The sequence below is a fragment of the Eutrigla gurnardus genome (genome assembly GCF_963514095.1).
Source record: "Eutrigla gurnardus genome assembly, chromosome: 13".
NCBI lineage: Eukaryota > Metazoa > Chordata > Actinopteri > Perciformes > Triglidae > Eutrigla > Eutrigla gurnardus.
In genome coordinates, this window is record NC_139936.1 from 21,071,472 (window position 1) to 21,142,647 (window position 71,176).

A 71,176-nucleotide genomic window follows, 5' to 3' on the forward strand; every position below is an offset into this window, starting at 1 on the left:
ATCCTATTGACGCTAGAATCGATCGTTAAAAAGGATCATAGTATGGATAGTTGGGGATCGATCTGCCCACCCATAGTTAAAGGGTGATCGGACCTTGTACGACCTTTCATCTGCTGGTGTTCGTCAGATCCACCCGTCACTCCTCCGGCAGTCCAAATATGGCCACTTCTGTTCATTGGCTCAAATTGCCAAACTCAAGGCTTCAAACTACGTCCACTTCTTACATCGAGTCTCTACGTCGAGCCACTTTGCTTATTAAATCATGGTGGTTCAACCAATAAAAAGCAGTCACCCAAAACAACAGTTTTAAAGCCTTGAGTCCAGTATTCCAGCTGTCGCCATCAATTGAGACCATGATCTTGTGTTAACTGATAAGAATCAGAAGTGACCGCCTGGTTTCGACCCTTTCTGTGCACGGGTTTTAACTCCGAGTCAATAGATAAGAAAAATGAACAGGCTTTTCCTTGCAGCACTGTGTGACCTCGCGTTGGAGTCGTCTCTCGAGCAGCCACTTTGTGTAGTGGTGAGCATACATCGCATCCTCCACTAGTGCAGCAGCCACTGCAGCTTGTTGTTTCCTGTATGTAAAGCAGAGAAGCATAACGGGGACTCTCAGCATAACCAGCTTGTTGACTACTTAGTGCACACCGCACTCTAAATTATATCTCACCAGCGAAGCAACAATAGAGCACCAACTACTAGCTGTAAACTGTGAAAACAAAGTGTGACATCTGCACTGGCTCCAATTTTCCATCCAAAAGAGAGGAGACCTGAAATTCCATTTTTTTTATTATATTACACGACCTGTTCTTACAGATTATCAAGCGATAACATCATATTCATGTGTGGACAGGCATCACATTTATCCTACTGCCAGAGGGTTTTCCTAATAGGGACATGTGTAGCATGATAATCTGTTCTCATTGGACTCTGCAGCACTGCCAGACGCTTGCCGTCCCTCTCACGGTGGCTGACTGCCACTGTGTGGTCATATATTTTAACACAGTTGTGCTGCAGTCAGATCTTAAAGTCTTTCACTTAACAAGCCTGAAGGAATGTGATTCCTGCAGCCCACTCGTCAAACTGTAATGGTGTAAGGGATGACTTCAAGATGGATCTGGAGAATTTCAAGTAAGTCTCTGGTTGTTCCTTCCAGGAACAAAAGATCAGGCTGCTCAGTGTACCTGGGAAACAGTAATCTTGTCTCGTGGGCATAGAAAATGAATCTACCTCGGTAAAAGCAATTCCGTCTCCCAACACTTCAGCCTCCATCATCCATCATCATTAAAGAAGAGGAAAAAGTGAACACTGTTTGATCAAATCGGCTACCGGCAATGTACTGCCTTGTGTTTTTACCATCTCACTCCATGACAGTTTAGCTGACTCAGCGTCAGGTTCTTGAGTGGGCCTGAAATTATAATTTATCATTGTTTTAAAACATCACCAGCAAATGTCGGGTTTCTTTCTCGAGCTATCATTTTACATCAGCTTTTAAAAGTCGTACTGTACAGAAAGATATGGCACATTAGTGACCTCAACATACCAGAATGCAATGCATTCGCAATGCATAAAAATGTACACAACCAACATTCTAAGAAATAGCTGGATAGCTGTATTTAAATGCTCACAATAGAAAGTAACAAGCTAACATTGCATGGCATTTGCAGAGAGGCAATCTGGGAAACTTAAAACATCCAAATCCATCCAAATCTGTGAAGATTTTTTATTTTTTTTTTTTAGAAAAATCAGCAAAAGACAACGTAAATGAAGTTTTGGTTATTAAGAGTTGGTTCATCACGATAAGCAGCTAGAAAAAGGAGTTTGACTTTAATGGGACATATCACGGGGACATGGGCAGCACGCTGCGGTGGTAGGGCAACCCGTACACGGGGCTCATCCCTGCGTGGCGGAAGCTCTCCACCTTGCCAAACTGGCGCAGATGGAAGAGCAGGGTGAGCTTTCGGGTCATGGTCCTGAGTGCCAGGAAGGAGGCCAGGATCTGGGCCAGCAGGAAGAGGAGGAACAGGGAGTGGACGGCTCTCTCCAAAGGCAGGATGATGATTCCCTCGTCGGTCAGGAAGAAGAGCAGCACCGGCAGCTGGAACATGAAAGACAGGAGCCAGAAGGCCGCCAGCTCTGGCACCTGATGACAGGGAGGGAGGATTTTAGGAGTCAGTGGATGGAGGCGATGCAAAGATACAGTGGAGCAGACAGGCCTCAAGTGCTTCGCTTGAAAGCAAACACACACACACGCATGCTGCACACACTAGTTGGGGCCAAGGGCCGATTGTTTACACACTCTTAAGCAGACACTTCCTCTGCTGTGTTAATCAGGAGACTAGTCCGTAAAAAAAGCTCTGACTTGTGGTTCAAAGAGGCTGCCGGTTTGAATGACCTTTTCTTTAAGGTTTCCGATGTAGCCCAGATAAAGTCGGACCACTTCAATGACTGTGAGGAGGATCATCCCGGTGATGAGCAGAGCCTGGTAGTACCCGGGAAGATAATAGAACTGGAAAAAAAGCAGAGCAGGAATGTCAGGAAGGTTTGAAAGTGTCTTTTACTTCACAGGACTTCAGTGTGCAGACAAACGCACCTGAACATCCTTTTTCCCTGGTTTGATCCAAGGAGGGTTGAGAGAAGAGATCATTGGGGAACAACACATGCGCAGTCAAATCTGGTCTGCTCTTGCCAAAAAGGCTCACTAGCTGGCGCACGATCCTAGAACACGAGGACGATTGATTCGCTGAGGAGACCACAGGGAGGATGGCATAGCTTGCTTTATGGAGGAGAATTCTGCATTTATTCACAATATCTCATCTAAAAGACCACACTTTCTATTAGAGAACAATCTGCTGTGTATCGACCACCATTCACTGGAGTGTAGATCCGTCTGCAGTAACCTTCCATCATGGCAGCTTCACTTACACTTGTGTCACACCCCTTAGTGCAAGACTGTGTCCCAGCCTTCGATCAGTAGCATCGGTTTGATCAGACAGTTGCCATAGGTATTCTTTGCTGTCACCACTAGAGGGCGCCAAAGTCATTTAGACACAGTGCCATTGTGAGCTTGACAAGTTCTGCTACTTCTGAATACATTAAAGGAGAAATCCGGTCATTTTTTACCCCATTTCCGTTGTCCCCAGGGTCATCCCGACTTATTCGAAGCAAAAAAAACGACAAAAATTGACGTTGCCTAGCCCGAGATCTGTACCTGCCTGGCAGCCTTCCAGACTCGCTCCAATGCTAACCCATTGGGGCACGTTATATCTGCTTTCCTGGGCCCCAGAAAACAATTCCAAGACCTATGCAACACAGGTTGGGTCCGTACGAGACACCACAGCGCTCGTTTAGCTCAAATAGTGTGGCAAAACAACATAAATATGTGTGTTTTTGCATGGAGTTACTCACCTCAAATCACCCTGTAGACATTAGCAGTAGATAGCCGAGCGCCTGTCGTCCCTGTCACCACAGAAACGAAAACGTTTTCCACGTAGTTTTGATTTTGTATCCATAAAGAAACGACCGAGGTGAGCAGTCGTCATGTCCGTAATCCATGAAGCTGTTATGTCCATATGTATGACTATGTTACACATAGCAACGATAGCTTACAGCTAGTAACGTGCCGGGCGCTCGTCCCTCCTACTCACCACAGAAACGAAAACGTTTTCCTCGTAGTTTTGATTTTGTATCCATAAAGAAACGACCGAGCAGTGCAGTCGTCATGTCCGTAATAAATCCATAAAGCCGTTATGTCCAAGGCTACTGTTTAGCTGTAAGAAGTTGTTGCTATGTGTAACATAGTCATACATATGGACATAACAGCTTCATGGATTACGGACATGACGACTGCTCAGCTCGGTCGTTTCTTTATGGATACAAAATCAAAACTACGTGAAAAACGTTTTTGTTTCTGCGGTGACTGGGAGGGACGACAGGCGCTCGGCTATCTACTGCTAATGTCTACGGGGTGATTTGAGGTGAGTAACTCCATGCAAAAACACACATATTTATGTCGTTTTGCCACACTATTTGAGCTAAACGAGCGCCGTGGTGTCTCGTACGGACCCAACCTGTGTTGCATAGGTCTTGGAATTGTTTTCTGAGGCCCAGGAAAGCAGATAAAAGTTGCCCCAATGGGTTAGCATTGGAGCGAGTCTGGAAGGCTGCCAGGCAGGTACAGATCTCGGGCTAGGCAACGTCAATTTTTGTCGGGTTTTTTGCTTCTAATAAGTCGGGATGACCCTGGGGACAATGAAAATGGGGTCAAAAATGACCGGATTTCTCCTTTAAAGTATCCCCACTCATACAACATTTTGTATGCTTAAGAATATATATGTTTTGACACGGTTAAAGTCTTTAAGTCCCATAAAGTGCAGCATGAATCACTCTCATTCACCAGAATAAGCCTTGTTTTGATTGGACTATGTTTGTGCATGAATGATACTAAATTACAGGTCATCCGAACTGTTCACTGAATGAGGTACCTATCAATACTTGTGACCTCATCGATCCCTGGTTCTTGTATATTGTTAATATAACTTATAATTATAAATATATGATGAATAAAAATATATAAAAGCATTTATATTTATTTAATATCTAAATAGTAGACACAATAATTTTGCCAGTGTACTAACCTTTACTTCCAACATGAAAACAGCAGAAAACCACCAACAGGGTAAATAAAACATGTTGAAGTACAGGAGAATCTGCAGGGGAAGATGGGAAACCAGCTCGTTGACCACTGCAAGACAAACACCAATAGTAGGCTTTAGAGTGACATTAGACCAGGACAAATCCCCCAAAAAGGCTAAAAACAAAAAAAGTATTGCAGAAGCATCAGTCAATCAAATAGAATTAACTTGTCAAGTGATAAAGCATTTCAAATTATGACGACAATCACAGGTTTACAACAACCCAGAAGAAAACACGTTCACCTGAATGGTTCGTGATAAACATTATATTGTCTACCCTTCAGTGATATCACTTTTGTTTGAGTTACACATCACACATTTTCCATGTAACATATATAACACAATGTCATATTACATTGTACGGCGGTAGACTACAAAACAGGAAGCAGTAACCGACCGGAGGCGTCCTCCTGCTCCCTGGTGAAGTCGCTGTCTGCTGTCCTGTTGTTGGTGAACACAGAGCCCCCCATGTAGGCCAGACCCATCTGCAGGTTCTCGGGAACAGGTGAGTAAAACACAGGCATTGTGGGTAAAGCTGGTGACCATGACCGAGCCAAGGAGTTCAGTAAGTGTTAAACGGCCCAAAACTGCGCTCGTGTTCCAGCGTCTGCTGGCAATCCTTCGTCGTCTGAAGTTGTACAAGTACACAAGACACGGATACAAATGGACACACACACACAGACACACACACAGACGCATGCTGGCAGACGCCACTGCTAATCAGATTATAAAGGGGGAGGCGGATTGAGGATTAGGCTGAGACTGCAGCATGGCTGCTATGGTTGTTTATTGCCAGAGTTGAATTTATTTCAGCTTTACAAAAATAAAAAAGGGACCAAAATAAAACAAAAATGAAAAATGAATGTTCATTAAAACTTTATGTGAATATGGTTTCCAGAGTGTGCCGACTCCTTGTTTTACTATGAACTGTGGCAGGTGACTAGGAGACATTCATCAGATCAATCATGTGTTTCAAAGCCTTTTTTTATTGAAAGCACATAAACAGAGTGACACAGTGACTAACGCTGCACCCGGCCAGCAAGTCCTCAGAGTGATGCCTGGCTTATCGTTTGGCCTTGGGGCCCCACTCGTCATTAATGTGACCGGCGTGCAGCGGCAGAGTTCGGCCACAAGGCGTCGTCACAGCTCGTCCCTTGGGGTGCGCAGGGGGAAATGCTGGAACTCCTCTGGCACCTCTTCCCCTTTCTGGGACCTCTGGTAGAAACCCAGCGAGTCCAGAAGGCTGCTGATCTCGTCCGCCTTCATTTCCTTCACGGGAACAGTCTGATGTGTCGGGAGGGAAACACCACACACATGCATTTAGTTAAAGTCTATAAGTAGTGTAAAGTACGTGTGCAGAGCAGCTACAGTATATTCTGATTCACATTAGTTTGTTAATAGCAAAATTGGATTTATTCAGTCACTGTTGATATATAGAAAAGGACACGGACCCCTAGACCCTCACATTTATTGTTATGTTCAATAATTCCATCTCTGGAATAAATATTTATAAGGTCAAATGAGCATTTTAAAGGGTGCCCACGTTATGAAATAAAACATGAAAACAAGAAACAATAGTCAGAAAGAAAAGAAAAACCTCAGCGAAGCAGTAAAGTGCGTGAGCGCTTGACTTTTAAAATCACATCGGTTGCTCTTTGTGCATGTCGAAGCGGCTGACGCTACATTTATTCATTAGCGTTGGTTACAGTGGAGACTTTTATTGTCTCCTGTCGGCCTAAATGCAGATTCATGGGCTTTTCCTACACTAACGAAAAACTAATGTCAGTGGGAAACACTGAACAGTTGTCATTTCAGGGCATAAAAATGTTCAGTTTCATATCAGCATACATATCAACTATCCGCCTTCAATAAAAAATATATATTGCTCAGCTGTCTGAAACTCTAATTTATACACTTTCTTACTCTCTCTTTTTTGCCATCTGTTTTTTCTTTTGGAAACTTGCTGTCTCGCTCTTTCAAACACACTCGGGTCTGTGTGACTCGCTATCTGACAGAGGATCTGAGATCAGATGCAGCAGTCCTAAAACAGAATCCGTCTTGACATCCCGGAGCTCCCTAGATAAACCCTGTTACGAGGCGGATGTGCAACAAAAAAGAAAAGAAAATATCCCTGAACTCATATCTCACCTTTACAACCTCGTCCTTTTGGTTATAGAGTATCAGACGGGGATCCTTCTCCTCCGATGAATCATATTCCAAGTTGTGGCTACACAGGAAAGAACGGATAAAGGGGAAACAACAGGTAGACAGCGTGGTGAAGGGTGGAGCACGGATCGAGCATCTGTTTACGCTACTCTGAGGCTCGCTCGACTCGGAGGAGTTTCCAAAAGCTCACAGAGCTGCCACTTGACTTGGAAACTTGCGAATAAGGTCATGAGAGAATGTGTGTTTTCAGTTCAAATCTTAATCAGAGACTTCATATAAGACGTGGAGTCATTGTGATGTCACCAATTGGTTTGTGGACTACTGTTTTGAAGCCTCGAGTTTGGTATTTTGGCCTTATGTTGGATCAGTGAAGGAAGTGACCATATTTGGACTGTGGAAGAGCGACGGGTGGATCTGACTAACACAAGCAGCAACCTAACTGGATATATCTAGCTTCTGCTGTGAAGCTGTTAACACAGTTAGCTTCGCAGTACAAGTTTTAAAGTCCACTTACTAGCTAGTTGCATTAATAGCGTGGTAGCGACGGCGCTTCACAGAAGGAACCCAAACCTGGATTTGAACCCCAGCCGGGCCAATTTGAACCGCATTTTCAGCAGCACTGTTTACAGTCTTTTCGCAAACAAAGGAGTCGCCTCCTGATGGCGAACAGAGAGAATGCAAGTTTAAGGCTTCACTTATTCAGACCCGGAGGTTGTCGACCTGCTCTTACAAACAATCTGAGGATCGGAAGAACAAAAAGGATACTATAACGCCCAGCGCTCCATGAGAAAATGATGGAGCTCGGGCATCTTCTTTATTCCTCACCCGACCACACTGGGAGCCTGCAGGGACGACAGCACACAGTTGTTAAAAACAGCATGACAAATAGCATTGTGCACGCTCTGTTCTCGCTGTGATCAAAGGTGGCAGAAACAGGTCTCAGGTCTCAGCAGAATACATACTGACATGACAGCACACGGCTTATCGCTCATCTCCTCCATGTCCCCTTCTCCCTCTCCTTTCGCCATGTAATTATTTAATGTCAAACTGTCTCCGATATCACATATCCAGATGAGAGTACATAAAGGATACTCACCAGCAGTTTACCTCTGGCTATGTCAAGCTTTTCTTCAACCGCTGTGTCGTCGTTAGTGTCTGATGCCCTAACAGCGAGGAATAGAGTGAGCACCAAGAAGGCCCACATTTTTTTTTAGCGACAAATTAAGATCCTTCAGTGTTTCTGCTCAAGTTACGACCAACAATGTGTAACCCTGTAATCCACATGGACACTTTCTCAGGGTGGAAATGACCATGACGGATTCCTGTAGGGGAGCAGTGCCCTCCTGTGTTGGATTTTTCTCACAGTTTCTTGTTGTTTTTCTCTTACAAAGTCTTTACAGTTTGAGGAGCAGGTCACTGGTTAGCCATATTGTTATTTTGGCTCCAGTCTTAGTTATTAGGCTGATTATGATTTCCCAAGGGCAACGTAGACGCCCCTGGCTGCACAGTTTATAGTTTCTTCCACATCAGATGTCATCGAGGGTCCACAGAAACCACACAGCATCTGTGCTCTTATCACTTTTTCTCACACAGTTAACCTGCAGGTGGTTGATGGCCTCCACGAGCCGGACACACTCTCATGGCAGCTGAAAAGCTCATTTTAGTTGTTTTTTGTCCTTCAAGAAAGAAAAACAGGATTTGACCTTGTTCTCATTTGTTCCATCCAAGTCAAATATTATTTAAAAATTAATTTGTTTTTGGACGAAAAAGAAAATGATTTTGATTCTCTGATCAGGTACGAGAGTGTCCGTATTAACCAAGGGAACGTTTCCAAACTCATAGATTTGTTAGTGACAACATTTGCCATCTTGGTATTTTGCAACCAGTTAACAGAAGTGACCATATTTGGACTGTGGAGGAGCGACGGGTGGATCTGATGAATACAAGCTGCACCCGGAGCAGCAACCTTACTGGATCTGGCCCCATCTGGCTTCTGGTGTGAAGCTCCGACTCGGTCCCAGCTGGGTGCCGACACTGACACCGTGCTGCTGGAGGTCCAGGTCATATTTCTAGGCCTGCTGTAGTAGCTTTAGCACTGTCTCATCTTGTTTGCTAGGTTCATTCATTTAAAGGGGAGTTACATGTCTTAATGGTTCCTTGCCTCACAGCCGGGCACAGTGATTTCCCAGAGGCGCAGCACAGAATGGCTGCAGGAAGCAAATAAACTAATTCCCCAGAACATGAAACTATTCCTTTAAATCCAAATTATATGTGCAGAATTTAATTCTGTGATATTATCATGTTCTACATTGTTTAAGTTTGACGTCCAAATGTATCTTAATACACAGTGTTAACATTGCATGCTGTTTGTCCTCAAGTAGTTAGAGGCCATCATCATACAGTAACATAACATGGCAATCCTCCAGTTGCATCGTCTTCCTCACTGAGTTGCAGAAGAAGAAATCCTGTTTAATCCCATTGTGTACTTTCGTATGAAATCAGACAATCAGACCTCATGACAGCACAGCACTTTTGCGCCGTGTTCACACCCCTGGAAGAGGAAAACATCTCTCCCTCTTCCAAGTTTACTCGACTCCTGTGTTGTGTAAGTGCAAGGGCATCAGGTCACCACAAGAGGGCGGCAACACCCACATCTACGCTTCATGGCAGTTTGGCGGGTAAAAATGTACTTGCAAATCCGTAGCCACAGACAATTATGTTTCCAACAAAAACAAACCATTCCCGCCTGGAATGCTGAAGCCAAACCATCTCTCTCTCTCTATCTTTTCCAGACACAGAGCTCTGCAGCTCAGGGTCCCGGGCTCTGCATGTACTGTTTGAGATTATGTGTCAAATGGCAGTAAAACGGCCCCCCTTTTTTAACAGGGTTTCCTCCCCTTGGCAGCCATCGTAAATCCGTGGGCCTGTACACTTCTCTTTGCTGGAGTATTTTTTGCCGTGTTTGTGTTTTAAAGTTGCACTGCTGTTTCCCACAATGCACGGTCAGCCGAAAAGAAGTTAAATAGTTGATTTAGAGAACGAGAGAGTGGAGAGGGGGAGGAAACACAATGAGCGGTGGGGGTGGGGTCGACTCCTCGGTCTATATGTGTGGATGCATACCATATGTGTTCACGTTCAGCATGTTTCAGCTCACATCATGTAGTGCATGCCAAAAAAGGGGATGTTGTTATTATTAATTTGCTGACAAAGGGGAAAACGCAGTCATTTATAACTAGAGGTTTACGGAACGGAGACGTATGGACGATGAAGATCACAAAATTGGTACTGAGCAACTTTTTTTTTTTTTCAGTTGGAGCTCTGCAAATGGCAACACTTGCAGCTGGCAAAAGATCAAACGCTACAACACCTCACTGTAATCCTGCTCCCCCCCCTGAGAGAGCTTGTTATTAGACACACACACTTCCTGTTTCTCTGGAGCACCGGATGCTGCCTACCAGCAGCAGTGGGGCAACAGTTTGGCTGTCTTGTGATGTGCACGGCCGTTTTGTGAGAAATATCCACTTCTTTTTCTTTTTGCTTTAAAGGGATCCTTTTATTTGTATGTTTAAGGGTGACCAAGGGAGATGAATAACAATATAACTTTTAAATAAAAGCAGTTATCTGTGCATGTGTGTGTGTGTGTGTGAGTGTGTGAGTGTCTGTGCGTGAGTGTGCCTATCAGTCTGGAGCCTCGGGGCTACATGGGGGGAAGCCTGTCTGCCTGCTGCGCTCCGGTCTGCTTCTAAAGAAGAGATGCATAGTGGTAAGAAGTGAGCACTTCTTTCAATAAGAACACAATGTGAGTTCTCTGCGCTGTATACAGTACAGCAAGTGGACATCATCTCATGGAGGTTAAAGGCACTATTAGGTTAAAACATTACTTCCTCTACTAAAAAAACAAATCCCAAAAAATAACACCACATCTGGTGAAGAAAACCTAAAATATGAATTTGTACTGAGAAACGTAAAAAAATATATATAATTTGAAGGCATTTCCTATAGTGAAAGAAACCTGAAATCTGTCAGTTAATCACCATGGCAACACTGTTGTCATTTCCTGCCAGGACATTATCTGTTCAATTCAATTCAAAAAACTTTATTTGTCCCTTGGGGGCAATTTAGGGGCACACAGAGTGAACAAGAATAAATGTTTTTCTTACATTGTATGTGTTTGTGTTACAGAGGGTATGTACGTGGTGAGATTAACTTTTTCATTCTATAAATGTAATCTGCAGCATTTTATTGGGTGGTTGAGACTGATTTAGGGATTGTATTTTTCTTTTTATTGAGCGAAATGTCTACGTGTGACACTAACTGCAAGCAAATTTACAGCTCGCGGAGTAAACGCGAACGTCACTGAGTTTGATTTAGCTCGTGGTCGGCTTGAACCTACGACCTAAAATAAGTGGCTCCAATTTTCCCCACACAGGGAGGCCGCAGAAGGCTGCAAGACGCTGCTGGCCTTGGCAGAAGTCCTGTGTTGTACAGGCATCGGGTGACGAGCGTGGTTTGCTGCCAGTGACCTTGTTTACAGGGTCTTTGTAATGTTGATGGTGGAAGTGGGAAAAGACTGATGCTTTTTTATTGTGATTACGGCCTATAAATGGTTAAAATGAGCTCCACCTCAATCTGTTTCAGAAATAATGAGTATATGCTTTCAATACATCTGGCCCATACTTCTGTCCAAATTCTGAAAAGACTGTGATATTACTTTACTTACAGGAAGAGTTTGACATTTTCGGAAATAAACGATTAGCTTTCCTGCCAAGAGTTAGATGAGAAGATTGATGTGAATAGGTAGGAATTCACTGCATCCGGCTAAGAAAAAGACCTGCACATAATCCCAAGTGAAACCCTCAGTGAGAGCCGGGCTAGCTGTTCCCCCCCTTGTTTCTGGTCTTCATGCTAAGCTAACTAGCTGCTAGCTCCAGTTCGAAACAGTTATGAGGGAGGAATCCATCTTCTCTTGTAACCCTCAGGTGGAAAGCGAGTATTTCCCAAAATGTTTATCCATCTTTAAGTAAATTATCAAGGAATCCTTGCAACATGCACCGATTCACAAATAATCACTAAAACAGTGATTCAGAAATTTTGCTGCACACGTGATAAACCAGTTTTGTAGACTTAATTGAAACATTATAGAGGTAAGGAATGAGTACTAAAACATTTTTTATACCTCTGGTTCTCATAATTCAAAATTAATAGGTTTTTGAAAGGGGTGTTTGGCTATGGCGATAACAGTGGTGTTCATTTGTGAAGATTATCTTGCGGAACAAAACGTGTAAACGCTTCGTTTGGGGTACCGGTCCGATGTTACCAATAAAAAAAGGTTCTCCCTGCAGCATTTTATAGTTACACAACTTTCAGGAAATTTCATGAAGAAAGCCTTTTGAGCAATAGGCATCCACATGGCTGAATAAGGAAAACTTTCACAAACATAAAACATGGATTTCAAATTTAGCAATAAATAAAAATGTCATGTTTTATCACTTCCAATGTTTGGGTTAAGTAAGGATTTAGACGGTTTGAGAACACTTGTCCTGCAAATCATTGATCCCTCACACACTGGGTGATGCTGTTCTGTAGCCGACCCTGACCTCTGACCTCCCTAGACTGGGGCCAATCAAAAGAGAATTTCCCTGTGGAGATCAAATAAGTATCACATCGCCCAGAGCAACAAAGAACACAATACTTTTCTCCTGCGGTCACATGCGTGAGTCACAACAGTGTTTACGATTTAACGACAAGCGTTTTCAAGAAAACAGCAGTGACAGCGTGGTGCTTTTGGCACGATATGTAGGTCAAGTAGGAATCATTTCCCCGACAAAGATTCCAGCATTTGCATATTTAAAAATGGGGAAATAAGATAAGGCGATAGCTGGGGCCTCGTTATGACATCATAGCGGATGCGAGGGCTGGCCGTAGAGGTGGGAAGGGGGCGAGGGTGGAGGAGAGATTTTGCACTGATGGATGTCCAGTTGCTGGCCACATCAGAGGAGCCGTGGGGCAAGCAGACAGCAACCGCTGCTCCCCTCCCTCTAATCTGTGTGTGGGTAATCAGAAACACATGGCTTCCCATAATGGCTCCAGTGTTGTCCTGTGAAGTAAAACAGGGCTGTGAGGGTCGGGTACACACCAGCATAGAGCCACGGCCACGGCAAACACACAGCCAGCACTTCCCTTCACATGCCAGTGCACTGCAGCCACACGGAGCCGACTCTATCCCGGCATCCACATACAAGTGGAGGCAACTGCTGTTATCAAAGTGTGTCTCACCAAATAGGCCACGGGTGTGAATCATCCTTACCTGGCCTCTGAGTCACAAGGATGTGATAAAGCAAATCTGATGCGGTTTGAAAAACAGGGAAGTGTCCCTGCAGGCGAGAGGCGAGCAACCCCCGCTTCAACATGTGTTCCCGTGGCTGGTTTATGCAATTTGGAGTGAAAGTTTGCGTCTCAAACAACAAAGCTGTTGTAAGCTACAGTTCGCCGGTCGCAGACAGGCCTGATTGTTGGGACAGTTGGGGTTCAGTGCATGAAAACATAAGCCATCTGCTTATTTTCTTTGGTTTTTTGGCAAACACATTCAGTCTTGTGATCATTTTCCTTCCCAATATCTGGAATAAGGCAGCGGCTCTCTCTCTCTCTCTCTCTCTCTCTCTCTCTCTCTCTCTCTCTCTCTCTCTCTCTCTCTCTCTCTCTGCTGATCTAGGCTGGAGTGAGTGAGTGAGAAGCAGAAAGGAAAAAATAAATGTTGGATCCGTCTGTGGAATTATGTGAAAGCTGAAACCTCAAGCCACATTATGAAGTCTGAAGTCCCACTTTACTGCACAGATAGCGGATGGATGGGTGTGTGAGGAAATAAAGGACGGGGGGAGGGGGGAAGGAAGGAGTGAATGAGGGAGAAGGAAAGTAAGCACCATCATGAAAAACATGAGAGAAAGAGAGAGGGTTTAAGAAAAGAAAGAGAGGAACGGAGAGAAAGAAAGCACATCTGACTGATCTGCTTTCTATTAGCCGTCCAAGTCTTCTCTTCGCTAATACACTCATTCCATAGCAGTATGCTGACAAAGGGGGAAAAATCCAGGGCAATTTGAAGCCCCAGACAACTTTCTGCACACCCCTCCATGAGAAAAGAAAGAGAGGGGGGTAGAGAAAGAAAAATCTCCATCTGGATAGAGTGCAACTGTGTCTTAATTACATTTCTGGCTATTTATATTTGTATTTCCACATTTATAGAACTTGTCAAGATGAAAACTCTGCGTCTTCCAGAAGCACTGCTGGAATGATGATGCAGCTTTAAGTAGTTTGACATGTCACAGACGACACAAAGTGAGTGATAGAAAGTTAATAGCTTTTTCAGTCTCATGCATTGACTTTAAAAACAAGAGTCTTTCAGTCTCAGCTCTTTTGACCTAGATTCAGAACTTCCACAGCTTCGTCTGAGCTTCTATTTGGGAGGTCTTGTTGTGTGGTTGCTCTTAATTTGTCCATTAAAGAGCTGCAAAGGAGTTTCGGGGTCAATCATAAAGGCGGTCTCAAATCGTGGATGTCATTGGAAATCTGAAAATACGCGTTTGACAAAACACATTGGATGCCGTCGCCCGTCTCTCCTCCCCGTTCTGGTTGCGCCGCTGACCTCAGCTCTCGTGGTTTTGGCTTGAGAAAAGCACCAGCTCCGTTTCCAGTAAATGTCATTTCATAGTTACTGCATTTCCACAGGGCTGAGAAACAACATTTAACGTGTGAGGAGGACTGCAATTAGCCAGCGTTTCTCGCAGACAGCACGTCGACAGGGAATCGGAGTTGCTTTTTCAAAAACCCCCTCTGGCCGCGTCTGATGCAATGAATCAGCCGGGGAGATGACTGATTTTTAGGGAAAGCTTGCTGCAACCGACACATCCATGTCACACGGTGAAACGGTGGGTAGTTTAAACACTAGAACAAAAAAGCTACTCTTCAATTGGAAGCGTCAAAACCTCAGACTCTTGCAGACTATTACGTTGTGGTTTTTCTGGGAGTATCTTTTCACGAACACTGCAAGCATTTCGGCTGTAGGTTTTCAAAACAAATGAGAAAAATGGCTCTCTATGACCACATGAAGTCTTGCCTTTTGTTTCTTGAGCACATCTAACCCATGCACGCTAACGGCAGCGACTTTCCACTTAGTGCCTCGTACAAGATTTCATCTCAAATGGAGTAAAAGCTTAATCCATTACCCTGAATTCACGTGGGCACTGAAAAACTGCTCTCGACCGAATCCACGCTCAGATTAATATTTTCATCCCCTTTCAAGTGTAACTCGACTCCACTTTCTTTCTGCTTTGCGTTGCAGAAAATATTTGTCTTTTTCCCCCTCACTCATAAATTTCTTTCTTCCTCTCCTTGCAGGGACTGAAATGGCTACCAGATGTGGTTCCAATCTGTTCCCGTTGCCGTGGAAACACAGGGACTGGAATAGGTTTTCTGAGTCCAGGGCTTTTGGCTGACTCATAGGGCCTGAGTTTTAAAGCCTCGCTGCTTCTATAGACTTGGCAAAGCGAGGGCGCCCCAGCTCCAAGTCATGTTTAGACTGGCAGCCTGCATGTCACTGAACCCCCTTCCCACACTCCTAACGCTGACTCTTTGACCAAGCATTGCGTTATACTATATAGTCGCTCCTTTGTGTTCCTTTGTGTCGCAGCGTCAAAGCGAATTCATGTTTCACACGTCAACCTTAAAACAAGCACAGTATTACTCTTAGTCGACTGCAGAGGGGATATGAGAACGCCAAAGTTCCATAATCATCCACAGGCCTCTCCTGTTCCAATCCATGCAAAAGCAGCAGGCACAGAAATCCATCACAAGTTGTTCACATGCTCAATTAACACAGTTTATCCTGAAACGCTGCTCACTGCATGTTTCCAAGCTGTGACTTTTCGCCCCGCAACATGTCAAGGATGAGAAGCCGGAGACCATGTGTCGGAATGCTCAGCTGAGGATCTAATCCATCTGCGAGTTGAGGACGGGCAGATGGAGGCAGTTGTGTCAACATTCCTCTTCAACTTGGCAATGAATCAGTTCTTCAAGCCATTGTCACATGAAAAAATGGGATGATCCGGGGGGGATGGGGGATTAAGGGAAGTGTGGAATTAAAAATGGAAATGAAAAGGAAGATTGATTTGGAGACATCAAGTCTGTGGTAGTTGAGTCAGACTGAAGACCAGGGCCAAAGATGTAAAGACCGTCGTGACCTATTAAAGTTGTTATTGGAGACACCAGCATGCTCACAATGACAATTGTAACAAACTGACGTTTATAACATTCCTCATTTTAGTTTAGCATGTTTGCACGCTAACATTTGCTTTAACATGCGGATGGGGATACCGTTAGTTTAAACTTATAGTGATAATAAAACAGAGTACCGGACGAATCAAAGTTTTGACTGGATGTTGGAACTAAATGAAAAGTTAAGGAGTCAACATTATTATGGTTCAGCCTGTGGGGACCATGAATTTTCTCAAGAAAAATCCAGTGGTGCACATAAGTCAAATGGGGGCCACAAAGGTCTTTCTTTCTTGTCGAGCAAACCTTCTAAACCTTTTGAGAATGGCCTATCATGTTCGGATCCTTATCCGTCTGTTCGTAACTTCAAGACATGGCTTAATATAAATAAGCAAGTCCCTGATGACTCTAAAAGTGCGTCATAAATCAGAGTCCAGGTCTACAGCTCTGAAAAAACCTCAATCCAACCCAACATTTTTTGTATGAACTCCACACAAGTACACAGTAAGTAGATCACCATGACAAAAGAGTAAAACCTAAAACAAAGGTGCTTCGCCTTCTGGTTCCAATTACCCATCACATGACCTATCCATCCATCCTTATATCCATCCATTCATGCTCCTTCATTGCCTTGTGGCCCAGTCCTGTTATATCCCTCTTCTCCCTGCCAAAAGAGGACACATATGCAGCGCGTGATTAACTCCTTAGCACAGACTTTCCACTGTTTTCCCCCCTCATGAAAGGAGCTCTTGTCAGGCCATCCTGAAGGAGCCAAATGAACAATTCGCTGGTCCCTCAGGCTCTTTGAAGAGCCGCTGTGACCGAATGACTCGGGAGGACTCCTGCCTCGTCCCTGCGACTCGGCAGCCCAGTAGCCGGGAGTCACAGGAAAGGGTCAAATATCAATCAGCACTCAAATGAATCCGTTTGAAGCATACAATAAGAGATTTATGTGGTGCAATACCTAACACATGCCTCTTCACCATATTGTTGTTCTTGTTCTAAATGATGGTACACTGGAGTGAGACATTTAGAGAAGATGCCAAGGAGAGGTCATGTCCCAATGAGAACAAATGGGGTTTGAGTGAGTTAGTATGTAATGACTGTTATTTTAAGCCATTAAATAAAGATTTTTAAGTTCTGGTTTGACTACAGCTACACGTATTGCTTTTTTATTCCAAAGAAGTAAATGAGGAAATACCAATTTAATGACCGTACACAAATGCAAATCAAAGTTGCTGAAAACACACCACAAAAGACAAAATATACCTTACAGTTGGTAACGTTTTTGCAGCTTTTTTTCCTTTTTTTCTTTTTTTTTACAAAAATGCACTGTACGCCTATGAAAACAGGCAAGGGCCAGTCAGATAAAAATCGCCACTTCATAATTACACATTGTTATGGTTTGAAGTATATGCAACTATTTCATCAGTGGTATCATAGTAGTATCGTACAATCCTTTCCGTATGAGTTAATCTTTTTTTATGGGAGGCAATAATAACAACTGGGAACAAGAAGATTACAGATTTCCGGTGCAGCTATTAATGCCATATAATTACATTCTGCGTCATGCAGTTAAGTGTTACACAAACAATAACATCAACAGAGAACAATTACAGAGCCAATGTAAACTTTACAAGATGGAAAGTACTCATACTGTAGGTTTGCTTCAGAGCTCAAAAAAGCAACATAAAAAAAAAGAATTAAAAAATAAGCAAATACAACATGAAAGCCAGTTCATTGACACCAAGTACTAAAAAGGTCATATAAGCACAGCTTACAAAGATAATAAAAAGTACACAATGTATACAAGTTGAAAAAAGAATCAATGAAATGTGTTGTACCTTGATAAAAACACATAAACCCAAGACAATTTTACAAATTAGCTGTGTGAAAGGAAAATATTCTTCAGCCCAAATCATACCGATGGCTCGTTAACATACATACCTATCATCCATTGTTCATAGCTCATGTTTTAGCATGCTACGTTGTGAATTAAAGAGCATTTTTCCTCCAGCTTAAGTATCATACCCCATCATATTTTTTGGTTTACTTAGTTTAGGATCAATACTTGAAATAGAAGGTGGCAACAGCATTTGGGCAAACATTGCTTCTTTTGCTTAAACTGATCCACAGTTGAGGCACATTTTAACACGCGAGGCACGTTTTAGCCGTTTAGCCGTACAGTCTTACCCTAAAACAAATGAAATTAAAGCTCCCTGTTACTTGAGCATGAATCTAATAGCTTAATATAAAACAATCTTTATGACAGCAAATACAAATTCATGTGAAATGGGAGTAGCTCAGTTGACGATATTGCCCTAGTTTCTCAACTTAACGGAGCAGATGAAGACACATGACAGTGTCCGTCTGTAGTATTCTGTATACATCTACACAGCCACTACTTCAACAAAACTATCTATTGTATCTGATTTAAGGGGGGGGGGTGCAGTATTTCTTGCAGCAAATTACAGACAAACTAACGGGCTTTAAAGTGATTTATAAGCATGACATGAAGTGAGGACGTAGAATCGCTTTGGATTTCATTTTTTGGTTTAGTGGTTTAGCTGACTGAATGAAACATACAGTAAGAGCACATTGTGGTGATTTGGTGTGAGCCGAAGTATGAAAGAGGTTTTAAACAGCCCTTATTTTTTTGCAGGTAGATCAAAGAGCTTGTTTGGGTTCTGACAAACCATGTCTGACAGAGTTGGACCAAAGAAAGCTATGACTTTAAACCAGAAACTAACATTTCTGTCGGGAGGAGACTTATGCTGAATCTCAGTGGGAAATTAAAGGTGACTCACATGAGGACAATAAATCCTAAATGTAGCACAACTTGTGTACTTTGGGGTGTCAAATTCTGTTGATGAAAGAAAAGCAGTCCTTATAATGTGGTATATCCAACTGAAGCGTGTTATTGTAGCAAAATAGAGGAGCGAAACAAAAAGGTGCGTACTTTGCTAAAAAATGTTCTCCAAGAAGGGGTGTCACTCTAAATTTCCAATAATTAAGCTCAACTGGAAATAAATAGCATTACCATAAAGATGGTGGCATGAATACCCTATGTAAAAGAAGTAAGATAGTATTTAGCTTCTGTACTTTGACATGTTCCCCAGTGAACCAGAGTATTTGAATGGCGTTTTGTTACCAGAGGGATTGAAATCAAATCCTTTGCATTTGATCTGGTCGCTAAAACATGGGCTTAGAATGTAGCGTGATGCAGAGCTACAGAGGACTGTGGCTCTACACTACCTGGTTGCTAAAAGTAGCAGTTTGTTTGATGGATGGATGGATGTCAATGTATTAACATTTGAAATTGGCCAGTACTAGCTTGTAAGCACATGTCATATTTTGTTTTACAAGGAGAAAAGGTCACTGAATTTTGTATAAAAATACAAAGACACTGATTTTTGTCTTTTTTTTTTCTTTTTGCATATTTCGTTAAGTAGGTTAACAATATGACCAGGTGTGATCTAAACAGGTTTAAAAGGCATTTGTCATTTCATCTTTAAGGTATAGAACTGTATTAATGTATGTTGGTCCACAAACAAAACAAATAAAACAAAACAATAGCTTGCAATCCTCAGAGGATCTTTTTTTTTCTTGTTATTTTTAGTACCCTTAGTACCTTTGGAGAGCGTACAAAATAGCTATTTTTTGACACCTGCATAGCAAATTAGTTATGCAACCTCAAAAGTGATCCATATATAAATATAGTGGTGGACATACTGCAGAGGAATAGAGATGAATGAACTATGGGTTATGTCTGTGCACCACCGTTCTCACAGTTGTGTCCGGCTTAGCCACAGGTTGTGGTGTGAGCTTGATACATAGTCGTTACACAAAAAAGGGATTCTTGAAATGAAATACAACGGTGTATAGAGGTCATTATAATACAACTCACCAATACGACTCAACTGTGCCCTTGATTTAAAAGCATTTCTCACTCTTGACTGGTCCTGGAGTCGCAGCACACTCACACAGAAAATGTTCAAATTCCTTGATTGAAAAACGATGTGGTTCATCTTCCAACAAATCCATGTTTAGTCTCTTTGAAATCCATCACAAACTTTGGCCATTTGTCTTGACAAACACTTATTTCACTACCTGTGGCGGCATGATGGCTGTCTTTTGCTGGGGTGTTTTACTTTCCGATGATTCCAAAGTACCCTCCTTGCCTTTCTTCCTGGGTGGCTTTTTTATCGGAGTCTTCTTTGGTGTAGGATCCAACATCGGGTCCCCTGCCCTTGAGCCGTTCAAGTCCTGCTTCTCCGGGCTCTTGGCTTCAGGGGTCCCGAGGTCAGTGGCGACGGGTGCCACCATCTTTTGGAGGCTGCTCGAGGTGGGCAGCAGAGGCTTGGTGGAGCCCTGTTGGCTCATTCCACTGGAGGGGGTCCTCTTGGCTTTCTGTGGAGGTGTTGGTTTCTCCCGATTTCCCTTGGGTGTGCAGAGACCATTGGTCTTCGTCAGACCTGTCCCCTCGTTCCTGTTGATGCTTTGGGTTTTCTCCTTGAGCTGAGCAGCCAGGAGTGTGGCAGCCTCAGAGTTCATATGAGGGTGGATGACCTTGGGGCTCTTGGGCGGCTCCTTTGGCGTCTCCTTTGGACTGTCAGTGTGCTTCTTCTCAGATGAGGAGCTGTGGAAGTTACTTATCTTCTTGAGGGCATTCTGAACCACACCATTGATGTGCTCCATGTGACTGGGACTGCCGTGCTCGTCCCCAGACTTCTTACCTCGCAGAGGTTTGTGTTTGCTGGGAGAGCCATTGACGTCCGCCTCCTTCCCCTCTTGTTTCTTCTGTTGCTCCCGACTCCTCTCCTTCATTTTCTGACGCTCCTCGCTCTTGGCCGAGCCATCGCTGGAGTTCCTCTTTTTCTCCTTTGGCACCGCAAGTGCCTTCATTCCCCCATGCCCCTGATGCTCTGGCTGGGGAGAACCTGTAGTATTCCCGTGTATCCATGACACTTTTGGCTTAGTGGACGGGTCTGGTGGGCGTGGCTTGGGCTTGCCAGGTGAAGGTGGCGGCTTTCCATTGCGCTTAGCCTCTGGTGTAGGATCGCTATCCTTGCCACTGCCATCGTCCTCCTTTGACTGCTTGGAGAGACGAGCGATGCGAGCGTAGAGAGCCACAGTGGTGGACTCAGAGCCACTGGTGGAGCCTTCGCTGTCAGAACACTTGAGGAAGGGCTGCTCACTGCCTTCTGGTTTTGTGACACTGGTGTCTTTCAGGGAGGTGTACTCTCCTGCATCGTCCTCATTCGCTTCTGGCCTCTCTATTGCAGGGCTGGGGCTGTGCTTCTCTTTGCCTTCGTTCACAGATTCTGTGGAAAGTTTAGAAATTAGCAGGTATTAGCCAAAGAGTAGCTATCCAATATTCAAAATGTAACTACATTTTAAGTTGGATCTTAACAAATACAAATAACTTATTCAACACATCAGGCAATTTATATATGCATACACATTATCAATTGAAGCAAGTTGTGTAAGTTATGATAGAAGAAGTATTTTCAAGTTGAATTCATAAGCAATAAAATGAAAACATGGCGAACATCAATACATGTAGGCATTTGCTACTTGAACTTATACCACAATTAATCTGTGACCTTCAAAATAGCAGCAATTCATTGTTTTCATCAGTACTGAGACATTTTTTCCTTCCCACCAGAAAAGCACCAACATACAAGATATTTAAAGACCGATATCTTTACCACTTTGCTCATTTCTGTACGTCTACTTGAGACTGGAGTGGCTCCAATGCGACAGATCCTATCAGTGGGATTCTAATTCAAAACCCTTTTGTTGACAGCAATTATTTTGTGCCCAAGGCTTTTTTACTAAAAAAACAATTGTTTCGAAGCCCTTGAACCATTCATGAGAAGAATGAGACCTAAACCAAATTACTAAGAGAGAACTAAAAACACATCAATCACTCAGCGCGCACAAAACCCCCAAAGCAAAACCTGACTTGCACTGTCAGACATCCAGAATAGAAACTGACGGAACGGGTGTTTTCCATCAAACTTCAAGGAGTTAGTCACTGTTTGGATTTGTGCCATGCGCTGACTTGACCATTCCATTTCCTGTTTATACTCTCCTCGTTCTCCAAGCGAAACCTGGGCCTAGATGGCATATGATAAAGAAGCTATCTTCCTAATGAGATTTGCAGAAGTGGGTGAGTCACTAAACGGTCACACTGGGGATCTTGACTTTTTCAGAAACCTGTGTCTATTAGCAAGTATGTCTAAGGGTAAATGCTACTGCATGCCAAAGGCAAATTAAGGATTTGTGTGCGTCATTCCAGATAGCTAAACTGTTTATTTATTCTTCAAGATGACTCACCTTCATGGGGCACACAGTAAACCGGCCCCTCGTCTCCACTCTCAAAGGAAGAGAAAGACTCCTGGGACGACCAGGAGGAGGGGGAGGGCTGCTCGGCCACTGAGGGGGGCTCGATGAAGCTGCAGTTGAAGGTGTTCTCTGGGTCATGGTGGGCTACTGGGAACAGAAAACAAACGCAGAAGCCAAAAGGTCAACCAGAGGGTATTGTACCGTGTTACAAGAACAACAGTCTGTTCTCACTCGCACTCACAACTGCTGCAGAGATGTGGAAAGTGGTGGTTTAAGTGTCTGTGATAAAAAAAAAAAAATCTTGTGTTTTTTTAATTGGAAATACTCCAACATGAAGGGCTTTTGGGAGCAAATATAGATTTTTTTTTAATAAGCTCTTTTATTATTTTTATTCTTCGCAGCTTAAAAGACAAATAAGAAATACTTATTTGGCCATCATACCAGACAGAAATCTGCAGCTCTGTGTTAACCCAAACAACTAAATAATTCACTCATTTATTAAATTATATATTTATTCAATTATTGAAGCATATGTGATCTATTATCTTTTATTATGTTCTCAATCTATGAGATGTTCAAGCACTGTAGTTAAATAATATAAAATCATATAAAATAGCCTTTTATTCTGGTCTTCTCTAATATTTAGGTTTTAAGAAAATAGATTCTTTCGCCATCACAGAATCATCTCTCTTAACAATATGTAGGTCAAGTCATGTTTCTCTCTCCCTGTCTGCCCCCCCCCCCCTTTTTGCACACTGCAGCATTCTGCTGACCCTTCAGTCTCAGGACAGCTGTGGTTTCTGAGGGATACTTGCGGCTGATCATCCCATCTGGCTAAAGTTTTGGCTACGGCTGTACCGGGGCGTCAACTCGACGAGACCGACCACATTAGATGTTCCTGTTTTCATGACTGACGACACATGGGACCATCCAATTGTTTAGACCTGCGATAAACCCTGGGTGGAAGAAATCCCCTAACTGTACCAGGACCAGGAACAAATCATGGCTCCTTAGCCTGTGTTGTTTGACTGTAACTACAAAGATGAGCTACTTTAAGTGATCTACAGCTGGACTTTTATAGACTTGGTGACTTGTAGACTATCCAGAAGGAAAAAATGCATTAATATCAGAGTATGGGGAGCCTATTTAGCACAGCTTGGTATACATTCCTCCTTGTTAATGATGTTATAAATGCACTTTTAAAATTCTTCAAAATAAGAACATTCTGAGCTTAATAAGATTCAAATAACTTCAGCGTATGATCTGTCTCTGAGGTTCCCTACACCATCATGTGTAAACTAAACATGGCTGGTTTATTTTTCCTCATAAACCAGTCTGATGTTTATTCTCTTGCTTCCTGTGTCCATTCGTCTGCCCCACAAACCAATGGGATCAGACCTGTGTTCTCTCAGCCGTGTGTTCCCTCAGCATCATCCCTGGCCCATGGCATGATGTCTATAACCTTGCTAATTCTCGTTGCCTTTGTTTGTTATCCTCTTTAGTCAGTGATTGAGATTGGTTAGGGTAAGAATAACAAGGAATGTCAGTCGGGGGAAGAGCAGTGCAGGTCATGGCGTCGCCATAGCAGGAAAAAACGGGACCATTTTGCAACTTAAAACTGAAAGTACATAGGTCTGAGGGAACATGTCGCTGAGGGAACATAGCGGTTTGGAAACACAGGGCTGAGGGAACATGTCGCTGAGGGAACATGTCGCTGAGGGAACATAGCGGTTTGGAAACACAGGGCTGAGGGAACATGTCGCTGAGGGAACATGTCGCTGAGGGAACATAGCGGTTTGGAAACAGGGCTGAGGGAACATGTCGCTGAGGGAACATAGCGGTTTGGAAACACAGGGCTGAGGGTACATGGAGCTGAGGGAACATTGAGCTGAGGGAACATTGAGCTGAGGGAACATTGAGATGAGGGAACATTGAGCTGAGGGAACAGCGGTGTGGAAACACAGGGATGAGGGAACATGGAGCTGAGGGAACATAGGACTGAGGGAAGCTGGAGCTGAGGGAACATAGGACTGAGGGAACATGGAGCTGAGGGAACAGCGGTGTGGAAACACAGGGCTGAGGGAACATGGAGCTGAGGGAACAAACACACTCCTAAGCTCACCTTTCTTGCTTTTGACATCTTTTCAAGAAACAACCACAGTGTGTGTGTGTGTGTGTGTGTGTGTGTGTGTGTGTTTGCACGCCACACATTTATTTTTTGTGTCCTGACATGTTTGTACAAAGACATTTTCAAGGACCCTGATTTGTTTCCAAATAACACATTTTAAATGTGCGTTTCTACCACAGATTGTTTTAATGCCTTGCTAACATGCTGAGAAATACCTCACCAGGTAAATCTGTATTGCTACACTGATCTATGTTCTTACATTTATCCACATCATGCCATCTAAACCTCTGAACTACATGTTTGAGGTCTGCAGTCTCGTGTCTTTGCATTGCTCCTCTGGGAGGATAATGTCAACACAGGTGCAACATGTCTACAATAAGCATGTGCAGATGTGTGCAAAGGGGGGGAGAAACCAAAATAACAAAAGTTTGATTATTCATTTAGAAGAGACTTCCATCCAAGGTCATTCATTGATATGATTATTTCAGGATATCCAGAATAATGCCCCCACATTCTCTCTCCATGTGTTGTTAATGTCGGACTGCTGTGGCTACAAAAGGGCATCCAAAGTCTTACATGGCACTTCTATTCTAATTGGATTAACTTAAAAGAATTGTGTGGATGTGGTCCATTAATCATAACATACAGAACCCAGCATAATATCTATCCAGAGGTGTGGATGAGAAAATAATTTTAGGGACAAATTCAATGCGAGGAATAAATAAGTGTGTGTTCTGGAGCAGCGACAGGCAGATAGGCGGAGACCCTGAGGAATGCAGAGCAGCTAACCTATGCAAAGACTTCAGCTAAATTAGTCAACAAGCCAACACGTGGCTATTTTGCGACTTATGTGCATGCGGCGACGAACAACTGCTGCCCTTGAAAGCTGCTCCCTCCAGACTGGGTCTGGTGGGGCAGATTGTTCTGCAGACTGGACGCCACTGTTATCCCTCCTTACATGGAGGCCAACGCACAACAGGGCATTATTGACACGTCCCAGCTGCAGAGCTCCGCCACCGCCGTTGCTCAGTGGGGGGATGCGTTAACATGCAGAGGTAGTCCACAGGCCAGTGAGCTGGGCTGGGACAGGGACGTTGCTAGTTCAAATGCCTGCTCCAGATGTAGAAATCTGGGCAAAGAACGAGCATAATCAAATAAGACAAAGAAACAATATTTCAGCCTGAAATAGTCTCTAAAAAGAGTGATGACTAACAATCCAATGCGGCCAACTCGATACTTATTTATCAATCAGTGATGACATTTATTCATCTCAAACTGTCCTTTCCCCTTTGTTTCATCTTCATTTATCTACTCAAGAGTCATTTTCAGGCGTTTTCTCCCGCACAACTGCATGAATGTCGAAGTTGACTGTTGCTGCAAACACATTTTGCAATCCCAGCCCTCTTTCCCGGGATAAATAAAGATAAAAGCAGGTGGCACGGCTCTCAGCCCTGAACCGTGGCGAAGCATTCGCACACAGGGGATGCAAGGAATGCCGCAGCAGACGTGAATCTGTTGGGCGTGGAGTAAATATGCTTGTAATGGAATGCCAAACTACAAGCAAACAGCCTTAGTTTTGCCAAGAGGCAAATAGGTGACAATGCTGTTTCTCTGAGGCTAAATATGCTAACAGAGGTTTGCATTTTGTCTTGCCACATCTGTTGCCGCTGACCCTGGCGTGGATAAATCACGGTTCTGACACGGGCTGGGGTAAATTTGACCACTTCCTGTTTCCAGCCCCATCGGGCCCCCTCTGGAATGTGTGTGTGCAGGACTGTGTAGCCCCAGTCAGAGATTCTAAATGTTGGCAGACCACGCTGCTGTGGGCAGCCCAACAGAAAGCAGAGTAGCAAACATTTGGATAGGACAAACCAGGAAGGACGCGAGAGACGTTGGATGTTGTAGATTTGAATTTGACTGTCTGTTCTTAAATTTGACTGGTAGTCTTATGTCTACTCAGGTGTATAAATATAGACTTTTATAGCTTTTTGGTCTCTTTGGTTACAGCTGAAAAACACCTCAGTCTTTACATAACGACAGTTGCTTAAAATGACGTTGCTCTATTTTTCTGGCACGTTGCTCCACGTGGTAAACCTCTTCACACACAAGCTGTTGTATGTCCCACACTGTAATGACAAAGGCAACTCTGTGTCCCGGTGTTGTATTTTGGCCGAGGGGTAATAGAGACGGCTGCTATCTTGAAGAATCAGCTGGATAATCGAGGAGGCACATGCTGCTCTGACACGGAGGAGAAACCAGGTCATCAGCTCCTTCTTCAGCACACTGACTCCACTAAAGCCCCTTTTAAAGAATCAATAGCGGCGCTTCATGATGATGCTTAAACTGAAGCAAAGCTGATTTGAAACACTGCTGTGAATGTAAATCCATGTTTTAAGATTCTCTATATGCACCAGTGCTAATATAGACCCAAACAACTATTTGAAAGTAACGATATAGTGGAGCAGAGAATAAAGTCGCTCTCCCTCTGTGTGTGTTTAATACTTCTTTACATACTGGCCAAGTGTGCCACGTGAGTGTGCCCCACCAGCTCAATGCCACATATCTTCACTGCACTCGTACGGCGATTTCAGCTGATAACGCCGTTGTTGCAGAAACCTAGCACTGCTAGCTAGCACTGTTGGCGGCAAGCCGCCAGCTCACTCGCTGCCACATTGAGAGTGGCGTGGCGACAAAAGTGATTATCCAAACTTCAAATTTAGTCAGGAAGTAAAGATTTCCTTCACAATGACAAACAGGCAAGATTAGCTAATTTGACAAGCTGGAACCAGGGAATGTTTGGCTTTTTTTTTTTTTCTTGATAAATGACTTTTTACAATAAATAAATTATGAAATGTCAGTGGACTATAATTTATTAGTTGCCTAACAGCTTTTGCACCACTGCAAATGTCAACCCTATTTTCTATGTTTAACATTATTCATCTAATTCAATTAGTTAAAAAAATGACATTTGCATGAACATGAAAGGACTGAAAGTTTGTAAAGTGTGGAAAATACTGCTGTTCTGACAATACATTTCCCTACAGCTATATGTGTTGTCATAAGTGAAGAATATTCATTTGTATAGTGATACATCACAAATAGTTTGTGAACACTGGACAATACAGTGATGTTAAACTGTGTGTGGGGTTTAAAAGTCTCTGTCTACTATAAAAAAAAGACTGGGGTCACAGACAGATCTGTCGCAGACCACGAGACCTCCACATGCCGCAGCGTCCACCCAAACAGTGCGGCCTTTGATAGCCCGTCACTCACCACCACCCAGGGCCCCCGACAAACACGGGCCTTCTTTTAATAACACAGCCTCCTCCTCGGCCCAAGAAAAAGTTTCTTGGGGAAGAAGACGATGGAAACGAGTAAAAAAAAAAAAGAAATGGGGAGAAAGAAAAAAAAAGAGAAAAGCCCCAGTTTAGGGTTGTAATAATATGAACACATGGCATTTGAGGGTGCCAAGAATAATAAGGGGCTCTAAAACCAGTGCATTCCTTTCAAATGAAACCCCATACTCGCCTGGCAGCCACCATACACTTTTCAACCCTATTCATCATCTAAGAGAAGGACTAAGGTAGCACCGAAGGAAAACGCTCCCTCCGACTGCCGCTCACTGCTGTCAGTGTCCCTGCTGTGTTACGCTGAAGACGTATGAAAGCGCTGATAGCCAGCGAAACCACAGTTTTCATATCACCCGACACCTCCGTGTCAATAATGTGAACCCGCGTTGTACAAGCGAGATGATTACACGAAACACAGCTGCGTCTGGCAGCGCTGCGGTGGGATATGAGAAAAAGAGTTTTTGGGGCTTACCGACTACTTTGGGCAGTTTCTGTCGCCTCAGTGGAATACGGGGGAGTTTAGTGCTGATTCGGCTGAATCGTCCGCACAGGATCCGCTTGGCTTTTTTGCTGTTGGTAGAGTTGTCTTGGTTAGGACTGAAAAAGGGATGACGCCATGGAAATTCAAATGAATCATTCAAAAGAGGCATATTAAACCTGGCCCCGTGCCTCTTTAGAGGGCCCAGGGACTGCTCACATTGCTGCTCACGCTCTAATGTCAATATATGAAAAGTACTTAAAATACAATTCAAATGCATTTATTCATTTAACAACCTGGTACCTGCGAGAGAGAGAGAGAGAGAGAGAGAGAGGAGAAAGAAAACATTTTCCTCTATTTTCATAACCAGGGCAAGCCTCCGAGGAGCAACTGGAGCCCCCCTGACCCCCCACCCCCCCATCATGGACCCAGAGGTGAAGACACCTATCCGTCACTCACTTGTGGTCGTCTTTGTGTCGACACAGGCAGCAGCAGCACAGCAGCGAGAGGAGGACAATGAGCAAGAAGGAGACCAGGGTTCCAGCCGCGATCACACCCATCCGCTGGTTGGGCTCTGAAAGACGAGATGCAGAGAAAGTCTGGGTGTGCCACATTGGCGCCGCAAAACTCCCAATGCCAGTTTCAACAAATCTCTCTCTCTGCCATAACTAACACCAGCAACCTTGGCATAAGTAACTCCTTTTTTTAAAGATTTACCCTACAAGTGAAGGGTTAACAGTTTAATCATTATTAATGTGCTAGTTAGCTTTGATACCAACGATGGATCGGCGGTGTTGCGTTAATGGATTTCCAATACCTGCTGGACATGAAGCATCTCTTGAGGGATGTTGCAACCGACTGAAATTTCACTATTAATCTTATCTCCCTCAGGACACAGGACCACTTGCGCTTTCATTGCCGATTTGCTGCAAACAACTTCCTCCCCTACCCCTCCCCTCTTTACTATGTGTTGTAACTCATCGGTGATTTATCAGCGCCCCTCCCTCCTCAAGTGGGATACAGCCCATAGATAATAGGCGCCGTAACTGTGTAAGCACGGATGGCGTTTTGGCGCTCGCCAGGACAGACGACCCACCAGAAGAGAAGCAAGCCATCAGTTAAGGGGGAGGGAGAGGCGGACCCTCAGGCCTTTACACTGTCACATAAGGCTGAGACGGATGATAGTCAGGGCGTGGCGTGTTGTCAACCTGTGCTCACAGCTGGGTGAAGAACGGGGAATGGTTTGGGTGGGGGTGGGGTTGGGAGGGTAAAGGTAAAGGTGAGGAGGTCTTCAGGAGGCCCACATGCTAAAAATCCTCGTCGCCTCGTGTCCTAAACAACAATATTCTTCTCGCACGTCTCCAACAATCTCCTCTTTCCAAACAGTCCACTTTTCCTCCACTCTCTGTCTCCCTTCCAAGTTTTCTCTCATATTTTCTCCCTCTTTATTTCTTCTTCCTTCCCCTCTCTCTTCCTCTCCCTTCCTGTCTCTCTCTCTCTCTGGCTGGACAGGAACAGAGCCAACAAACACAGCCATAAAAAGGACACCGGTCTGGGTCTGGAAACGCTATCAAGGCCTCGCTAACTCTCCCGCTACACACACTGACCTGAATAGACGTGTTTGTTGGCAGTCCGTGTCTACAGCCAACTATTAGACATTTTAACACACAGGCAGCGCTAGTGGCATCTGGCTCTTTGGACAAACACTTCAGAGGGTTAGAACTCTTTCGTTAGTTTTTTAAGCTGTTTGTCTCTGAAAATGTACATTAGTTAGAAAAAAAACCTGTTTCTGACTATTCACAGAAAATCCTTTAAAAACATCATACGTACAAAGCATCCGTTTGCTCTTCAAAGAAAAAAGAAAGGAGGTTATCTTACGGAGATAGCAAGCACCAGACACGGGATCGCAGTTCTTGTCATTGCAAGAGCAGGTTAGGTTGCAGTTCACTCCATACTGGCCAGGTTGACAGGTCATATTGCAGCTTGAGTACAGAGAAAAAACAACAACTTCTGTTTAATGTTCATTCCAAGTGACAGATGCATGAAAGAGGACGCAGAAAAAGAGAAAAAAGGCATACATTTCTTTCTTTCCCTGCGATGAAAGATTAGAGGAATAAAAATGGTCTTTATCAGTATCTTTTAAAAAACATGCCTCAAAGAAAGCCATCGACCATTTTTCACTTTACTCACAAAAGGGTGTGTGTGTGTGTGTGTGTGTGTGTGGGGGGGGGGGGGGGGGGGGGGGTATCTCATGACTTACTAGGTGCCATAAAATCCTGGGTCACACAAGCACTCTCCGGTGACAACATGACAGATGCCGTTGAAACAGTGGCTGCAGTTGTTCTCACAGTTCTCGCCATATGTGCCGTTGGGGCAGCGCACCTCGCACCTATCACACACCAGAAGAATGTCATGATTACCGTTATTTTCACGCTAAGCATGGAACATGGTATTACAGTAGATCCTTGTAAAGGCACTGCCATCAGAGACAGAAAAGGTTGGCCTGAACCACAAAATGTGTTTTTTCTTTTCTTTTTTTTGCATGCCCCCCCCTACAGGACTTGTACCATGCGTGCTCTCTTACCTGTCCCCAATCCAGCCGGGGTTACAGTGAGAGCACTTGCCATGAATGGGGTCGCAGTGGTGACCGTCTTTACAGGTCGGACACACTTCCTGGCAACTCTCGCCAAAGAAGCCTTTGGAGCAGAGCTGGTCACAGCGCGTCCCGTTCCAGCCCCGGTCGCAGGTGATGCAGCGTCCCTCCGTCACCTTACAGGGCTGCTGGCCCTTGCAGTGACCACACCTGTAGTCGGCCAAGAAAAACAGACTCATTTATCTTGTTTACGTGGTACCGAAGTGTTGCAAAACTGTTTCAGCGTGTGAAACCAGATGGAAATAATCTGTACTTGTATGCTTTTAAATTGCTGTAATTATTTAAAGAGGGAGATAAACAACACTGAACCCTCAGTGTGTTTCTTCAGAGCAACTGCACCGTGTGAGAATGTCCCCATCCAGGGAAGGTAAAGCACTTAACCTGAATTGCTTTTACATGCTGGCTAATGATGTGAAGACTCCCAAATCTGACTTTATCATGGCTCCATTAAGTAACATTAAGTATCAGCTGCAGAATATATCAATTTATTTCCAATGAAAACCACAAAACTGCACTAAAGTGACGTGAACATGAGGCGTCTGTAAAACTGCATGTTTCCTGTGGGTTTTTTTTTTTTTTTTTTTGCTTCCTGCCAAGATTTTTTCCCCCACCTGTTCCTGCAGTTTTGACCGTAGAACCCGGCAGGACACGGTTCCCTGCAGAACTTCCCACGGTACCCCGGCGTGCAGGTGCACGAGCCGTCCGCCTGGTTGCACTTGCCGTGGATGCACTGGCAGTAGCGCTCGCACCGCGGGCCCCACAGCCTCTCCCGGCACTGGCAGCGGCCCGTGAACTGGTCGCACGGCGAATTGTTACAGTTGCACTGGATGGCGCAGTTCCTCCCCGTCCAAAAGGGGTTGCACATGCACCGGCCTGTCATCGCATCACAGATGGAGTTGATGCTGCAGTAGCAGTTGTTGTTGCACTGGGGACCCCAGACGCCGGGGTGACAGGTGCATTTGCCCGTCTCTTGGTCGCATTTGCCCTTCTGGCACAGGCAAGCGTTCTCGCAGTTCGGTCCCCAACGGTTGTGGTTGCAGGTGCACTCGCCGGTCAAGTCATCACACTGGCCGTTGGGGTAACAATTACATTTCCCCTTGCAGTCGGGGCCCCAGAACTGGGCAGGGCACTCTGTTAGAAGACAGTGTGGACATCAGAAAATGAGGCAAATAAATCTGACTCGTCAGATATCTTTAACCCTTGTGTATCCCTTTAAAAAAGTTGGAAAGACACAAATGTCTGCATCAATAATCTGCCATAAAAATGATTATCCCAATCAATGGATACATCAAATAATTATTAACATTGATTTTGATGTATTGTTATTGTTTTGTCAGATTAAAAACACAAAACTCACTTGTATTATTAGGACAAATATGAAAAGTACAAAAACTGCTATAAACTATTCATATTTTTTTTCACTATCATATTTTTTTTCCCTACATTTTCAGAATTGATGCCACTGTGTTTTTGTACAAAAAAAAAGATAATTTAGTTCGCATATACTAAATGCTGGGGGGAATCTGGGTAATGTCACACATTAATAACAGCATTGATTTTGCATCGTTATTGTTCCTCATTAGATTGTTTTGTATATGACTCACAATCCAAAAAACAGTTTGGACACCACACCGCTTTGAGGTTGGACTTCAGCACAGCTGCGCTTTTCACTAAACGCCAGCATGGCAACATAATCACTATGGCAATGCTAACATGCTGATGTTTTGGTTCAGTGTTTACCATGGACACCATCATTGTTTTGCATGTAAGCCAACATGCTAATTTCATGGCTATCCATCCAAAAGTTAGATGGAAGATATTTCAGTCTAGAACAAGAGCTTAAAAACCCGAGCGCTGTCATTTCTGCTCATGCTGTAGCTCCAGATTTTAACGAGCACTAAAACTCGGTTTTCAAGGTAAAATATCGGTAAATACTTCCTATTTACTGGACCTTTAAAAAACACAGACAAAAAGCAAAAAGGTAAAAAATGTTGATTTGACAAAGAACCCTTACTAGTGTCACAGCTAGCTCCGAAGTATCCATGTCGACAGCGGCATTCATTCGGCCTGACACACACCTCGTTCTCCTTGCAGGTGAAGTTGCCTTCGCAGAGAGCTTTGAGTGAACAAGAAAAAGGGTGTATTATTCAACCGGCTTGCACCAACGAGCTGCGCTGATAAGAGACCTCTGTGTGGTACGTACGTGTCAGGCACTCGTCCCCGAGTTGCCCCCATCCACTGCAACACGCTAATCCTGGCGATCTGGAAAAGAAGTTATGGGATGGAGAATGAGAGCTGAAGAAGCTGGCTAGTGAAACAAAACATATGTCAAAGCGGCGTGCATCCACACCCACCTCGACCCCTTTGATCTAACACTTCTCATTGATGTGGCCCAGGCCAAGTTCTGCAAACGTATGCAGGGCCATCACACATGGTTGTCTAATTATCTGAGTATGGGTCATGTGTATCCACTCAGAAGCCCTCAACGCCTCGATCTGTCGTTTATTTAAGGTTTCTCAGCCTTTAAGGAAACGGGGATATTCAGAGGCAATATCTCGCAGCCACGTTTGCCTGTCAGGAAAGGACTGATGCGTCTCCTGTTCCTCCCACGGCCGTGACCTCCGCGGGGCCCCTGCAACATGTCAGCTTCCCCTCAAGTGTTTGAAGACGGCACTTTGCCTTCAGGCAACGAGCAGCGCTGTTTTTATGCTGCCAAAACAGGCGCGTGGTTAAGATCACAGGCCGAAGCTCTGCGTGCCTTCACTGGTTAATGAATGAAGAAGATTTATCAGCTCTTTTTAACCATTTTATGTCAAAACACACGCCAGTGCATTCAACTTGCTGCTGGTACACATTGAGGCAAAGTTCCCCCCTCAGGTTTGACCCTCGTTGACCTTTAAGCACCCAGCCAATCCGCGTTGACACGAGAGAAAGACTGTAGAATTAATTTGGTGTAGACACAGAGCCGCACTCCTGTTTGCCTTTCATTATTACATAAAGAACGCCCTTGCCAAGGAATTCAATAGCAACTCTTTAACTGATTCAAAATGCCATTTTTCTGTATCAGCACTGAAAGCGTTGCATTCAAGTCATTGAAATAACAAAAACAGGTGAGCGGTGAGTTCACTGCAATGAATGTTGAATACCAGGAGGAGGACATGTCAAACTTTGTGGAGCAGTGAATGCCTGTTATATCTAAAATAGACGAACAATCTATGAAAGGACGGCACAAGTGCAGCTCTTGATTATACATTTCATTCTGACTATAGGAAAAGCTTTTCAGATGAGCTCTTTTCAGCTTTTTTATGTTACAAGGAACAAAACAAATTTTAATGTTTTGACCACAATTTAAAAATTGTCAGTGAAAGTTTGGATGCTGCAGTCAGCGATTGTGGACCCGGGTTCGGTTTTTCTCTTACACAAGCAGCTCCGCAGGCTCGGATACAATCCTGAAAGTCATGAGATGCTTTTTGGATACCACAAGTTTGTGGAGAGAGACTATGATTCTATTCCTTTCCAGGCTGTCTTTATTCTGACATGTAAATAAAAGAACTATGTGTTCCTTTCAACATTTGACAAACTTCACCCGTGATCAACCCCAGCTTGTTATCAAAACGGTGCCACGAAGACCGTGAAGGTCAATGGGGGCGCCCCCTACTGGAGAGTGAAAGCACCGCTGTTCCAGATGCACACATCTGTATAGCTGCTTTTCTTCAGTGGACTCCTCCTCCTGCAAATCAGCGGACTGAACACGTTAGGTATTATGTGTGGAAAAGAAAGAGGGTCAACGTGGAGTAATATTTCGAATATGTGTTCATAAATGCTGGATATGAACGCAAAAATATAAGTTTGGAGAATAAAGTCGGTTGTTGATTTCAATATGAGAGGTTTCCCCCACTTTACTTAAAACCGTTATTCGTTAGACCAACATGTAAATAAATGTGCTCAATTTTAAAACAACATATTATTTTCCATGCTGCTGAAAAATACTGGAGAAATGAGATGGGGGACTTTTTAGTGCGATTCCAACTCTGTTTGGAAGAAAGTCGCGTCCTGGAGCACAGGAGATAACGAGGCAAACGACGTCAGGAGGAAAACTTCCCAACAACCACATAACAACCAGTGGAATAAACCCTACTTTCTCCATGCACTGATGCTTACCCGGGCGCTTTGCATACATTCCTGCCTTTGGGGTTGAGTTCTTGGCTGAAAGTGGAGCAAAAGAAGAGACAAGCCACCGCGACAACAGCAAAAGCGTTCTTTACTTCCATTATACAGGCGGCAGCATCCTTCTAGACGCCGTTTCCACTCCGCATTTCCCTTCTTCGACAAAGTGACGAGGAGTTTTGCTTTTTCACTGCTTTTCGAACACTCCGATTGGTTTTACGCACATAATCCAGAACTGCTCGGTGGAATATCAAATCCTTGTCCCCCCTCAAAAAAAGGTGATTGGAAAAACTCTTTCCACCACCTACGCCATCGAGAAACTCAGCAGCAAAAAGAAAGAAAAAAAAAACAACCAGCGAAGAGCAAATCACAGTATTCTTGATAAAAAGCTGTTCTCCTGCAGTGCGCTTTTTATTCCACAAAAGTTTCTAAATGAGGCCATTGTGCAGAGCCCCTCCGTCCAGACTCATAATGAAAAAAAAAAGAAAACTTTTTTTTCCAAAACAATGCCCTGAACGCGCGCGGAAACGTGCAGATGTGATGATCGTCTTGAAGAAATAGAAAGCGAATCAGCTGCCTTTCCGTTATTTCCTCTGTGGAGAGAAGCGCGTAAACTTGTGTCCTCTCTTGCGCTCTCAGGAGTGGCAGGAGGGAAATTCCTGATTTGTTACTCTATCTTTGGCTTTGAGCGCCATGCGTGCGCCACCAAATTTACATAGGCCTGTGTGCAACAGGGTCTGTCTCAGTGGCCTTGGCTGAAGCGATGTCTTGCGGCCGGATTGTGTAATTTTTACAAACAAAAAGTCCACGTGGGCGATTTGGACGATAATGCGTAGCTCTTTAGTATAATGAAAACACAACTACTATCATTAATATTATGGATAATTGAACATTTTAACCATCTGTGAATTGTCAAATTTTAAATGACAGGTTTCTAGATGTGATTTGTATTTGCAGGAACCGACTTTAACTATTTAGGGCAGTTTTTAATTGATGCGTGGAGATAGAATTGTGTGTGTGTGTGTGTGTGTGTGTGCGCGCGCGCGCGTGTGTGTGCGCGTGGGCTGGCGGGGGCAGCAGTGTAATAACTACATTAGACAATAGCTCCCCCATCTGTTAACACCAACGAAGTGATTTTGGTGTAGGGCAACTTCTGCACAAAGTGCAACCACTGAAAGCTAATAAGCAAGAGAGATGTCATGTTTTTTTAATGCATTACATCACATGCATGATAACATCCATGTGCCTTTCTCCACTAATGCACGTGTCTGTGGCATCTTGTTGTCTCACAGAGAGCACATCACATTGTGGATCGTCAGGGGGGAAAGGTGATTTAGGACCAAAATATAGTCATCCATTAGACCCTTAAAAATCTTATGACAATTACATTCATTGTATGTCAATACTAGGCTATAGTTTAATCTAAATTCATATAATATAGTGTAATACAATATGGTATATATTTATGTAATAATATAGCATAATATAATATATTTTAATATAATAAAGTGTAATGCATTATCATATAATATAGTAAATATAATATAATTCAATATGATATAGTATAATACAATATTATACAGTATATTATATTATATTATATTATATTACATTATATTATATAGTGAATCCACAGCGTCCATGTGCTGTAAGAGCATAGTGTGCACCTGCGTAGGGCGTGTGATGGATAAAGTTTGGGAAGTGAAGCGTCACGCGCTTTTCCACCAACCAACTGATGCTCATGTTCTGGCTGCCTATCTTGTTTACTCTCTAGCTTGAGCAGCCAGCTAGCAGCGGCGACAGATGCTCTGCGTACCTTCACCGCTCCGCTAACGTCCACCTCTCTCCGGGCACATGTTTGGTGTCAACACCGTGCCAGCCCTGACACGGACAGGGGCGGGCATTCCCTTGAAACGGTTGCTCCTCAGCCGAAGACTCCGGTCGTCGACCTCGGCGACCCACACGGAGCCGCGGGACGATGTCGGCGGCCGCGGTGGCGCCCGACGCGACTCGGCGTTTAGCGGACAGCCGGGGAGAGGAGGTGGGGGCGACGGAGACACTAATGAGATCTCCGTAGACTTCGAGCAGACGCGGGGGGCTTACAGGAGCAAAGACTCGTTCGAGCTGCTCAGGAGTTTGGTGGTCTTCAAGCTCTGCTCCTACGACTTCCTGGTCGATAAGAATACAGAGGTAACACACACCAAGTGTATTTGTTGTTGTGCAACTTTACGACCACGGTTTAAACCCCGCCACACTTTACACACAGCACAGGTGTGGGAAAGGGAGTTGCCATCAAAAACTACAAAAGGCACGAGACGCCAGAAAGGTGCGTCTCCAGGATCACCCATACCCCCATAGCACTGCAGATAATCACATTCTATAGGCCACTTAGGGCTTATTGTGACTTAAAAAGTCTCAAATTGTGTTGAAAATAAACAAAACCAAAGTTTGCCTTTCGTTTAACTGCACAGCATTTACACCTGAACTGTTTATGCCTCAGGCCGACCCTGATCTCGGGTTACAACCGGTTTTTCCAAGCATGCAACCTCTCTGCATGCCGCCTCACGCAGGCTCGGCGTCTGATCATTTGATCACGTTGATGTCCATCTGGTAATGTGAATACACTGCATATAAGTCGATTGGCCACAAGACACGCTGTCCTTCCATGAAAGACAGTTCCTTTCAGTCCATGTTGTGATGCATGGGGCATTCCTTCCACACTTGTCATGCCCCCCCAACCCCCATGTAATCAGTGGGGAGCTTGGCTGCGGTCCTGAGGGCAAGTCGTGCAAACAAATGTAAAGCAGTGGTCATATAATCCAGCATCATTCTCACTTTCAGTGAGCTGCAATGTTTCCTACTTTGTCCTTGTTTCGGGTGATAGCTTGGGGGTAAGAACATGATTTGAATCTCTGCCAGGAAAACCTGTTGCTCAGAAAACCTCCCAAGACACGGCTTTTCTGGGGACGTGGAATAAATTAGGATGAGCAATCGTTAGGGAGAGGATGATATAGGACGCACTCACAGTAAGTTGATCCTGGTCAATTTTAAGCCTTCATGGGGCCCTAAGCAGGATTTGATTCAGGGCCCTCCCCATCTACTCAGCGCCGATAATATAATAGTACTACATACAAATGTAAAAAAAAATATGCTTCCTTCCTTCCAAGTGTCTCAAGTCACTCGTAAACTTGGATCAGTTTGGTGATGAACTCGGAACACTGTTTTACACACGTTTGCTTTACATAAAGACATTTCCACTTTAAATTGATGCATAAAAATGTCACCAGAAAGCAGGAAACTAAGTGTCTGGTGCTCAAAACTTTCTGAGGGAGGTCCCAGGGACCCCCGTTTAATGACCCCTCAACCCCGGATCAGCTAAAAACCACATTATTTATTATAGGCATATTATATACCTGTCTGGTTATAAGTTCTTCCATTCTGCTCAGATAATGGATCTGGGTAAGAAGATCCTGGGCCAGAGAGCCTTCGACCAGTTCATGAAGATGACCTTTTACGGCCAGTTTGTCGCTGGTGAGGACCACATGGCCATCAGGCCGCTGATCCAGAAGAATCAGGCCTTCGGCGTGGGCTCTGTCCTGGACTACAGCGTGGAGGAAGACATCAGCCAGGAGGAGGCCGAGCAGAAAGAGATGGAGTACGGAAGTTGCGGTATTATTTTTTCAAGACTTGAATAGACGTCAACTTTTGATATTACAGAAACAGGAATCATTAAACATTCAGTCATTTCAGTAATATAAAGATCAACATTTGTCATAGAACTGAACAGATATTGCATTGTTTTAATTCTCTGAAGTAACCCGACCTCAACATGAGGTACATCACCTTGCAGAGTATTTTCCACTCACTTGAAATTAAAAAAAATTAAAAAAAAGCTTTATTTTGATACGCCAAACAAACCAGGAAGTAAACACTCTTCACAGCATGATTTGCTGGCTCAGTCGTGGCCCCTCGTCGCGGATTGGCCGGCCGAAGAGAAATTTCTCCCTCGTTAGGAATGCTGTCACATGCGTAGCACAAGGCTATTTGATCTGGGGGCTGATGTTAACTTGGAAGACAGTGCAGACCTTATGCAAGCAGTCTCTCTAGACAGACGCAGCAGCAGTGTTACTTAAGCTGCGGCTCTGGGCGTTCATGCATTATGACTAATTAGGACATCTCGTAGTCCAAAATAAAGGACGGACTTTTCGGCCCATTTAGGAATTGCTTCAACGTCACATCAGTGAATAACAAAAAAAAGTGAAGGGAATATTATTTGGAGTCGTTTCATTGGAGTGAAAAAGGCAGTGTTCTTGTCAGCTTTACTTAGCATGAGTACAGCCCATAAGGGCTGGCCTTTATTTAAAACTCCGTTTTATCTCACACAGCGTCTGAAGGATTGTAAAGGTCAGACGTAGTGAACAAACAAGGCTGCTCGGCGGTGTGTTTAAGTATCGGGTGTTTAAATCTGTTGAGTAGAGTGACAGCCGACTGCAATGTCAGCTGGTGTCGGACAGAATGCCCTCTGTTGTTGCTTTACCGTGTAATATCACATTGGGATAAAGCTTCCTGGCAAGTCCCTTGCTGTGATTCTTTCCCACCTTTCTTCTATTTCAACTCAGTGTATGTTGTTGTTTTTTTTAAATCCATATCACTAGAAACAAGATATCACTCCGCCTAGCTTTGATATACTTTGTCTTGGGGATGTCTGCTTGGAAACTTGAAAAGAAGAATGAAATGTCAGCCTCGGAAGCTTTTGTTTGGTGAACGTACAGCTTCAATACGGTACAGCGGGAGGACAAGGCACTTTAAGCCAGCTTGATGTCAGACAGCAGGGTTTGACAGGCGCTCCAATGATGTGTCAAGATCACAACAACATTAGTTCCTTGCAACAGAAAGACGATATAAGGAACGGAGGCGTATTGATGTTGACAGTGTGATGCCTGCAATGCAAGGCTTCACTGGCGTCGGCCATCTAAACTGAATATATGTACCCCTGATTTTAAAGTTAGGATTTTATTAATGCAGGCCTCTGAACGCTGATATATATTTCTAATGAAGCTGCCAAAAAACAAGAAATTGTACCAATAATCAGGCTATATTAAAATATCCCCTTTCAGGCCAGCAATTACCAATAATCAGGGCTGCTGGCACAATTTACATTTTTGGCAGTGTAACAGAATTTAAGTCATGGCATATTTAAGATCTCAACTGATTTATATATTTCAGGGCTGCAAAATATATTAAATCTGAATACATTTTACAATTTCACTGGTCAGACACCAGTGGAAAATGGCCATAAGAAGTTCCCAGAGCCCAGGTTGACATCTTGTAGTAAAGTTGTATCCAACATGTTATATCCCTGTGGTTTTCAAACTGGGGGCCGCAGAGTTATGACACGGAAGATCATGGAATTTGACAAGTTTGGGAACCACAGTTTTATACAGTTATATAAAACACAAAGCATAAAATCCTCACTTTTGAGAGGACTTTTTTCCTTGATGTATGACTAAAGCAATTATTGAATTCAGTTATTAAAATCATTGACTGGCCTACCTTTTTTAAATGAAAACTAAACATAAAGAAAACAGTACTTAACAAGTGGAGTTTAAATAAAATGTGTGTAAGGACAATACAGTTTTGGTCAATGTCAAATGGATTTCGAGGCGATTCAATCCAGTTCTCGACAACAGGGGACAGTCATGTTAAAAGATAACTGCCCTCAGTTTCCCGGCTTAGAATCCAATCGACGTCCCTAATGTCTAGCACGCTGTGTGTTCAGTCATCCGTTTGCTTACATGAGCTCCCCAGTTCCCTCTGACAAGGGGGGGGAATAGGTCAAGTGTGGTGTGATGCTACAAACTGCCCTCTCTGGAGGGTCAGCAGGCTGACAGCAGGACTGTTCAGCATATATAGGGTCACTAAACATGCTGTCAGCCTCTGGCAAGCCATCGCCACGAGGCCAAAATGTTCATATAAAAAGAGTTCCTAATTTAAACAAACAAACAAACGAAATAACGCATGATGAAACTAATTCAATGCTGCAGGAAAATTCAGAGCAAATTAACTTATTTTATCCTTTTGTATTTCTTCCAAATTAGCTCATCTCTACCCACTGCAGAGAGAGAGAGCAAAGGTAAGATGCCTTGTTTGGTTCTTATTTGGGGACACCACATATGATGTAATTAGAAGTAATAAGCCTGGAGATTTGTTTTCACCCCTAGGGGAGGACCACGGAGTGAAGAAACACGGAGCACAGAACCAGTTCGGGGAGGGTTGCGGGGGCGAGACTGGAGCCCGCACGTATCTCTATGCCGATGAGGCCAAATGTGACCAGCATATGGAGACCTTCATCAAATGTATCAAAGCATCTGGTAAGTATGTAGCTCAGTCAGTAATAGGCCTGGCTTCGAGTTCAGGTTCCTTCTGTGTGGTTTGTATGTTCTCCCCGTGTTAGCGTGGCTTCTCTCCGGTTGCGAGTGTCTTCACCTTCGCCCCAAATGTCGGCTCGGATCGGCCCGATCCGTGCCGCGACCCTGAACAGGATAGGCGGTGATCGATGCGTCACCTGCAGAGACTGAAGATGCTCTCTCTTCCGTTTCACTGAGACTTCAAGCATGCATTTACGATCATGTTAACACTTTTGTCTTTCCACCATTGGATTTATTTAAAATTGATTTATTTAAAGTATGTTCGACCTTCAGGTGGGAGTTCAATGGACGGGTTTTCTGCCATCAAAATGACGGCCCTAGGACGACCTCAGTTTCTGGTAGGCAGTTTGTGGTGATTAAAACGCACTAGCTTCACTCATAGTTGTGGACTGACAGGTTTTTTTTTTTTTTTAAGCTCCAGTTCTCAGAGGTCCTGGTGAAATGGCGGCGGTTTTTCAACTTCCTGGCATCACAGCAGGGGAAAGATGGCAGAGAGGTCTTAGAGCAGAGGCTGGAGCTGAAACAACTGCAGGTGGACACTTTTCCTCCACTTTTCTCTTGCTGGACTTTAATTATAGTGATACATGTGGACCTTATCACTCCCATTTCATACACAACATGAGGGTATCTATGTGCCTGTGAGTACTTAAGATCTTTCTGTCCATCTAGGAATTCCTGACCCAACTGGGTGCAACTGGAGACTTGTATGGCTGGTTTACTGGAAGGGAGGAGGAATCTTCAGGGTAAGCATGAACACACATACCCAAATACATAAGAAATATCACTAGAATAGCTGTTGAACATAATTCAAGTATATTCCCTGTGTGTAGCACTGTTTGAGGCAATTTGGAGGAAAATGCATTCTATGAAATATGTATTATTGCATGGCATTGCATTGCTAATTTTTCACGAGCGCTTGCTATAATTTACTCACATTAAATCACAATAACCACTATTTTCCCAAGATGTAAAACAAAATACATAATTTATCATAATAATTTGGGGATTTATGCATCTTAATTGTTTATTTTTCCGTACATGCACAGTGTATCATTTCTTGTTTTGTAAATTGAGTGAATAAGTCACACAACCTACATTGATTACATTTTGTTTTCACAACTTCATCTTTACAGACTTAGTTTGAGTGACTTAGAAACAAATCCCAAGCTAATGGTAATATCTTACGCTCACTAATACAGTACGTTTCTATCTTCTGCCTTGACAGAACCATTGACATGCTTGACTGGAACAGCCTCATAGATGACAGAACAACGCTATCGGACCTGCTGGTCGTCCCAAACGTAGAGGTCAGTAGCATTATGATGATGTGTGCATAATCTACAGCAGGCAGGAGCTTTTAACAGTGAGATGCACAGTTTGTTGTAATTGCATTGTTTAAATACGTGCCCTTTGCCATAACACCTTAAACCCAGGCAGCAATCTCTGGTTCTGAAAACTGAAGCATCGCTGAAGTGCCTTTAACTTGCATTCTCTCTGCTGGCCATCAGGGGGCGACTCCTCTGGTTGCCAAAAGGAGTCTAATAGCATGGAAGTCAATGAGAAAATGACATTACTTCTACCTCAATGTATTATCTCAGTAAACATGCGTTCATGGTCTCAATCTCTAGTTTCAAGTCTTCTTAAATACAGCATGATGATGTTCATTTAGTACATTATGGTCCATTTAGAGTCAGACTATAAAGCAGGGTACACTTTCGGGCAGGGCTACCTTGTGAGCCACCTGTCACACCGCAACTAGCTACGAAGATGACTTTAACACTTAGCCGTAAAGTTGACCCTGAATTATGGATTTTGTGATCAGCTTCACACCAGATCCAGTAAGGGTGCTGCTCTGCTGCTTGTGCTCCTCAGATACACAAGTCGCTACTCTTTAGTCCAAATATGGTCACTTCCTTCACAAACCAATGGGTGCCATTCTGATGACTGCATCCACTTCTTATACACAGTATATGCTTAAATATACCAATTGCAGCTATTTATTACTTATCAGTCCCCAAACATGGCATTGTAGATTTTTTGGTGATACAACCATTGTGAAGTCATTCAGCTCTGTTTAAGAAGAAGAACTGAAGACAGCTGAAGGGCTCACAGTTGGGTGAAGTAAGAAGCACGTATATAGATGTCATGCTGTGTGTTGTGTGGTTCATTAGCATCTTGCGGTGCACGCTGACTCTCCTGGGTTGTTTGCTCAGCTAGGTGAGCTGGAGCCTCTGCTGGAGAAGTTCACTTCAGAGGAGGAGACACAAATGAAGAGGATGCTACAGCGCATGGACGTCTTAGTGGAGGTTAACTCACATTGATTGTACACACACACACACACACACACACACACACACACTCTCGGTAGCAATTGCATATTTATGTTGATTTGCAAGTGGCAAGCACTTGGAATCGAACCAGATGTGGACTGATTATGAACACAGGATACATACAGTTATATATCTTTTGCAGTGTGCACAGATGTGTCAGTAGCTATTGTGTAAAAGCAGTATTGTACAACAGAGCTGTGTTCAATAATGAACAAGGCCACTGCAGTGCGGCTCTTCATTGTGAGCGCTAGCACGATCACAAGGGATTACATGTATTCAAAGCCACACTGTATTGTGCAGGCAGACATTTAGTAATCGCATTCATTTAGCAAACGATTGTGGCCCTATTTTCATGCAATTATAGCATCACAAATCTGTTAGGTGATGTTATAATAAATACATCCACTGTTGTTCTTTTCCCAGCATGCCGTTGAGAACGGCGTTCGCTTGATGGTTGATGCGGAGCAAACCTACTTGCAGCCGGCCATCAGCAGACTCACATTGGAGATGCAGAGGCGCCACAACAAAGAGAAGCCCGTCATCTTCAACACCTACCAATGTTATCTCAAGGTCGGAAAAACATAATAGATAGAGTGAATTATATTTCTGCGTGCAGACACAACCGTTATAATTGGTGTGATGGAAGAGCGCCATGCTGTGACAAATCGTGTAAATCCAAATGTCAACGTGTAAAGAGATTACTGCGAGTCAGCTGGGGTCGAGGATGAAACAGTGACACGGCCAAGAAGAGGATAACGTTGAGGGGAATTCGGAGGCTTAATTTTTTTTTTGTTCTCTTCAAATACACCATTTGAAATGTTTAAACCTCATTATTATTCTAAAAACACACATGGGCGCCCCATGTAGTCAGCTGAACAGATAACACATACTATCTGTTTGATTACTATGTAGATTGTTGTGGGTCACAATTAGCTGCTGTGCATAATGATACACCACTGCTTTCTTGCTCACGCTGCCATGGTGATTTTTTAAATCAATTAAGTGAAAAACAAATGTCAACAGCACGATTTTCAACTTGAAGCGACCGCACAAAAAATGCGGTCTCTCGAGGTGGCCGCATGCAGCCATATACGCTCTCTGCTTATTGGGAACAATAAAAAAAGGCCCTTAATCAGCTCAGCATTTAAAATGATTGCACATTGTGTCTCTAAACTTGAAGGACTTGATTTTGAATTCCCTCTTGCTCTGCAGGAGGCCTACGACAACGTAACGATGGACGTAGAATTGTCTCGGCGTGAGGGTTGGCACTTTGCTGCCAAGCTGGTGCGCGGGGCCTACATGCATCAGGAGCGAGAGAGGGCCAACAACATTGGTTATGAGGACCCCATCAACCCTGATTATGAGTCGACCAATGTAATGTACCACAGGTAAGAGCCAAGGTTCCTCTCCTTTCTGATTGCAGATGTTTCGGCCGATAGGCGCAGATATAAAACAGCTGGAATAATTCGGAAGTGGTCATTACATAGTTGGCCAGCAGACTGCTACATACAGTACAATAGCCACACAATCTATTATATTGCTGCAGGACCAGAGCTCTGTCACCAAATCAGAGGTTACAAGTCTTGGTGTTATCCTTGACTCTGATCTTAGCTTTCAGTCTCACATCAACAAGGTGACCAAAATATCATTTGTTCACCTTAGAAATATAGCAAAAGTACGACCATTCATAAATCAAAAAGATGCAGAAAAACGGATTCATGCCTTTATCTCAAGCAGACTTGATAACTGTAATGCACTTTTTACTGGTCTACCGAAAAAGAACACTGAGATACTAGAGAAGAGAACATATTACTCCAGTTTTAGCTGCTCTGCACTGGCTTCCTGTAACTTTAAGAATTGATTTTAAGATACTTCTACTCACATACAAAACACTTAATGGGCTAGGACCAAGTTACATGGCTAACAAGAACACTGCGATCATCTGGTCTGTTAGAGGTTTATAAAAACAGCCGGGGATGCAGCGATTGTCAGTTATGCCCCAAAGCTGTGGAACAAACTACCGTCAGACATCAGGGAGGCCAGCTCCCTAAATATTTTTAAAAGCAAGCTAAAAACATATCTCTTCACTTTAGCTTTTCACTAAACCCTGGTCCTTTTTACCCAATTAAAACTGCTTATTATCTATTTCTAATCCTTACTCTCTTTTTATTGTTTAATCAAGTGGGTCTTATTCATGTGAAGATGTATTTTATGTATTTTATTGTTAGCTTTCTTCCTTTTTTATGTTCATTCTGTGTCTTTTTAATGTGAAGCACTTGGTGCATGTCATTTCCTTGTTGTAAAGCACCTTGGGCTGCATTTCATGTATGGAAGGTGCTATACGAATAAAGTTTATTCTTTTAATTATTATTATTATTATAAAGCAAAAACCACAGGTAACAGCCACCTCACTCAAAACTATAAATCAGCACAAAAACGACAATTACCAACGTAAACCAAATACGCATTATACACACTAACATTTTGCATTTTGGAACCTAAAACTACTCTATCGTCCAGCATTAGTCTTTAGGCAGGCTGATGGGAAATGTGGGCTGTCCATATCACTACAATACTGGGACAACACACGCTAATCACTATTAGCCTAAGTCTATGGCTAGTGGACCTTCTCCTGACTGAACACCACAGTTAAGTTTCAGCCTGCATGTAGGTTTTTCCAAACTTTATGGAAACAGAGCAGCTAAAATTGGTGTGCAAGGTGTGATCTGTTTTCGCCACGCTGTCATGTCTTCATATTCACACTGAGAAGCCGTCTACTCGTATACCTTTTTGCTACTGCAGTTTTTAGGTGTGTCACCCCGATTTCCCCATGTGGTTCACGGATTAAAACCGACCACCTTCTAGGCACAAATGGACATCCTGTTCATTTTGAGGGAAGTGGCCCTTCAATTGGAGATTCTGGGTTTAACATCTTGCGTCAGCAAGCTTCCACCCTGTTGAGTTGTTCCAGTGAAAGTTACAGAACAGATCCAGCCCCAGGGGCTGCTGTGTTGTAACACTTTCCTGACATTCCTACAGGAAAATTAAAGTGAAGTGAGAGAAATCACCCTGTGGAGATCAATATGTTTTGCACAAAGAGAGCAAAGGCTACCCTCAAGTATTGGATTTTGCGGAAAACATCAACATATGTGAGCGAGGCAAAGTTTAGCTGATTCGCTACGGCGCAGCATGAGGTGGGATTCAAAATATGCAGATGGTGGTAAGGCACATGCATATTAACAAGGCAGGAAAGTAGAACACAGAGGTCCCTCCCTGAACAGATGGGTTCAGATTGAGATAAATCTTACTCGCTAACAAGAATGATTAGTTTGGATGAGTGTGTAACAACGTAAGCCACAATATGCAAAGCATTCACAATTACATCAAAGGCAATAGTTAAGTTATATTGTCGGCATGTGTGTCTGTATTTGTGCAAGGTGTTTGGACTATGTGCTGGATGAGATCGCACTCCACAGAAATGCCAACGTAATGGTGGCTTCCCATAATGAGGACACAGTGAAACACACCTTGAGGAGGTACAGTTTTAATGATATGACTGTTGAATAATACACTTTTTTTTAAATAAAGTTTTGCATCTGTACAAACCAAATTATTATTCTTATTATTTTATCTCTCTCTCACTCAGAATGAACGAGCTGAGGCTCTCACCCACAGAGAACAAGGTGTGCTTCGGTCAACTCCTGGGCATGTGCGATCAGATCAGCTTTCCACTGGGTGAGAAACACAGACACAAACAACAATGACTCAGCACAATCCTTCCTGCCCTACATAAAGGATGATTTGACAGTTTAAGGTCAGCCTTTGCAGGATCTGCATCTGCTGCGGTCCACTATAGCGCTCAGCTCCGTCTCTGAAGACCCTTAAGCTGCACACAGAAACCCTGCAGACCACTCAGCATGTAAGAGTCTGTGTGCAGCCGGCAATGTGACGTATGACGTGAGATGCCTCGGTATTGACAAGCTGTCTTCAGGAAGCGCTCTCTCGGCTCTTACCTTTGTTTGTCAGTCGAAGACAGACACAGCGACGGCAGGCAGTTGTCTCTCAGTGTGAGGCTCGAGTTCAAGTGGCATTGATGTAAACAGACACACATGTTTCTCTGCTGTTTCCTTGAAGGAGAGAGCAGGCCAGGGCTGTGTCTTTGAATCTTGAAACAATAAAGTTTTTTTTAATTTTTTTTTTTATGAAATAAAGCAGACTGGAGAGCTACTTTTACTTACAACCCAAGTTTTACTCTTAAAAGGTGCCTTATTCAGTTTCCATGATTGTTTTCAGACGTGCTGTGACTCAGTATGTTATTTTCATGACTTTGCTTTATCTTATGTTGGGATTTTTTTTTTGCCATTAATTTTGGATTAGTTGAAAGGACATTTTATTCATTGACTAAGCCCGTTTCAAAACAGTCACAGCATGAGAGCCTGACTGGCAGACAGCGGCAGCTCTTCTAATGCAAGTGCAGCAAACTGAGGGCGCCTCTGCAAATGCTGCAAAACCGGCCTGATTAGAAGGATGGTGGCAATCATTCAGCGAGGGAAGCCAATTGAGATGATCTCCATCGGTGATGTGCTCTCCGCTTGTCAAAAAAATAACTATGTTCGCCTAAAACTGAAACGCTGTGTTCCACAGTGTCCACGTCCTTCCATCATATGCAATTATACTGTGCCACAAATTTGCTTCACATTTGCTGTAAACACAGCAACTGAATTTGTAACTCGTCAAATCCAAAAATCACATTTTAACAATCTCTCTGAAGACATTGTCCATAAATATAGAATTAATCTAATTCTACATATCAAATGTACCATCTTCATTCATATCATTCCACTTTTTTTTCTTTTGCTTGTCCCACCGCGTCGACCCCAGGCCAGGCAGGCTTCCCCGTCTATAAGTACGTCCCCTATGGGCCGGTGAACGAGGTGATGCCCTACCTGTCTCGGAGAGCTCAGGAGAACCGAGGCTTTATGAAGGGTGCCCAGAAGGAGAGGGATCTGCTGTGGAAGGAGCTGAAGCGCAGACTTGCCTCTGGGGAGCTTCTCTACAGACCCGTGTACTGAAAACACAGAAGAAGAGACAACGTGTCTGGAGGTTTTTTTTTCTTCGTTTTTTATCATCTCTAGTTTGACGGCTGCTGCTGTGGCTGTCTGCTCTGTCTCTCCCTGGACGTACATCTCCTGCTCCACCCCCGTCCTGGAGATTTTGGGCGGATGGACTGTTTTGGCATGCCACTCTCTTTCCAGTGCACAGTGGTTTTTCCCCACCATTATGGTCCACCTTCACCCCTCTCCTTTTGTCTACTGCCCCTGTCCCCTTCTATTTCTTTTCCTTATCTGCTTCCGCATCCATAAGCATTCCTCATCTTGTCTTCCCGTTGTCTGTAGAGCTCTGGTATCCATCAAGTGGGCATCTTTACTGCTCCAAAAGGACTCCCTCAAATGCCAATGAGACCAGGACGGGCGTCTCTTTTATCACCCTATTCATCTTGAAGAGGGACAACAATAATAAAAAAAAAAAACAGTGTTGATTTAAATGGTAGTAAAGGAAACATCAATATCCCCCTCCTATATTAGGACTTCCAAGCCCCCCCAGGAGGCTTCTCTGTACTGTAGGTCTACATGCCATTTCTGAGGGTGCTTGTTTTGAAAATTATGTTTGTGAGTGAATAAGGAAGTATAGACGGCTCCTTTTAAGTGTGCAGTTTTTGTTATTGTATTTACCGCAGGAAGCCATATTCTTGGCCACTGAGGCGTTACGAGAGAACATACAGTCTTCACCGAGCAAATCTCATTTTTAATACAGACGCCTGCACGTCTGGCAGCTTCTTTTATTTTTTTCATGGCACAAGATAATATGCAAAGAAATAATACGTTGGGGGCTTGCCTTTTGGTCTTATTGCACATTGATGGATTAAACCTGCAGTTTTTAATCTTTGACGATGTAAATAATGTGTTGTTTCTACATGTCTCTCTTTGAGGACCTGTAAAATGCACTTGATGAAAAGCCGAAGTCTACTTCATGTGTGGTTTTTTTGGGCGCGTTATCGACCGCAGCGTCGTAGCTGTGAGCGATGCGCACAGCTTGGGTTGTTTTGGGTTTTAATTCCGTGACATCTTCCACTCGGTTATTGATACACAATTAGTATTTGAGTCAGAGGGTAACTGAGCTTCATGATAATTACGGCCTTGTCATTTTTATGAGAGCAGTCAGTGCTCTGTAGACCATCATTTAATTACCCATGATGCCGGGCTCGATACAGATCACAGAAATTGGATGCATTAATCATTACTCAGAAGAAACTTTAGTGGCTGTTAAGTTTTAGTGAGGCGAGGCGTCACAGAGCTGTCACCGCAGCCGTATTCTATCGGTTTAATTAAGAATCAAGTCTTACTTTTGATGTAAGACGAGGCCTTTGGGCATACATTCACCAAAGGAGCACTGGAGTTTTCCTTGTTAGCTACAGTTGCAAAGGTGATTTAGAGGACACATTACAGTCTGAAAGATTCAACACAAGTTCGGAGCTGGTCAATACAAGCATTGGCTCAGCTCAGAACTCATCAATGCTCCCCATACTTTAGAGCACATGTAATGGAGTCAGCCGGGGCTGATTTACTCTCCGTGATGAATGTTGACATTGTGTTGTGTGATGTGAAGGATGGCGTACGTTACCGATTTCTTTGGTGTCCGTGTGGAACGTTTGTTGGGCCGTGCCCTTGGATTTCTAGCCGCAATGGGTCCAAAGCACAGCTTCATTACGCTGTGACAAGCACCGATTCAGAACCATACCAAGCAGTGTTTTTTCAGGTCTGGAAATTAAAAAAATAATTTGCTTTTTCCCCCGTTGCACAATGGACGGATTGGCTCGCCGCTGCATTCCGGCAGGCACTTAATCTCTAATCAGCTGTTTGTGTGCCAGTAGATGAACCGACATGACGGAGTACAAAAGGCTTTCGAGACGCCCAGGAGTATTGTGTGTTTTTTAATCATTTGACAGCAAACCGAGCGATTACTGGCTCACAGTGCTCATTCAATTCAACAGCTGCAATCACACCCTCCATAATTAGAGGATGTGGAAACTTTTTTTCATTCCAGCAGTAGAAAAGTTAAAAAATCTATTTTTTCCCCCTTGTGGGCAACAATAGAAGGCTAATTTATAAACAAAACATGTCACATGTGGAAAAGACGTTTTCATGCCTGCTCACTTTGTAACCCTGCCTAAGTGGTTGCATTTTATCTCCACACTTCACCAATATTTTAGTTGGAACCACAGATGATGCAATATAGATGTTTAAATCATCTGGTTCTTCTGTACACATGTATAAATTTAATCCAGCGGAGATGGAGGGGAAATCCAGAAAGACTGGCAATAAGAAAGTCGACTGTATTTCCTGACGTTGCAACATAATCGCAGCATCATTTCTACATGGCCGGTCAGAATGACAACTTGCTGTATTGGCATCAGTGAAAAGGCTGCGAGACACATTGTCAATATTTTATAACAACATCTGAGGCTAACTCGGCTCAAATGTCTAACAAGGAGAAGGGAGGTTGTTAACTTTCTGCGAGACGGTGACATTTCCCCAGCGAGGTCGGCCTAATTGGCAACATTTTACAATAAGGTACAGGGAATATCCAGAGCCATCGGCCGAAGAATTACCAAGGAACAAAACAAGAAACTAGGTGCTGATTAATGAATATCTCACAAATAGTTCCTGAATTATTCCTGTATTTGCTTTCACGGTGAGAGTGAGAGGAGAAGATTGATACACCACTCTCATGTCTGTTCAATAAATATGAACCTACAGACGGCAGCCTGTTAACTTAACAAGACTCCATGCCTTGTGAAGAAAACATCCACCACATAACAACTGCTCACAATTTATAAATAAATAAATAAATAAATAAGAATCACAATAAACATTGAGTAAAGCAACAAAGATAGCTCGTCATCAGAGTAAAAGTTGCCCATTTTTTATACGTGTTGGCACTTGCAGTCAATTTAAGGAGATCCGATCATCTTTGCCTGGACTATATAACAAACATCCTAAATAATTAACTTCTTCTTAACTTTTTGGCACATGCAGAGGTGCCTTTAACTTGCAGTCTCTTTATTGGCCACCAGGGGGGGGGGGCACGTGTTTGTGGTCTTGCTGCCCATATTTCATGTTTGATGGATGACATCAGTGTATATTATGTGAAAGATGCTGGATCAGTATTGACTGACATTGAAACCCTGACCAGCACACTGGATGAGTAATTCAGTAATGTTCAATATTCATGATCAATTCTTTTTTAATCTAGAGGCCAGGATTGATAAATGTGGTCGTTTTTTCATGATACGCCTAAAACCAGTTATTTTTCAAACCATAACCGACATGTTACCTGGGCGTTGGCGTACCTAGAAGCAGGTCAACTGCTTGGCTGGCTCACAGCGCTGCATGACAGAACTCATGTGAGACTGAATCCCGGCTGGATCTTGCAAAAAATATATTTATATTATATTTATAGGATTTTTTTTGTAGGTGGCTGTGATGTAATGTTCTCACATCTACTGCAATGGATGTGATTTAACAAGTGAAGCGGCTTGGAAATTGCCAGTAATGTGTTTGTGGATGTGTGACGAATGTGGTGACAGAGGCAGAGCTCCACTGCTGCAGTTGGGTGAACGCATGCAAGCGCAGGGAAACCAGTATGGAGTCAAGCTGGGACGTAACACCCAAAAGAGTATCTGGATCAGAACAGGGCTTTTCTAGAACGGGTGTTTAAAGAGATAAAACTGAGCATTTCAGTCAAAGGACCGAGACAGGTTGTTATGCCCAGCTGGTTTGAGAGCATAACAAAAGAGGGAGGTCCTCAAATAAGCCAATAACTAAGCCTACATATTATTAAAGGAAGCTTAAAATGAACAAAATTATACAGGGACAGGTGCCAGGAGGGGGGGGGAGTGAGAGAGTGCCCCAGCTTTTAAGGGCTCCTGAGCAGGTGCCTTCAATTCCCAGCAGGAGGTAGGCGGGGCCAGGTAATTAGGCAGAACCTGAAGCAGAACACACACAGCCAAGCCAAACTGCCTCAAGGTTTGTGTAGAACAGGGGTGCCCAACTCCGGTCCTGGAGAGCCCCTGTCCTGCATGTTTTAGGTTTCTCCCTGCTCTAACACACCTGAGTCGAACAATTTTCAAACCTGTGACAAGCTTCAATTGCTTGATAACAAGCACATCATTAGAATCAGGTGTGTTAGAGCAGGGAGAAACCTAAAGCATGCAGGACAGTGGCTCTCCAGGACGGGAGTTGGGCACCCCCCAGTGTAGAAGAAGTGTTGGAAACCGAAGCTGTAGAAGAACATGACCTCTGGCTGATGATCAGCTATGTTATTACAGGCTGTAAAAACTTTGATGATCCCATATAACAAAATGAGTGAATATGAGAAGCTTCCTGTGATCCCAAATTAGTCCAAGCAGGGGAATAAAACAATGACTGCAGGGATGAATGGATGAATTGTTCGCCCCAAAGCCAATTTTCCGGCCTGGCTAACATTTAAAAATCATGGTGAACAAGTTTGGGTTTTTAGGTGGATTTGATTTTGTTTGATTGCGAATGACTCCAGCTGTGTCCACAGCACTCAACTACATGATGGGAATCTGTTGCAGGCTTGCAAAAAGTCACGGCCTACCTCGTCTTTCCCAGCGATTACCTCGCGGACAGCAACCGCATTCACATTGCACATGTCCGTTGATGGATCTGATTGACTTTGGGCTTGCTTCACATTATGCTGAAATGATTTGTGGGTCCGTTCTGCTGCATCACTTGCGGCGAAAAAGTTGAGAAAAATTCAGCTTTCCAGGTGCCGACGGATCCGTCAGCCAATCAGATTGCGTTACGCAACTCCCCCATGCCCTAGACACACCTTCCCTCGTCCGTCAACGGACATATACAGTGTGAATGCGGCATTTTACTCGTCAGACGGTGTACGGTTAATGACGTAGCAGCTCCACAAGTGGTGAAATAGTTACAGTTTTGTGTCAGATGGCATTTTTCCACCGCTTTGCCTTTCATTATGTTACGAAATGAAGGGAATCTGCGTTGTTCATCAAGGCCACTTAGCGAGAAAATGTGCTGAATCGTTCAGCCGAGTTGACCCCGGAGTCTGGACCTCGTCCCGCACCCAAGGAATCCCCCTGGCCGCGGTGGGCTCTGATGTGAACCAGCGAGTAAACAAATGAGTCGTAAACACAACAGATGGGACAGGCGATGACTAATCTCATCGGCCCAAAATAGAGTGGCGAAGCGGCGTGCAAATCAGCAAAAGTCGAGGGGGAGAGAGAAAGAGAGACAGATGGAAAGTTTTGTGTTGTCGAGTGCGCATGACGGGAAAACACTTTTATTTCACGTGCCGAGCACAAGGCTCACACATCCCTGAAATTAATTTAAAAACTTCCACTCCTGTCATCTCCGAGTGGTTTGTTTTTTTCGTTAATCTAATATGGAGGCGAGCAAAGCTGCCCAGGAAAGAATTAGCAACACAATGGGCTCCTCCTGCCATGTCAGTCGAGGTGAAGGACACAAAATGACTTGTCTTCGGCTTCTCACAGTGGGCCCTTTCTCCCCCAACACCTACACCTTTTGTTCTGTGCCAATGAATGGCCCCCATGTATAATAGATCATTAAACCCCTTTCATCTCCTCTCTTTGAGACGAACGCTGGCTTCCCTTTGAAAACGATAAGCACGGTGCAGCACGAATGAGGCACGACTGGATGAAAAGAAAAAAAAAGGAGATGCTTCTGTCTGTGTTCGTGGGTGTTCGAGAGGAAGGTTCTCGGAGAAAGCCACCGGTGTAGGAAAAGGGAGCAGAGCAAGTCGTCTGTCGCGGCCGCTGACCAGGCAGCCTTGTTTCAACTTGAGTGGCACCCTGAAGGCTTAGATATCCAGCGTTTTGCCCTCAAGCAAACACACAAAGGCATCCATGCATATCTCAGGCCAAGTGTCGGCATCAAACGTTTCTGCTGTTTTTTTGCATTTGGTCAAAGCAGGTGACGAGCACAACAAGCGAGAAAGTCAACTAGGGGTGAATGGGAAGGGTGGTGGACGAGCAAAATCGACATTGCACTTAAGAAGGTCCGCTAAAGGCGGTTGTTCACAAAGCAAGGTCCATAAAGACATGGATGAGAGAGTTTGGTGTGGATGAACTTGACTGGTCTGCACAGAGTCCTGACCTCAACCTGATAGAACACCTTTGGGATGAATTAGAGTGGAGACTGAGAACCAGGCCTTCCCGTCCAACATCAGTGTGTGACCTCACAAATACACTTCTGGAATAATGGTCAAAAAGTCCCATAAACACACTCCTAAACCTTGTGGAAAGCCTTCACGAAGAGTTGAAGCCATTATAGCTGCAAAGGGTGAACCAACGTCCATGTCATATTATCAACCCTATGGATTAGGAATGGGATGTCACTTATGATTCATATGCAAGGCAAGGCAAGGCAGGTGAGTGAATACTTTTGGCAATATAGTGTAGCAAAGAATTGTTTAACCAAGTAGTGTTGTTGCCCAAACCTCGCCAATCATTTGACCACTCCGTAGCGTGTGCATTTCTGCAAGCACGATCAAAGCGGATATGAAACATATGCATGAAACGTGGTCATCGTACGCCCTGGTTTGCAGAAGCGTACAACGACGTCATTTTTCATTCTATTCTATAGCCACACGTCCACAAACATGCACACATCCGTGCACCGACAGCACAAGCTTGCACAAGACACACGAGTCTGCACCCACACTGTCTTGCTCCCATCAGTTCCAGTATCTATCAGTCTGGGGGTGAGAGATGATTTGGAGCGGCTCAATGTTTTGATCATTAGTTTGGACTCATGGAGTGCAGCAGTGGTGAAAAATGAGACTGCTATCTTATGGCCACCTGTTCTGTTAATACAAAGAAGAACAATTACCCATCACAGGATGGACTGGCTGCCTGACGCCCGGGGAAGAAACGTGTGCAACTGGTTTACATGCGCCTGCATGCATATACACTTAAATTAAATTCTGCCCATGTATGTACGACAAGAAGATGAATGTGTCACATTTGTCACAGCTTTATTGTGTGTGTGTATGGATGCAATATAACCAGAAAAAGAGCACACAGTAGATATGTAAATATCATATACCACATTATCCTGCAGGGTGGCTTTTTCTCACAGTGCCAATGACAGTAATGTACTTTACAGTATATTTGGCAAGGTGGAAATCAAATGTAGAAGTTGCAGAGGTGGATGCACGTTTTGCAACTTTCACCCAGGAGACCAGAATCAGTGTCTTCATCACAGACCTGCACATTTCATTTGCCTTTTTTGACCATGATGGTGGTTTTCCCCAGACATTAACATTGTTCTTGATTAAATCTAACCTGGTTTGTTTGCCATCATAACAGCACTTCATGACCTTAACCATGAGTGAATTCAAAAACGAATAATAATCAGCATTGGTTGTGCAATAAACATTGTCATAATTAACCCAGGATTTTGCAGAATCAAAGCTCTTGGATTGGAAATAACTGATGTTAAAGAAAGCACAAGTTTTACATACATACAGTTTTATTTCTGGGCCTGTTAGTCAAGCAATTTACTGTAAATAAGCATGACTAACATCTCTTAAAAATCTATTATATTTGGTCTCTGTCCCCCCCCCCCCTGGAGATTTTAAAATAACAAGTGAGCTGTCATTGTCATGTATTTTTTTAAATAAAAACTTAACTATAGAAATGTCAGAAAATGCTCAGTCACCTTATCATTGAGTTATGAGAACTTTCTTCCTTTTTTAAAATAATTTAGAATGAAAAAAACATTATTATTATTATATTCCCTAATGCTATTTATACCCACAGAAGCGCCCACACGCCGCTGTGCATACGTGTGTGAGCGTGTGTGGATCGCCGTCCGCTTCGTGGCGAGCGTGTAACTGGATACGTGTTCCTACAGAAAGCAGCATGTTACCAGGCAAACGCTGCATGGTTTCCCTTGGTTTCGGGGTCCAATTGTCATGCCAGAACAGTAGGAGGAACATTTACCAGACCAATGATGCTGAGATGAAAGCTGAGAGAGTCGAGCAGTCGGGCTGGTTTTTCTTGCTGCTCTACGGCGAGAAAACAAACAGCAATCGACCAGAATGCTGTTTGGGTTTGTTTGAGATTTCACTGAGGTGCATTTGTGAAGGCAGCAGAGCTAAACCAAAGTGTTCCATGTTAAAGTGAACATATTGGGTCTGACAGACTTCCAAATTATATATTCTTTCCTCTCCCTTTCTCGCTGAGATATCTTTTAGCTGCATATTTGATTTAGGCTTCTATTATTTTCATGGATTTCTTTCAACATCCTAAGTATATATCCAGCCATGCACATAGTTTGAGTTTTATTTGTTGATATCTTGAGAAGTCTTTTGTGGAGGTGAAAAAAATGTGTCCCTCTTTCTTTTTTGCAATGGGCAGGAAGCGGAAAACAGCTGCCCAAGTCGTGGGGTGTAAAACCAAAACAATGGGCTCAATGATGCTGAAATAGGGAAGTGCACACTAAGGTCATATTAGTTAAGCCCCGCCCCCTGCTGCTACTCAGTCAAGCAGTCAGAGCCCATACTGTCACTAATGGCTCATCTCCAGTGTTCAAATAGACACAACTCCACTATATCTTTAGGCTATAGCTAGATGTTTGCTGCTAAATAAATATTCATGTTAAACACAGATCCTTTAACTGTGACAAGCTTGGAATCCAAAAAAACAACTTGAAAATTATAAAAAAAATATTAAACAATTGCAAGAGAGTCTGGTCGGAGTTGTCTCATGCTACGTTATGACTGGCCACTCTCCGTTTGAGGGCGGGACTTAGGAGAGTGAAAATCCTCTGTGGGTTCATCAGAAAATTACAAATTTACAGTCCTGTGCTCTATAAATAACGTAAAACCATTGACCATAGCTCTTTTCATTTCAATTTGCTGCATGATACAATTGCACTGAAAGCATAGTTTCATCTCCAGCTTTTTTCCCCTTCTTGAATGAAACAGGGATGCTTTACTCGACAGACCTTTTCAATCAAATAGCTTAAAAAAAAAAAAAAGAATAGCTTGCATAAAAATCCAATTGGATTGAGTGATTCTTTTCAGCACACGATGAATAAATCGATGAATTAAACGGGCGTTTTGAATGAATAGAACTAATTTGACGCTTTTAATCACAGTTCCCGTTTCCCATTGTGATGAGATTTTAGAATGAAGAGACATGCTATTTATATATGTAGTTAGCAGTAGAGACAATGAGAGAAAAAGAAGAGCAATTAGAGGTGAGCTGAAAGCAGAGTCAGCAGCATTAACTTATTTGATTATTCTCCAAACAGGATATGAATAATTGCTTGTTTTATTTCAGGATGATGAGTCAGAGAGCGCCTCCCTATTCTTACACAACCTCGGGCTGAATGTGACGCGGCAGCCTATCAGAGCGCTGCTTTTCTGGATAAGAGAGCCAAGTCTGGCACATCCCTCATTGATTTCTCTCCCTCGTGTTCTGTGTAGGCTCCCATTCTGAGAGCCGCAGAAAGAGGGCGTGTGGAGGGGAAGCAAAATGGACATCTCATCCGTTCGGCACCCACATCTTCACTGAAGAGCGTTGCCCGCGTGAGGATGCTGAACCCACGTGTTTGTTTTGCCGCGCCAAATGCTCAGTAGAGGTGTGCCTCTGGATGCAAGCCCAAGTGAGGAACAAAAACATGTTATACCAGCGGCAAACACCGGGGGGCAGTAGCAGTCTTCACCGCCCTTCCGAGAACCTCCATGCGGCTGTGTGTGTGTGTGTGTGTGTGTGTGTGTGTGTGTGTGTGTGTGTGTGTGTGTGTGAGAAAAAGATCCTCAGCAGCATCTTCTCCTCCACAATCCACAGTCCTAAAAAGCCCTTTTAAAAGCCTGTATGAAAATTCATCGTGCTTTCAAACTGACCTATTTTGGGAGATTGGTTGCTTGGCTTCTCTGAATTTTTTCCTCCCCTATATTCTCTCTTAGCGTGATGAGGATAGAAAGAAGACGGAAAGAAATATTGGCAAGTTGCTGGGGCAGATTTAAATACACGGAAGCACCAGCAGTAGTTCCAGTCCATACGCGCTAAAAATAGAGCCGTAATACCCGGTGTGTGTCTCTTATTTTCCATGAATTAAAGAACACATGGCAGCAGCGGAGCCACACACAAACACACACACACACACACACACACACACACACACATCCAGGGTGAATGAGATGAACCACTTTGTTCCCGTCTTTTCTGCCATTCCATGAAGCTCCTTGGACGTCCAAACATGCCACCATCGCTGGGTGAGAGCACTCCATTTCCACAGACATGCACCGTAGTAAACACTGTAATCCCCTCCTCCATGTTTTAAGGATTAATATCATCTTTATTCATAAGCATGGCGGGAAGAATGCTGTCACGCTTGTGAAGGGGACACACACACACACACACACACACACACACACACACACACACACACACACACAAGACTGGCATGCGTAAATAAGCATTAAGTGTCATGCGGGCCGGCTCAAACACACGTGTCCTTGTCTTCTTTCCATAATTGTATGACCTGTGGGTGTCAGATTGATTTGGTGCAGCCAGAGAAAACAATCAGATCAAAGCGGAAGAGGAAGTGAGAGAGAGAGAGAATAAGCAAGAGGGGTAGAGAGAGAGAGAGGGAGAGAGCTCTTCCACTTTCCGTTGATGGATTTAACTCTCATTCAAAGGGACGGACTTATGACACATAGGAGAAAGGTTCGCTTTTCCTTCCTTTTATCTGCACAAGTAGTGTCTCTTCTACGTGCACAACACACACACACACACACACACACACACACACACACACACTGGTTGTAAAAACACCTCAGCACTCTACTGTCCTCTCTCTCTGCTCTAAAAACACACACACACACACACACACACACACACACACACACACACACACACACACACACACAGCACTCATCTTTCCTCTCGCTCTCTTTCACTCTCTCTCTCTCTCTCTCTCTCTCTCTCTCTCTCTCTCTCTCTCTCTCTCTCTCTCTCTCCTCTCAGATATGGCTCCGGCTAACAAGCCCGGGCCCCCAGGGTTGCGTTAGCGTGGGTCCTTGGTCTCTGGTCCCCTTCACAGAGCTGGAGGAAGGGTTTCAGTGCTCCGCTATCTGACTGATTGCCTGTGTGATAAAAGAATGAAGCTGTTAGAAGAGGAAGAGGAGGAGGAGTATCATCATAACAGCCTCTAGGGGTGTGTGTGTGTGTGTGTGTGTGTGTGTGTGTGTGTGTGTGTGGGGGGGGGGGGTTCGGTTCCTGGGGGTATGATGGTGCGACTCTGATTTCCCTGCATGCTCTGTAGCTAGACTGATAAGACACAGGCAAAGTGCGGGGGGCTGGCTGGGTGTGTGTTTGCAAGGTGTCTTGGTGGCATTTTGTGCGCAAGCATTTGTGTGTGTGTGTGTGTGTGTGAGTGTGTGTGTTTGTTAGTTTGTCCCAGGCGAGGATTACCTTCGCCCTCATTATCACTCATGGTGGAGATCATCATTATAGCCTCGTCTGCCCCGCGTGGCTCCCCTACCTCCCTCCAGTTGCTCCGAGATGCTCCACGAGCAGCAAAGGGCACATACTGTACATAAAATGAGGTCTGCAAGCAGACGTGTTTTGCTTCCATCACGAGGAAAAAACATGCAAGATCTTTAAAGTATTAGTTGCTCATCCATAGGGAGCACACGTCTTGAAAGCGGGCCGCCGTTGGTATTGTTTTCGTCTGAGTGAAAGCTGCTTACAAGCTGCTCCAGCGATTTACAAATCTGTGTCTGGGAAACAATTTCACTCTCACAAACCTCCCTCACGCCCATTGTTCTCGCTCCGCCGTGTCCCATGTGGGCGTTCCAGCCAGTTCACCCCTTGATCTCACTTTCCTCGTCAAAATGCATTGTTCTCCCCCCCCAACAGAAGCCGCGTTGAAGATCTATCGCTTCGTGAAGCAGAGGCTGCTAGAAGAGTCGCACGTGTATATTCATAATGGTTTCTCAGCGATTTTATTGTTGTTTCCCTCTCCCCGTCTGACGAGGTGAAGATGAAAACATCCCAACAGCGATTCAAAGGTGTAACTGCAAAACGTCTGATGGAGACAGACTTCTACTGTGCAGCTGCACAAACGCACCGGAGCATGAATTCACGAGGCGCACACGCCGTCATCCAACTTTCACTGTGACTAATGTGATTGTCGTGATCCGGTTCCTGTTTTTATTTGGACCGCTCTGGGAGTGCAAAGGCTCAGTATTTTCTTGGAAAAAAAAATCATTTTGATTTAGATTGACAAGTTACACTTAATGGAAGAGGAAAAATACTATGAAATTCATGAAATATATAAGTAGCGATGCCAGACTTTTGTCACAGCAACAAAGTGAACCCCCCCACCCCCCCCTTCCCTTTTTCCCCTATTTGTCAAAAGTCATCTTGAAAAACAGAAAGCTGTCATCTAAAATCATATTGCAAGTTGAAATACAGTCCTTCAAAGAACAAACGTATTATTATTCATGAGTGACACATTTTAATGTTGATGGAGGGGAGAGTGGCGGGTCGTGAATAATGTCATCTCCAACATTTAAGTTGTGATTATCCTGCCGAAGCGCTCAGAGGATAATAAGCCGATGCAGCCCACACAAGCGAGGCAGAGGAATACTACTAGTGCGTTTCATGTGCTTTCAACTTAGTTTAATGAGAACTCGAGCTGTTAAAACACACTGTTTTTCCAGCTTGGCCCGTAGCCAATGAAACTTTTAGATCTCTTCTGCCTTAAGTAGTGAATCTGATGGATGAACTTCAGTCACTCATTCAATAACATCAGCATAGAAACACATGCTGCAGGGGGATGCTTTCTTTTCTCCTTTTAAATGCAGGAGAAAAAAAAGAGGAGGAGAAAAAAAGGCCTTCTTGGTTCTTTAAATGCTATTTGCTCTCTTGTTCGGCACACAAGGATTGAAAAGATACCCGAAGGCCACAGAAAAGGCGGCAACAATAGTTATTATCTCAGTTTATTTGACAATGATATATAGAGACAATCGTAGACGGAATGTGTTCAAGCGCTTTTCGGGTTGTTTTTTCCCCCTTTTTGTGCTTAACCTCCACAGAAGAACGTTGGCGTCGGGTAGACATTTCCGACGCCGGCGCCACTCCGGCGGGAAGGAGCGATGAGGTGTGGCTGAGTTTAAAGAGACCATTTCCAAATGTAAACAAGAGGCACCCGCGACCACCGAGTCGCGTCTGTCTCTGTCTGCCGATCTGCCTCGGCATCTTTTCCCACACATCCGAAAAAATATTCACCGACACGCGCGCTCGCTCACAAATCCATCTTGTTCTCTATCCCATCATCCCAATTCACGCTCCCGTTCAGTTGTTTAATCACTGCAGAGGATTGTGGGACACAGCGCCGGTAGAGGGGGAAAAAGAGAAGAAAAATATCACATATTGAGTGAGCCGATATTGGCTGAGCGTAGTCGACGCAGGTTTCCATCCTCAGCAGTCACGACCTCAGTTGACCTTGAGGTGGTGTCGGAGGGAGGTATAGAATGCTGTCTGGCCTGGCAAGGGTCTCTCACAAACGTGCACACACACAAACGTGCACACACATTCAATTCACTTTCCCTCTCTCAACTCTGCCTCAAGTAAAAAAGTACACAGTGTTTTCTCTAATCTGTCTGGCTCTTCCGCCGTCTCCATCACCCACACTCATGCACACACACCAGACTAATCTCATCAATTGTAACACCTCGCGGAAATGAGTCCCTCCCTGCCATTACCAGCTGCCACGCAACCACGAATCTATTACACGTATACGTCTCTTGATTATAAATTAACAACTGGATTTTGCTTCTCTCTATTGTCACTGGATCTAGGGATTCAACCTGTAGCCAGTTCTGGAGAGGTATTAATGTATATTGTCTGCCCAGTACACCTGGTCCCACTGGGTTATACTTTACTACCAGTAAAACCAGGACCCAAAACAAGGAACATGGGCTGATGCTTTTACAAGTTTTAGCCTGGAAATGTATTCAGATACCTAAATAAACCTGGATTTGACTGTAAGAAGTAGATATTTCATCCTGATGTCGCTCATTTCTCTTAACTAGGGTTGTGAAACCTTGAGCTCGACATTTTGTGTCTTGGATTTCATGCAACCTCACAAGGTAGTCATGTCCTACAGCATACCCTGCTTTATAATCAAATTTACTCTAAATGGACCAAACTTTGAACATCATGCTGTATTGAAAGAGACTTCAAATTAGACAACAAATTCATGTTTCCAATGTTTACTGAACTAACACATCAAGTGAGAAGCAGGGTCATTTCCTCATCATCTTCTGTACAATCCGACTTATTTTTCCAACCGGAGGAGTCGCCCCCTGATGGCTACTAGACAGAATGCTCCTTTAAGGCACTTCCATGTTGGCTTCGGGCCTGCTGGCTACATCTGGTTGGTCTGCATGTATTATCGGGATGAAAGAACTGAACACTGGACACCAAGATGCATCTCATTTAATTCCATGAAAGCTGGCCGCCTGGTGAACGTGCCAAAAACCAAATTCTTGTTTTGTGTGTTTGTGTTGTGTAGTATCGGTCTCTTCTCCCCCAGCCCCGCATTCTGATCATTTCTCACTCAACAACATAGACTTTAGTGAAATATTAAACCATCATGGTGAACCGCATCAATTTTAGACATCAAAGTGTGTTTACAGGTTCTGGGGGGTACAGTACTGCTGCACATGTGAAATATGTTGTATCAAGCCTTTTGAGGCTCCAGAGGAGAAATGCTGGGGGTGTGGAGTGAGATAGAAGTGAGCTTACTAGACCTCTGCATCCCACTCCTCATCTCTGCATGAGGCTGGCCGCTCCAGGCTACGTTAGCTGCTGCTAGCATTACACAAGAATCTCTAAATGAACTCTGCGGTCAAGTTGCATTGTGGGACATTTGAGTTATATAAGTGCATTGCTTGATTGAAGGAGTCAATACGTTCATGTGTTTACTAGAAAAGTGAAGGCACAGGAAGCGATTTGTTGGTGCCTGTAGCTTCATTTCATTTCACTTCATTTATGTTTTAATTTGTTGTTGTTTCATGTTTATTACTGGAGCACTGAATGGCAGGCGACAGAATACTCTCAACCTTGGAAAAAAAAAGCACGCTTGAATTCAGTGCAGCGGACCTGGAGACGATCACCCTCCACTTTGTGTCCTCCCGACCAGACCTGCCGCACCAAATGAAGCGGAGACGACCGCCCCAGGAACAGAGAGAGGAGAGCCGAGATGGATGCGAAGCTAACCCAGCTAGGACCTAAGGCTACTACGCCACCCAGCATGCTTCTGGCTGTCTGATGTCTGGTTACAGGAACATAAGAAATGCATGAAATGAGACCTCAGGCTAACCCAGCAGCAGGGGTTCGGTGACTGTTGTGCCCACATCTTTACAGAGACCCGGGGTCCCGGATCAAGCTGCACTTGGCGGGCGGACCGCAGGGCAGAGCGCAGGAGGGGGACTCTGTGTTTACATCAGTGATGCTCGATGCTCAAACTCTCTGTTGATGGACGTTTCCCAATAGTTACATTTTTTATGTCATGATGACGAAGCAGATCACTGTTTTGTCGCTACTGTTTGGTTTTAGTTTTAGTTTTATTTGTGTAGCAAAATGGGCTACAAATGCATTCCATTTTGCATCCCTGTGCTGCACAATCACAATGACCCTGAATCCTTGAAGAAGAAACATAAGAAGAAGACCAGAAATTAGCACTTCCTGCAAAAACCGAAACTTTTTGGGCCTAAGGTGAAAAAAGAAGCGGACACAAAATGAAGTCATAAATAGATAAATAGAACCTTGCCTGATCAAGCTAAAATATGTCAATTCCACAATTCACCCTATGTAAAGGTTGTAACAGTGATCATTTGCTGATTCGAACTTGATGAGGCAGTATCTAATGTCTTGGTGATTGTAGGAGAACATACGGACATGAATAGACAAAGGGAAATAAAAACCAAATGTGTATTTGGATGATTTATTTCCACTTGTCTGAAATAAGACATGGTTTGGAAGCAAAACAGCCAAAGATCTGAAAACTGGCCAATGCTTGAAAAACAATGTATTTGCCTGGGGTGTCTCGCCTGAAGCTGTCTGTCTGGAAAATAATATTTTGCATTTGAGTGTTTGGAAATTACCAATGTGCATGCTTGTTTAATTGTCTGCCTTGTTTGTATTTAGATCTTTTCATATAAATGTACTTTATTAATCCCAGACTGGGAAATGTTTGTTTTAAAATGCTATATATCTAGAGAATACACTATAATACTGAGGAATACATTTGAATACACTATGAATATACAGAACGTCAGTATAAAATATTACATGATAACATGCTACAATATACATTAGCCATACATGTGGAAATGTGCTGCTGTCTTTGTTTTTAATTAAATAAAAAGAGGTAGCGTGATGCTTTGATCTAAAATATATAGAAAATACGATTTATGTTAACGTTATCGAATGGCAGCTCAAAAATTATAATCCATCATAGAAATCCAAAACATTGCCTTGCATGGCGTGGCTGAAATGTTACCAATGAGTATACATGGGTAACTGAGCTGTGACATGCTGAAGTGACCTGACAAAAAGTTACACACACACTAAAAGGTCATTCATCGCCTCGGCTTTGGTGTAGTCGAAGCAGCTGAGCTGAAAAACAGTCTGACGCAGGCGGAGAGAGGGATTAACCCTCTTCTCCAGGACGGCGGGATACTGGACATGTCTGAGGACGTGTGCATGCTTGTGTGTTTAGCGATGGCCCATCTGTATTCTGCTGACTTCCCTCCTGAAGGTGGGATGCAGCCCGTAGGTGGAAGGTGGTCTGGCATTTAAGTGTTGGACACTATCAGCGGTGTGTGAGTGAATGTCAGGAGTGTGTGGGTGTGCATGTGTAGGCGGAAGAAGAAGGCGGAGGAGGAGGGTGATGGTGGTGGAAGGGGTGGGGGGGATTTCCACTGAGCCACTAAAGCAGATGGTGCAGATGTGAGTGGGTGTTCTCAGTCTCAGCAAGGCCAGGTTTTATCCAGCATTCGTGTTGAAGTCGAGGGATTCAGCTCCGTCTCGCTCCTCCATTGAGGATTCCGCTGCTTACTAGCTCATTACCCGGCCGCCGAATATAAATTGTGAACATTTGTACGTATACCGCTACTGGAACACTGCCAGGCCACATATTGTTTTGCTCAGTGAAAGTACTCGCTTCGGGTTCCGCGAGGTGTCAAAGTGTGGCATCGTCATACCTGGCATTACTCATCACACAGCGGAGGAGAGGGGTGAGGTGTAGGATGAGAAGTAAGGTTGGTGAGAGTGGATCTGTTTCTAAAAGGAGGTTGTGAGAGTCGAGGCGTGATGCCGCTGACAGCTCCACTCTATGTGTCATTGTGCTTTATGAAATCATATGCTATTTACACATAATTCCTCCTTACACACACACTTATTTTTTTGGCATAATTCAAATAGAAATTTAAGTGAGCTGACATACAGCCAATATTCCAAGATGCCACAGTTCCATAATCCACTTAAAATATTACACTTCTCAAACAGTGGTATCTGCGGAGTCTACCCGGGGGGGGATTCAAATCGACGGGTCAAAGATGGCTGCTCACTGGGATGGCTGGTTATCTTGCATGACAGTTGGATTCTAGGCATATCATGAGATCACACCACAATCATAAGAGAATCCATCTAGTCAGGCTTTAAAAAAAAGGTCGCTCAGTCTGCTGGGGTTTTGAGGGCTCAGCTGTACCCCCTACCTGTGGGGCAGCGGGGAGAACAGGCTGGTGTACGGGTGTGCTGGGTCCTTAATGACCCCCAGGGACTCCCTGAGTCACAGCTGGGTGTACAGCTCCTGCAACCCCCCCCCCCCCCCCCAATTCAAAACTCATTCTGGCGCCACTATCACCAAGTATGATTGGTTTACATCCGTGACTCCAAAACCCCCACATCATTAATAAATGTATGAAACAATTACACCACGAGTTAATTATTGAAGTCTCCCATGAATTACCCATACAAGCAATCAGCCACATATGAGTCAGTCAATCACGGTTGATCAACAGAGGCCTCCTCCTTTCTCTGCCCTTTCTCCATTACCTATGGAGATGGGAGCGGGGCTTTAGATGCAGTGTCTGTTGTTCCTGCCTGCAGGGTAGCCCGGGGCACATTTTCATCATTACTTCCATGTTCTTAAAGTATTCTACCGTGGCCTGCTCTTGACACGTTGGTGGCATTTTCAGTATGTCTGCAATCAGCTCAGACACAAAATCCAGTCTTTGCACGGGAGACGGTCCCGGCTCACCTGGCTTGAGGTAAGATTGAAGTATAGCCCGCCGGCTGTTAATGATGAGCTCCTTCCATTAGATCATATCAGGTGGCATTTCAAAATGTGTCATATATAGCTACTATTGACCAGCAGAACTTAGAAAACATTCTGCAGTCGTGCCACTGGAATTGGAACTTTTGCGGTGTGTTTAATTACCTATTGATTCATTTCAGAAAAAAAAAGCAATTTTCTATTCATTTAAAAAGATACCCTGCAGAGGTTTTCACCGCAAGTCAGGTCAAGTGGGACCCCATGGACTCACTTGTTGGTGGAATAATGCCCCGAGCTGAAGAAGAGAGAAAGGGATAATCTACCTGATGCAAACAATGTAAACCGAGTGTCAACAACGCAGGTTTCAAAATAACAGAAAAGATGGCTTCGCAAATTTACGGGGAAGGAAACGCATTCAAGTTGACAGAGCTTCAGGATATACACAAGGTGTTTTGGTGGGGAAAAAAACACTGAATGTAAACACTGACTGTTTGCAGAGATCCCCAGGAGTTTGATTTGTCCCCCATTCACTCTTCAATAATTGAATGGTTTATTGGAAAAAAAAATAAAATATTTCATTATATATTCCAGAGGTTTAGATGACTGATTTGAATGAACATATACTTGAATTAGCTATTTAATTGAGCTGTGTATTCTTTTACTTTAATTAAAATAAGATTTATTCTGGTGTCACATGTCGTTTTTTCCCTCCATAGCATTAACTGCACAAAACAAAACGTGAACGACACAATCTCGTAATGGACACGCACAGAAAAGTCGTGATCTTACATGCAAGAAATAAAGTCATGTTTGAACACTAAAGATGAGTCAGCTGCCTAATTAGACAGAGATCTAACAAAAACATGTCAAAAAGGAGGTAATTGCTCAGTTTTCTTTGTGTGTGTTTTTCAGACAGTGGATCTTTGTTGGCTAGCTTTTCTTCCAAGCTGAAGTCCAGGCTGCAAGGGAAAGCTATCAATGTTAAATATAATTGTAATTTCATAAAGAACTTGAGTCATCCTTACTGATCAGCAATCTACAGCACCCCTGCAAATAAATTATTCATTTCTTTTGGTATGGGGCAGGCAAAATCCTACTGTCTCCTAAATTGATCCGGTAAAATCCATCTACATTACAGCCTCTTTACAACATAATAACCAAACTGATTAACCCACTAAATTGCACTTTAGCACCATTTGATATGCATCAGTGTGTGTCAGATTACATTCGGCCACCGCTGTAATATTCTCCTGTTCTATCAAAATTTCACCCTGTGGTCATTCCTCGCCTCCCTCCCTTTCATCATCTCCGTCTCATAATTATCATCCTCCTCCCTTCATTTATTTTTCTCTATTTTTTCTTTTTCTTTTCTCTATATCTTCTCTTCACCCCTCCTCCTCAGCATATAACTGTCCTCCACCCTCCACTCCCTCCCCTCCTTTCTCAGATATAACTCCCACAATCCCTCTCTGTGTCTAATGAGAATCGCTATGACCAATCAGAAGGGCTCCTGTGGTTCAAGGGAAAATGGCAGACGCCCGAGACCAGGGACACGTTCATTTGGGATTGATTAACAAGCGGTGCCCGGCCTCCCAGACACCACCAGTGGTGGGAGCCAATGAAGCATCAGATTGACAAATGAAATGGCGATCGAACCAGAAGGAAGAAAACTGCACACACAGGAGGACTTGAAGTCCAGCTGAAACGGCATTTCAAGAGCATCCAGCTAAAGTATTTACATAGACGACATAACGTTGGGAGGAAAAAGATTAGCTTGCGATCGATTGATGGATGCCATGATAATATTGGTTGAAATTGGTCTATACTCGCCGACGTAAGCAAGCGTCATATTTTGTTTTACTAGAAAAAAATTGGATTTTCATATGAAAAAAAAAAGTTTTTTCAGCACCTATTGTTAAATAGTTATAGAATGGGACTGCAGATGTCATCTAAAAAGTGTTAAAAATGCATTTTTTGTTTCAGCTCAACTTCAATGGATGTCGATCGGACCGCTGACAGGCTGGAGATACTGTTGTTTGACCTTTGACCTTTCTATTTACTTACATATTTGCTAATCTTTAATATGGCTGTTGTTTAGGTGTGTGTGTGTGTGTGTGTGTGTGTGTGTGTGTGTGTGTGTGTGTGTGTGTGTGTGTGTGTGTGTGTGAGTGTGTGTGTGTGAGAGTGTCAGGGAGAGGAGACTGCTCATTCAAAACAACAATGGTGGCTTCTGAAGAGGTTTAGCATCAGTTATATCAAAACTGAGTCTTTCTTCCTAGAAAGAAGAGCCTCCAGTCAGGGCTACGATCAGTTAAGATAAATACTGTAAAGAAAAAAAAAAGAAAAATCTATACATACACCCATGCTTAAATTTTTTTTTCAATAAATAATAGGTAGTTGTGTTCTTGTACATTGTACTTGGTGTATGTTGTCGTGTTGACGAGTAAATGCATGAGTAATAAAAACCTCAATAAAAATGTCAAAATTCATTAAACATAATCAGGTGCTTCACATTTGCTGTGCATGTAAATTCACTTTAGTGTAAATTTCACAAAGAAATTAGCGCAGTAGTAACGTGTGATGTATGTAAGACCCTCCATGGGTAATGATGCCATTGACCAATCTGATTATATTGCAAAAAAAAAACACGTTGTGGTCCTGTCTCTTTATTCACGTCCTTCTCATTTGCTTTCTAAACCACTTTCTGTGTCTGTATCACACAAAGAGCATCTACAGGAAAATCCCCCTTTGTGCATGAGGATTTGATGATATGATTGATGTAGTAAGAGGTCCTTATTCCGTTGTTTCCCCATTTTGTAACTGAAACTGTAAAGTCTGCAGCTGCAGAACACATTATTGGACAGTATCTTCAATGTCACGAGGCAAAAGCTTGTTAAAAGCATGTTTGAACTACAGCGAAAGACTCCCAAACAGGTCATGTGACACACATTCTGGCAGCCATGTCATAGGTCCAAGGCTCTTGGGCAACAACAGCCGGGAACAGCTGGTTGTGTTACTAAAAATAGGCCTTGGCCCTCTGGAACGAGCACACTCTTTTTGACCGGGAGCTGATCATTTCACCACCGATACCTCAAATCAATGTCTGCCTCTTCAGCTTGAATCAGCATCTGATTAGTTTCCACCTAGTTTGCATCGACAGCGAGGTGATTAGATACACGTTAAATGCAATGTAGCAACAAAAAAAGAAGAAAAAAAAGAAGAAAAAAAACCCCTCCAAAAACACATTCTGTGATCATTTCTTCTGTTTAGCACTTGCATTCATCAAGTACACCCTCTGGCAACCTCACTCATTTACCTATTTATTACACAGCCGTTCAATCACCTTTTATGGCTGGTCGTAAACTCTACATTGACAGTGTCTCTTGTGGCTGTGACATCTCATATGTTTCGACATTTCACTTTAAAGCGCAATAAAATGTTGTTTTTTTCCCCGGAGAATGTTCCTATTTTTATTTGACGTTCACGCATGTGAGGGATTACTGCAAAGTGTAAACCAATGAGGAAGCAAGAAGGGAAATGAGATTATACCTGAAGAGAGGCCTCCTTTCATCGCCGGGACTTTAAATGACATGCTTGCATAAGCATATAGTGCAATGATGTAGACATATGAAAATAGTCACACATAATGTCTGTATCGGAAAGGCAAGAGGAGCAACTCGCCACGGTCGGTTACACCTACAGCACACCAAATTGACACTTTAAATTGCTAAATGA

General features: G+C 43.6%; 4 protein-coding genes across 5 annotated transcripts; 1 reads left to right on the forward strand and 3 right to left on the reverse strand.

The window, feature by feature from the left end:
* Positions 1-810: 810 nt before the first annotated feature.
* On the reverse strand, positions 811-5,360 carry LOC311023247 (transmembrane protein 17A). Of its 2 annotated transcripts, none has more exons than XM_084024954.1 (4): positions 5,092-5,360; positions 4,644-4,744; positions 2,396-2,509; positions 811-2,143 (listed from the first exon to the last, which is right to left on the reverse strand). In XM_084024954.1, exons 1-4 carry the CDS (start codon positions 5,216-5,218, stop codon positions 1,841-1,843), a joined length of 645 nt encoding a protein of 214 aa, XP_083881080.1. In that variant the 5' UTR covers positions 5,219-5,360; the 3' UTR covers positions 811-1,840. The 2 variants fall into 2 exon arrangements, with proteins under 2 accessions (XP_083881080.1, XP_083881079.1); XM_084024953.1 differs by having other exon boundaries at positions 4,638-4,744.
* A 318-nt stretch (positions 5,361-5,678) lies between these two features.
* selenoe (selenoprotein e) lies at positions 5,679-8,064 on the reverse strand (the record flags this gene model as incomplete). The annotated part of the gene is made up of 4 exons (XM_084024932.1): positions 5,679-5,978; positions 6,843-6,921; positions 7,626-7,702; positions 7,957-8,064. 4 exons carry the CDS (start codon positions 8,062-8,064, stop codon positions 5,835-5,837), a joined length of 408 nt encoding a protein of 135 aa, XP_083881058.1. The 3' UTR covers positions 5,679-5,834.
* A 9,154-nt stretch (positions 8,065-17,218) lies between these two features.
* On the reverse strand, positions 17,219-35,919 carry scarf2 (scavenger receptor class F, member 2). The gene is made up of 11 exons (XM_084024875.1): positions 35,246-35,919; positions 33,288-33,346; positions 33,099-33,200; positions 31,696-32,215; positions 31,016-31,234; positions 30,692-30,820; positions 30,310-30,413; positions 28,891-29,005; positions 28,426-28,523; positions 22,467-22,622; positions 17,219-21,448 (listed from the first exon to the last, which is right to left on the reverse strand). The coding sequence occupies exons 1-11, from the start codon at positions 35,353-35,355 to the stop codon at positions 20,223-20,225; spliced, it is 2,838 nt and encodes a 945-aa protein (XP_083881001.1). The 5' UTR covers positions 35,356-35,919; the 3' UTR covers positions 17,219-20,222.
* A 1,101-nt stretch (positions 35,920-37,020) lies between these two features.
* Positions 37,021-50,034, forward strand: prodhb (proline dehydrogenase (oxidase) 1b). The gene is made up of 14 exons (XM_084025351.1): positions 37,021-37,441; positions 38,698-38,906; positions 41,350-41,384; positions 41,473-41,622; positions 41,953-42,017; positions 42,095-42,211; positions 42,349-42,422; positions 42,905-42,986; positions 43,893-43,985; positions 44,433-44,579; positions 45,222-45,397; positions 47,447-47,545; positions 47,656-47,744; positions 48,891-50,034. The coding sequence occupies exons 1-14, from the start codon at positions 37,106-37,108 to the stop codon at positions 49,079-49,081; spliced, it is 1,863 nt and encodes a 620-aa protein (XP_083881477.1). The 5' UTR covers positions 37,021-37,105; the 3' UTR covers positions 49,082-50,034.
* Positions 50,035-71,176: the final 21,142 nt, after the last annotated feature.

What these genes read in the sequence shown, in the direction of transcription:
- prodhb (XM_084025351.1), top strand. Translation starts at nt 37,106, where the DNA reads ATGTTTGGTGTCAACACCGTGCCAGCCCTGACACGGACAGGGGCGGGC. An exon ending in CCTACCAATGTTATCTCAAG is followed by an intron (nt 44,580 to 45,221) that starts GTCGGAAAAACA and finishes CTTGCTCTGCAG; the next exon opens with GAGGCCTACGACAACGTAAC. An exon ending in GTGAAACACACCTTGAGGAG is followed by an intron (nt 47,546 to 47,655) that starts GTACAGTTTTAA and finishes TCTCTCACTCAG; the next exon opens with AATGAACGAGCTGAGGCTCT.
- scarf2 (XM_084024875.1), bottom strand. Translation starts at nt 35,355, where the DNA reads ATGGAAGTAAAGAACGCTTTTGCTGTTGTCGCGGTGGCTTGTCTCTTC. An exon ending in CCAGGATTTTATGGCACCTA is followed by an intron (nt 30,414 to 30,691) that starts GTAAGTCATGAG and finishes TCTGTACTCAAG; the next exon opens with CTGCAATATGACCTGTCAAC. An exon ending in GTCTGGTGCTTGCTATCTCC is followed by an intron (nt 29,006 to 30,309) that starts GTAAGATAACCT and finishes CTCGTCTTTCAG; the next exon opens with AGCCCAACCAGCGGATGGGT.
- LOC311023247 (XM_084024953.1), bottom strand. Translation starts at nt 5,218, where the DNA reads ATGCCTGTGTTTTACTCACCTGTTCCCGAGAACCTGCAGATGGGTCTG. An exon ending in TTTTCATGTTGGAAGTAAAG is followed by an intron (nt 2,510 to 4,637) that starts GTTAGTACACTG and finishes CTTTTTTTCCAG; the next exon opens with TTCTATTATCTTCCCGGGTA. An exon ending in TCGGAAACCTTAAAGAAAAG is followed by an intron (nt 2,144 to 2,395) that starts GTCATTCAAACC and finishes CCCTGTCATCAG; the next exon opens with GTGCCAGAGCTGGCGGCCTT.